Source organism: Schistocerca cancellata, chromosome 3 (assembly GCF_023864275.1).
Source record: "Schistocerca cancellata isolate TAMUIC-IGC-003103 chromosome 3, iqSchCanc2.1, whole genome shotgun sequence".
Taxonomy (NCBI): domain Eukaryota; kingdom Metazoa; phylum Arthropoda; class Insecta; order Orthoptera; family Acrididae; genus Schistocerca; species Schistocerca cancellata.
This window is the reverse complement of record NC_064628.1, coordinates 652,812,287-652,884,375: the sequence shown is the minus strand read 5'-3', so window position 1 is coordinate 652,884,375 and position 72,089 is coordinate 652,812,287.

Genomic DNA, 72,089 nt, shown 5'->3' with positions numbered 1-72,089 from the left:
GATGGACTACATTTTCTAACGACTCTCCCAATGAATCTCAACCTGGTACCCGCCTTCCCGACAATTAATTTTATATGATCATTCCACTTCAAATCGTTCCGCACGCATACTCCCAGATATTTTACAGATGTAACTGCTACCAGTGTTTGTTCCGCTATCATATAATCATACAATAAAGGATCCTTCTTTCTATGTATTCGCAATACATTACATTTGTCTACGTTAAGGGTGAGTTGCCACTCCCTGCACCAAGTGCCTATCCGCTGCAGATCTTCCTGCATTTCGCTACAATTTTCTAATGCTGCAACTTCTCTGTATACTACAGCATCATCCGCGAAAAGCCGCATGGAACTTCCGACACTATCTACTAGGTTATTTATATATATTGTGAAAAGCAATGGTCCCATAACACTCCCCTGTGGCACGCCAGAGGTTATTTTAACGTCTGTAGACGTCTCTCCGTTGATAACAACATGCTGTGTTCTGTTTGCTAAAAACTCTTCAATCCAGCCACACAGCTGGTCTGATATTCCGTAGGCTCTTACTTTGTTTATCAGGCGACAGTGCGGAACTGTATCGAACGCCTTCCGGAAGTCAAGAAAAATAGCATCTACCTGGGAGCCTGTATCTAATATTTTCTGGGTCTCATGAACAAATAAAGCGAGTGGGGTCTCACACGATCGCTGTTTCCGGAATCCACGTTTATTCCTACAGAGTAGATTCTGGGTTTCCAAAAACGACATGATACTCGAGCAAAAAACATGTTCTAAAATTCTACAACGGATCGACGTCACAGGTATAGGTCTATAGTTTTGCGCATCTGCTCGACGACCCTTCTTGAAGACTGGGACTACCTGTGCTCTTTTCCAATCATTTGGAACCTTCCGTTCCTCTAGAGACTTGCGGTACACGGCTGTTAGAAAGGGGGCAAGTTCTTTCGCGTACTCTGTATAGAATCGAAACGGTATCCCGTCAGGTCCAGTGGACTTTCCTCTGTTGAGTGATTCCAGTTGCCTTTCTATTCCTTGGACACTTACTTCGATGTCAGCCATTTTTTCGTTTGTGCGAGGATTTAGAGAAGGAACTGCAGTGCGGTCTTCCTCTGTGAAACAGCTTTGGAAAAAGGTGTTTAGTATTTCAGCTTTACGCTTGTCATCCTCTGTTTCAATGCCATCATCATCCCGGAGTGTCTGGACATGCTGTTTCGAGCCACTTACTGATTTAACGTAAGACCAGAACTTCCTAGGATTTTCTGTCAAGTCGGTACATAGAATTTTACTTTCGAATTCACTGAACGCTTCACGCATAGCCCTCCTTACGCTCAGTTTGACATCGTTTAGCTTCTGTTTGTCTGAGAGGTTTTGGCTGCGTTTAAACTTGGAGTGAAGCTCTCTTTGCTTTCGCAGTAGTTTCCTAACTTTGTTGTTGTACCACGGTGGGTTTTTCCCGTCCCTCACAGTTTTACTCGGTACGTACCTGTCTAAAACGCATTTTACGATTGCCTTGAACTTTTTCCATAAACACTCAACATTGTCAGTGTCGGAACAGAAACTTTCATTTTGATCTGTTAGGTAGTCTTAAATCTGCCTTCTATTACTCTTGCTAAACAGATAACCCTTCCTCCCTTTTTTTATATTCCTAGTAACTTCCATATTCAGGGATGCTGCAACGGCCTTATGATCACTGATTCCCCGTTCTGCACTTACAGAGTCGAAAAGTTCGAGTCTGTTTGTTATCAGTAGGTCCAAGATGTTATCTCCACGAGTCGGTTCTCTGTTCAATTTCTCGAGGTAATTTTCGGATAGTGCACTCAGTATAATGTCACTCGATGCTCTGTCTCTACCACCCGTCCTAAACATCTGAGTGTCCCAGTCTATATCTGGTAAATTGAAATCTCCGCCTAAGACTATAACATGCTGAGAAAATTTATGTGAAATGTATTCCAAATTTTCTCTCAGTTGTTCTGCCACTAATGCTGCTGAGTCGGGAGGTCGGTAAAAGGAACCAATTATTAACCTAGTTCGGTTGTTGAGTGTAACCTCCACCCATAATAATTCACAGGAACTATCCACTTCTACTTCGCTACAGGATAAACTACTACTAACAGCGACGAACACTCCACCACCGGTTGCTTGCAATCTATCCTTTCTAAACACCGTCTGTACCTTTGTAAAAATTTCATCAGAATTTATCTCTGGCTTCAGCCAGCTTTCTGTACCTATAACGATTTCAGCTTCGGTGCTTTCTATCAGCGCTTGAAGTTCCGGTACTTTACCAACGCAGCTTCGACAGTTTACAATTACAATACCGATTGCTGCTTGGTCCCCGCATGTCCTGACTTTGCCCCGCACCCGTTGAGGCTGTTGCCCTTTCTGTACTTGCCCGAGGCCATCTAACCTAAGAAACCGCGCAGCCCACGCCACACAACCCCTGCTACCCGTGTAGCCGCTTGTTGCGTGTAGTGGACTCCTGATCTATCCAGCGGAACCCGAAACCCCACCACCCTATGGCGCAAGTCGTGGAATCTGCAGCCCACACGGTCGCAGAACCGTCTCAGCCTCTGATTCAGACCCTCCACTCGGCTCTGTACCAAAGGTCCGCAGTCAGTCCTGTCGACGATGCTGCAGATGGTGAGCTCTGCTTTCATCCCGCTAGGGAGACTGGCAGTCTTCATCAAATCAGATAGCCACCGGAAGCCAGAGAGGATTTCCTCCGATCCATAGCGACACACATCATTGGTGCCGACATGAGCGACCACCTGCAGATGGGTGCACCCTGTACCCTGTACCCTGTACCTTCTCACGGGCACGATAGAAGTATCTTATTTTCTGTCGATGACTCTCTACCGATAATTTTCTCTATCCGCCCTAATGAGTATTTTCAATGTTTCATTTAATGCTCTACATAACCTCTAGTCTTGTTAATCATATACTAAAAATGTGTATGGGCTGTAGTTTTGTGTGTCGGCTGAATTGGCCGAGCGGTTCTAGGCGCTACAGTCTTGAACCGCGCGACCGCTACGGTCGCACGTTCGAATCCTGCCTCGGGCATGGAAGTGTGTGACGTCCTTTGGTTCTAGACGACTGATGACCTCAGAAGTTAAGTCCCATAGTGCTCAGAGTCATTTGAACCATTTTGTAGTTTTGTGGATGATTGCTGCTACCATTCTCACAGATGCCTATGACCTGTGGTTTCTATGAACTATTGAATAAAGCGTTGTAATAAGGATCTACATTATGTTACAGTTAATAGGGGAGGAGTAGGATGAGTGGGTTAACAACGCAGAGTGGGTTACTGTGAAAAGTTCAGTAATAGCGCAGGTCTACTTATAGTCGGCAATAAATCAAAGTGAACAACAATAGTTCGGGTATGTATACCGACGTCAGAAGCATAAGATGATCCGTATGTGAGGAAAAGAGAAAGTATAAGAGTATATTTAATGTGGAGAAGGAAATGATAATTTAATAATCAAAGGGAATTAGGAAATGGTTGAAGGGGAGCAAGACTTAAATGTTTCTCAACCTAGAAATCTACCGACGTCTGGAGAGGAAGAGATAGTGATCATATATGAAGAGATAGAGAAAGTATAAGAGTATATTTAGTATGTAGAAGGAGATGATAATCTAATAATGATAGGGAACTGGGACATGGTTGCATGGTTGAACCGGAGCAAGACTAACGTTTTTGTCAACCTAGAAAAATCATTCGCCAACGAAGGGTGTGTCTGGATGTCCGAATTTCTCAGGACAATATGGGTAGGGTATAAGTTAAGACGAGTAACATAGAAGAACCAAGTCGAAAAATTAAGGGAACCATGAACGAAGTGTTCGAATTAAATATGGAGTGATAGAGGGATGTGGTCTTTCGCCCCTTCTGTTTCATCTACGCATCGAAAAACAAAGACGCCAACAAAAGAAACTTTCACGGTGGTATTAAAAAATCAGGATGAAAGGATACAATATTCTCCCATTCTCAGTGGAAAAGATGATGAATTATAGAACATGTTGAACGGAAAGAATAATCTAATGAGTACCGAATATGGATTGAGAATAAACCGCAGAAAGACGAAAGTAGTGAATATCAAATAATAGGATAAGAAGTGTAAGCTTCAAGGAGTATTATTAGAATACATTTCAATCAGTTGGAAATATTTATAATGTCTTCGACTAGGGCTCGGATTATTGCCGTTAAACATTACAAAAACATTCTGAAAAAACACCGTAGCATTACATACTAACTCTGAAAAAAAATTATCTCAGACTTTTTTCAGGGTGTTACTGTTTTGTGACATATGGATCATTGATAAGTAGAAAATTACGAGAACTGATAAGTAGAGAATTACGAGAATGCTGTGGTGTATGCCATAATTAGAACGCTCTCGGTGTGTAGGCAGCATTGCAGACTATGCGAATGAGTCAAGAGCATTCCTAGGCGACAGCTCATGCATGTTTGCGATCGGAGTTGGTGTGGACTTCTGGCGTTTGCAGTTGCGACTGTCGATCACACGTTAGGTACAATGTCTTGCACTATCAATATTTACTCTAGGCGTGTTCTTACATCTGACTGGCCAGTTCAGAGTTTTCATCTCTGTAAGCAAACTAGTTGTTAATGACTTTTGTTGTCCTCTTTTCCCATGATGAAAGAAACACGTACTAAGAGTGTTCCGTCTAAATGATCCTGCCAAAACTCAATTACAGTACAGTTTCTCTGATATCTAAATCTATTCATACTTTGCAAATACTGCGAACTGCTTGTGCAAAGTATACTCCCCCATTGTTCCCGTTAATAGAACTTCTTCTCGTTCCATTCAAGTATGGATTTAGGGAAGAATGATAACTTAAATATCTCTGTGCAGGCTGCTATTATTCATTGTGTTGTCTATAGCTACAGGACTGATACAAAGGGAGTGTTAGTATCAATTCTTGAAACTTACTATATTCCGTTCGACGAGACAAGTGCTATGAGAGTTGAAATGACCTTGGCGCACGGGCTTTGAGCGTCCACGACGGCCAATCAGATCATTCGATTTTATTTACGTCACTATGACAACACCTCAGTATTGCCGTAATGATAGGTGATCCCTGTTTCAATCAGTGGTGCCTCGTGCTTCGTTCAGATTTATCCGTACGAATTCCCCTAATTTTGTGAGTTCCTTGCCGTGTGTGCGGAAAATGGTTTCCTGTAATGTAGAGAAGAGGACTGTTGCAAAAGGTGCTATGCTGAGATCTCAAGCACACGAATTTATGTACATACTGTGTGTTTATTTTGAAAGCGAATGATCCAATGGTGGATCTTTGATACCAGTGAGTAATGTGACTGATGGGGTGGCGGAAGCTTTGAGTATCTCAACAGAGAAAGTGAAGAGAGTCACCAGTTATGAAGAGTTTGCCAATTCAGCTGGGAGTTCTTTTACTGTCACTCCTGGAAAGTGAAGAAAGAGATCGAGTGGTCTAACTGAAACCGACAACTTTGACGAGAGTTCTATCAGGCAACATTTATATTCATACTGCGTAGTAAGGAATACCCGACACCTAAATGGTTGACGATATCACTGTCAGACATTGGTCTGTTCACAGGCAGAACGATACGTTTCTCAGCTGTTCAAAGAAAAAAAAATGGCTATCGGTGGCAAAAGTTCTCAGTAAGAAAGATACTACTTGTACGTGCAGGCATTGTGGCAAAGAGATGTCGTTTTTGTAATGCATGATCCATCGGTGGACAGACAACATGCGCCACGGAACTAAGAATGTGTCAGCTGGTAAGGGGGGGCAACTGGTCACTGTTCAACCAGGCTCTTTTTTTTTGGGGGGGGGGGGTCAACGGTCTTCTGACTGGTTTCATGTGGCCCGCCACGAATTCGTCTCCCGTGCCAATCTCCTCATCTCAGAGCAGCCCTTGCACCACAAGTCCTCAATTATTTGCTGGATGTATTCCAATCTCTGTCTTCCTCTATTGTTTTTGCAGTCTACAGCTCCCTCAAGTACCATGGAAGCCATTCCCTCATGTCTTAACAGATATCCTATCATCCTGTCCCTCCTCCTCATCAGTATTTTCCACATATTTCTTTCCTATCCGATTCTGCGCATCACCTCCTCATTCCTTACCTTATCAGTCCACCTAATTTTCAACCACATCTCAATGTAGCAACACATCTTAAATGCTTTGATTCGCTTCTATTCCGTTTTTCCCACAGTCCATGTTACTACCATACTATACTGCAATGCAGACATACATTCTCAGAAATTTCTTCCTCAAATTAAGTCCTATGTTTCATTCTATTTGTCAGGAATGCCCTTTTTGCCGCCTTGCTAGTCTGCTTTTGATGTCCTCCTTGGTTCGTTCGACATTGGTTATTTTACTGCCTAGTTAGCAGAATTCTTTAACTTCATCTGCTTCATGACCATCAATCCCGATGTTAAGTTTCTCGCTGTTCTCATTTGTGCTACTTCTTATTGCTTTCGCCTTTCTTCGATTTACTCTCAGTTCATATTCTGTGCTCATTCCATTCAGTAGATCATGTAATTCTTCTTCACTTTCACTCACGATAGTAATGTCATCAGCGAATCGTATCATTGATATCCTTTCACCTTGAGTTTTAATTCCACTCTCGAACCTTTCTTTTAATTCCATCATTGTTTCTTCGATGTACACACTGAACGTTAAGGGCGAAAGCCTACATCGCTGTCTTACACCCTTTTTAATCCGAGCACTTTGTTCTTGGTCGTCCACACTTACTATTCTGTCTTGGCTCTTGTATATATTGTAGATTATCCGTCTCTCCCCAAATCTTTCTCCTATTTTTCTCAGAATTTCGAGCATCTTACATTATTTTACATCGTCGAACGCTTTTTCCAGGTCGACAAATCCTATGAACGTGTCTTGATTTTTATTTAGTCTTGGTTTCATTATCAACCACAACGCCAGAACTGCCTCTCACGTGCCTTTACTTATTCTAAAGCCAAACTGATCGTCATCTAGCACAACCTCGATTTTCTTTTCCATTCTTCTGTATATTATACTTGTCAACAACTTGGGTGCATGAGCTCTTAAGCTGATTGTGTGGTAATTCTCGCACTCGTCAGCTTTTTCAGTCCTCAGAATTGTGTGGATGGTATTTTTCTGAAAGTCAGATGGTATGTCGCCTGACTCATACATTCTACACACCAACGTGAATAGTCGTTCTGTTGCCATTTCCCCAAGTGATTTTAGAAATTCTACGGAATGTTATCTATCTCTTCTGCCTTATTCGATCATGAATCCTCCAAAGCTCTTATAAATTCTGAATATAATACTGGATCCCTTATCTCTTCTAAAACGACTCCTGTTTCTTCTCCTATCTCATTACGTAAATTTTCCTCCTCATAAGGGTTTCCAGCGTATTCTTTCCACCTATCCGCTCTCTCATCTGCATTTAACAGGGGGATTCCCGTTGTACTCTTAATGTTACCATCCTTCCTTTTAATGTCACCTAAAGTTGTTTTGACTTTCCTGTATCCTGAGTCTGTCCTTCAGACAATCACTTCTTTTTGGATTTCTTCACATTTCTCATGGAACCTTTTGTGTTAGCTTCCTTTAGCTTCCTTGCATTTCTTATTTATTTCATTCCTCAGCGACTTGTGTTTCTGTATTCCTGAGCATCCCGGAATATTTTTGTACTTCCTCCTTTCATCGATCAACTGAAGGGTCTATGAACGGTTTCCGGCCAACATTTGAAGACTGGTTCGTTACTCACTTCTCACCAAATGTCAGTTCTGGTAGAGTTTTTGTAATGTACAGTTAAATAAGGCACCAATGGCGGCTGTTGGAAGAGACGAAATAGTCATCTGGTTGAAAGATTGTAAATTGAGCTTTGAACAGAACAAGCGAAATGCGGAACTTCTAGGTTTAGTGAAACGATACAAGCCACAGAAGACGCAATATGTAGTGACTGATATCAACGTCCACGAAGTTATACCTCTTCCACAGCGCCACAGTCATTACAATGCCATCGAAATCGTATGGGCTCAGATAAACGCACATGTCGCAGAGCGAAATAAAACTTTCATTTTGAGAGACACAGAGAGGCTTCATTGAGGTTGACACACGAATAACGTCAGAAACCTGGAAGAATGTCGCTAAGCGTGTGTGGAAAGTGTTTACTAGGTGGAACAGAGAAGAAGGCATAAGAGAAGAACCCATTGAAAATATTGTAATTTCTTTGCCAGGTCACAAGAACACAAACAGTGAATATTCTGAAGCTTGTGAGGTCGTGACGAGAGGTGATCACTCAGGAGAATACAAGATGACTTGGTCAGGATTTGTGATTGGTGTAAAGAATGGCAGCTAACTCTAAATATAGAAAAATGTAAATTAATGCAGATGATTAGGAAAAAGAATCCTGTAATGTTTGAATACTCCATTAGTAGCGTAGCGTTTGACACAGTCACGTCGATTAAATATTTGGGCGTAACATTGCAGAGCGATATGAAGTGGGACAAGCATGTAATGGCAGTTGTGGGGAAGGCGGATAGTCGTCTTCAGTTCATTGGTAGAATTTTGGGAAGATGTGGTTCATCTGTAGAGGAGACCGCTTATAAAACGCTATTACGACCTATTCTTGAGTACTGCTCGAGCGTTTGGGATCCCTATCAGGTCGGATTGAGGGAGGACATAGAAGCAGTTCAGAGGCGGGCTGCTAGATTTGTTACTGGTAGGTTTGACCATCACGCGAGTGTTACGGAAATGCTTCAGGAACTCGGGTGGGAGTCTCTAGAGGAAAGGAGGCGTTCCTTTCGTGAATCGCTACTGAGGAAATTTAGAGAAACAGAATTTGAAGCTGCCTGCAGTACAATTTTACTGCGGACAACTTACATTTCGTGGAAGGACTACAAAGATAAGATAAGAGAGATTAGGGCTCGTACAGAGGCATATAGGCAGTCATTTTCCCCTCGTTCTGTTTGGGAGTGGAACAGGGAGAGAAGATACTAGTTGTGGTACGAATTACCCTCCACCTCGCACCGTATGGTGGATTGCGGAGTATGTATGTAGATGTAGATGTAGATGTAGATCTTTGGGCTTCTGTTGTCCTGCACGACAAACAAAGGTAACATCTTCATTCGATGTTTTACACGTAAGATTTGTGCATTTTGATATACGTTGCTACTATCAAAAACCTATTTCCGAGCGTTTGTGCTCGGAGGCAAACACCACTAGCGCATGAGGAAAAAATATACGATCACGGAACACATGGCTGAGTAGAATACTGTCAAGAAGAAGGCTGCAATGAGTCATCGTGCGGCATTGTGAGGCTCTGTGGACCTTACTGCCGAGAGACCGAAGGGTGAAGGGGAAGATCTGTAACACCCCCCCCCCCCCCGGCCCCATCACTCCTGTCGCTGGCCCAATACACTTCCGTGTTGAAGTGTCGAATACCTGCAAGCCGTCCGCTGTTGGAGCACTTTTTTACCGTTCGGTGTGTAAGCAGGCTGTCACGGGATAGTTTTCGACTAAATTCAAGCGTCTGACAATTCCTTTTAGCCTCTTCGTGACGCTCCGCCATGGATCAAAGAACCCTGTGACCATTTGTACTACCAGTCTTTGTATACGTTCAGTATCCTCTGTTAGTCCTATTTGATATGGATCCCGTACACTTTAGCAATACTGTATTGAATGGCAGTACAACCTCTCAGAGACAAGGAGAACAAAGGTATGCTAGAGAAGACCTGTAATGGTACTTGTACAAGTGACGTCCAGTTCTCTTCACCAAAGAGTGATTGATGATTCGCCCTTGAGACCTGTGTAAATCGAAGAGGAAAGTAAAGGCAGACAAACTTGCAGTCACATGGAGTCAGCACAACAATTCGGCGTTGTGTTAGTCTTAAAGACGATAAAGCATGAGCGTAGCGTGCGTAACTCCTCCTAGAGGCAGAAATCAAGTGAGAGAGAGATGGTCAAGTGTTATAAATCGAATTTCAGAACATTTTAAACTTGCAGTACTATGTCGCTGGAATCCTCTTCACACACTGAGTGACACCATGAGAGCCACCGTCAAAGAATGGGACAAGCTTGAGCACCAACGTCTCAAGAACCTTGTGAACTGTATGACACGAAGGACTCGGCATACTTACGATTCACATGATGTAGCAATACGGTATTGAGTATTATTCAGCACAAGAATTTGATTTCACACATTTGCATTACGTGCCCCTTCAAACACGTTAGTTCTTCACAGGTTATTTGTTCTTTTTCCACAGTTATGTTTCTTTTTTTGTTTCTTAAAGCTTATTCCTTCATTCCTCATTCTCTCTCGATATAAATCTACACACGTTCGCAGTTATGGAGCTGGCGTACAAAAAAAATCAATTGCATAGCAAGGGCAAAAAGACTAGACTATCCAAAACAGTTTTATATAGCACTTTGGGTTTTGAAATTACACAGAAGTGATCAACACACGATGGATAACAGCATTAAGCAACTGAAATAATGTGCACTTACAGGTAAATATCGATAATTGTTCATTTACTGTCTAAAATGGAACAGAAAACAGTATTGCTTTCGGCACTTCAAAGATACTTAAATTTTTTAATTTGACTAAATAATATAAATTTTTGTCGCCATATCATCATAAAATAAAACTACTTAATAACCTGTTATAATTAATTTGACTTGTAGAAACATGTAAGTTTGTATCAACTCTATATTGCGGAAGTAAGTACAAGGGCTATTCGGAAAGTGAGGAACGATCGGTCGCGAAATAGAAACCACTGTGGAAATCCGACGAAGCTTTTAACAGACGTTTTGGGCAGCGTCTCCACTATGCCCGTCTATCGCATCAAGACGCTGTTTTCAGTAGTGAGCGCATTGTGAGCGAGTAAAGGTGCCTAGATCAACAATGTCTCCTGTTAAGTAGGGGCGCCTGCTGAGAGGCTTCGCCTTAATGAATGCAGCCCACCTAACACAACTGCCACGCACTTCCGTCTTCATGTCAATTCTCAGCCGCACTCTGCAGGTGCACAGAAGACGCTCCTGCAGCCTTTTCTATGGGAAGTGTTCGAACACCCGCAACGCAGCCCTAATTGGCTCGTCCGGAGTACCATCTCTGTTCACATGAAATGCTGGATAGGAAGACATCACTTACGCGCAGGCTGCACGCTACAGGCCAGCGTAGAGAATTATCGGAAAGCACAGGCGGCTGCCTTCTATGACGACGGTGTTGGAAATTTAGCATAACGCTCCAACAAATGTCTAAGTCGGAGCGGCGACTATGTGAAGAAGTACCTGGTAGGTGTAGCTAAATGTTCAAAGAAAACAGTTATGTTTTTCATTGTGGTTTGCATTTCGCGACCGATCGTTCCTTACTTTCCGAACAACTCTCGTATTATTACCGCGTGTGTCTCAAACTGAGCAAAACAAAACAATATCTTTTCGCTGGCCCTAGATCCAGCTATGATAAATTTGGCACATGATGATGTTTGAGAAGACTACTATGCTATTAGTTGTGACCTTATTTCGATAACCTCTGCTACAGAAAGCACAGCGAATTCAGAAATGAATGGCTACACCCCACAGCTGAATGTTTACTAATTTATTTATGATGTCGAAAAATATTGCTTATAATTTTAAGATTTATATTGAAATAGTAGAAAGCTGTTCAAATCGCTATAAATCGTTTTTGATTCCAGTTTTGGTTTCGGTCTAAACGACCATCTTCAGACCAAAGGCTCCAGATGAAGTGAGGAACCGGGTTACGGAGCTGCTGTGTAGCACCTACCGCTCCCTGTGACAGATTTGCAGTCTCTTGAAAACAGTGTGTCCTTCGCTGGCTCTATCTCCGTGAGCACAGTGTGACAGGCACCAGTACGTGCTACACATAAGCTCCTTGAACTGGCTCTTTATGTCATCTGTAGCCTTTAGTCTGAAGATTATCGACAGACCAAAAAAGGTTACTTGAATTGAAAATAACTAATTTATTACGATCTGAGTTGATTTTCATTGTTACGAAATGAGGACGATGGCTGTGGTTTCTCGTATAGTGCACTTGAAGACATAGAAAGGTTGCTCTGTGTACGCTTTGACGCAGGTGTGTTTCAAGGAGGCCGAACTGCTAGAGAGACAATATCTGTACGTAGTAAAATGCTGACCGTGAAAGCAGTTGAAACAAATGGTTCAAATGGTTCTGAGCACTATGGGACTCAACTGCTGTGGTCATAAGTCCCCTAGAACTTAGAACTACTTAAACTTAACTAACCTAAGGACAGCACACAACACCCAGCCATCACGAGGCAGAGAAAATCCCTGACCCCGCCGGGAATCGAACCCGGGAACCCGGGCATGGGAAGCGACAACGCAACCGCACGACCACGAGATGCGGTCAGTTGAAACAAATGCTTATTCCTTGCGACAGAGGAATATGTTATAAGTATCAAACCAAGTAAATCCTATTTGCCACAATAGGCAAAAAATGAAAAGAAATCTTTAGTTCCGGATAAATGTACAAGAATTTTACAAATATTTGACAACAGTTCCTGCATTAAACGGTAACAGACTTTTATTCTCTTTTAATTATCAGTCTTCTAGCTGGTTTGATGCGGCCCGCCGTGGATTCCTCTCTTGCGCGAACCTCTTCATATCAGAGTAGTACTTGCAACCTACGTCTTCCACTATTTGCTGGATGTATTCCAATATATATCTTCCCCTACAGTTTTTGCCTCTTCAGCTCCCTCCAGTACCATGGAAGTAATTCCTTGATGTCTTAACAGATGTCGTAGCATTCTGTCCTTTCTTCTTGTCAACGTTCTCCTTATAGTCCTTTCCTCGCCGATTCTGCGGAGAACCTTACTGCGTTCCTTACGAGTCCATATAATTTTCAACATTCTTCTGTGGCGCCATTTATCAAATGCTTCGATTCACTTCTTTCCCTGTTTTCCCATAGTCCATGTTTCACAACCATACAATGATGTGCACCGTAAGTATATTCTTAGAAATTTTCCTCAAATTAATGCCTATGTTTGATGGTAGTCGACTTCTCTTGACCAGGAATGTCGTTTTTGCTATTGCTAGTCTCTTTTTTACGCCCTCCTTGCCCCGTCCTCGTGGGTTATTTTGCTGCCTAAATAGCAGAAATCCTTAACTTCATCTGCTTCGTGACCACGAATCCTAATCTCTCGCCGTTCTCACTTCTGCTACTTCTCATTACTTTCGTCTTTTCCTTTTTATTTGCATCCATTCAGCAGATCCTGCAATTCTTCTCCACTTTCGTGAGGATAACAATGTCATCAGTGAATATTATCATCGATATTTTCACCTTGAACTTATATCCAACTCTTGAAACTCTCATTTATTTTCGAGATTCTTTCTTCAATGTATAGCTTGAACAGTAGGGGCGAAAGACAACATCCCTGTCTTACACCCTTTTTAATCCGAGCACTTCGTTTTTGGTCTACCACTTTTAATAATCCCCCTTGGCTGTCGTACATGTTGTGTATTACCCGTCTCTAGCTTACCCCAAATTTCCTCAGAATTTGGAACATCTTGCACTATTTGACTTTGCCGAACCCGTTTTCCATGTCGACAAATCCTATGACCATGTTTGCATTTTTCTTTAGTCTAGCATCAGTTAACAATCACAACTTCAGAAGTGACTCTCTGGTGCCTTTCATTTTGCTAAAACCAAACAGATAATCGGCTAACGGATCTCAATTTTCGTTTCCGTTCTTTTTTGTATATACAATTCTTTCAGCTACTTGGATGCATGAACTGCTAAGCTGATACTGCGAACATTCTTGCGCTTTTCGGCTCTTGCAATCTTTGTAATTCTGTGGGTAATGCTTTTCCAAAAGTCAGATATTATGTTGCCATTTTCATACATTCTTCCGAGCAACGTGAATTGTCGTTTTGTTGCCAATTACCACTACGAATTTATAAATTCTGATGGATTGTTATCTATCCCTTCTGTCTTTTTCGATCTCAAGTGTTCCAAAAATCTTTTAAATTTTGATTCCAATACTGGATCCCCTCTCTGTTCTATATCGAATTCTGTTTCTTCTTCTGTTCAGTCACCTGACATGTCTTCCCTCTCATAGAGGCTTTCATTATACTGTTTCCATCTATCCACTCTCTCCTCTGCATTTAACAGTGTAGTTTCCATTGTACTCTTAATGTTACCACACTTACTTTTAATTTCAATGATTGTTAGTTTTACTTTTGTATGTGCTGAGTCAGTCCTGACTTGTTATTGTGTACTCCTGAATTTTCCTGAATGTTTTTGTAGTTCCTTCTCCATCGACCAACTGAAGTATTTCGTCTTTTACCCATGGTTCCTTCGCAGTTACTTCTTTGTACTTAAGGTTTTCTTTCCAGGTTTTGTAGTTGCCCTTATTAAAGATGTCCATTCCTCTTCAACTGAACTGCCTACTGACCTATTCTTTCTTCAGTATTTGTAGCCCCAGAGCGTTTCTCTTCATTCCTCAGTATTTCCGTTTCCCACTTCTTTGGCTCTGATCCTTCCTGTCTAGTCTTTTAAAATTTAACTTACTCTTCATCACTTCCTAATTCTGATCTGAGTCTGTATCCATTCCTGGATACGCCTTACAATCCAGCATCTGATGTCGAAATGTCTGTCTGACCACGACGTAATCTAACCGAAATCTTCCCGTATCTCCCGGCCTTTTTCAAGGCTACCTCCTCCTCCTGTGATTCTTGAATAGAGTATCCCCTAATACCAGTTGAAATTGCTTGCAGAACTCAATTAGTCTTTCTCCTCTGTCATTCCTAGTACCAACCCTTCTTCCGTAAACCTTTCTTCCTTCCTCTTCAACCTCATTCCAGTCCCCCATGATTATTAGATCTCCACCTTCCTTTACGTGCTGAATTATCTGTTCATTATCCTCATATACGTTTTTCTATCTGTTCATATTCGACTTGCGACGTAGGCATGTATACTTGACCTATCGTTGTCGGTATTGATTTCTTGCCTATTTTGATGTGAACAGCCCTATCACTGAACTGTTGACAGTAACACACTGTCTGCCCTACCTTCCTATTCATAACGAGCCCTACTACAGTTATACGTTTTCTGCTGCTGTTGATGTTATCCTATACTCATCTGACCAGAAGTCCTAGTCTTTTTATTTCACTTGAGTGACTCCCACTATATCTAGATTGAGCATTAGCATTTCCCGTTTCAGACTCTCTAGCTTCCCTACCATATTAAAACTTCCGACATTCCTCGCCCCGACTTGTAAAACGTTATCCTTTCCTTGGTGATTCAGTCTTCTTCTCAAGGTCACTTACCCGTGGGCAGTAACAGGTAGCTGACGCTTGAGGTGCTATACGCATCTGTGAAGCTGCGAAAACATAAATGAAAAACTATTTTTAAAGACCACAAATTGCACGCATCAGTTGCTCCTGTCTGTGAAGCAGCAAACAATGCGTTATAAACTTCTCAAAGCATATGAATGAAACTATTAACGTGCATAACTTAAAAAACAACGAATCACACACGTCTGTGAAGCTCTCAGTGAATGCACTAATCCAAAGTTTTTTTAAAGAGAACCTCTTGCACTCGACTGTGAAGCAGACAGAGCAGGATGTCAATAAATATTTTTAAAGAAAAATAGTTTACGCATGTTCGTCAAGCGGACGGATCAAATGCAGTAACAGAACTGAATCTTTTCAATTTTTAACAACAGCTTTACTTTTAGGAGCCTTGGCGGTTGCTCGATTCAGAACAGACTGTAGGACATACAGAATACAAATTAGATTTACAGAGAGAAAAACAAAGGGTATTCAGGTCCCTTAAACACGACAGCGAGTTTTGAACACGCGGCAACAGTTGTTTATAGAAATTAGGTGAATCAGATTTTTATACCAGCCAATACACACATCACTAGCGCGAATTACAAGTAAATAGTATTTTGACTTGCTGTAAATTTACGGAAGAGACCATTAGTCTCGGGTTCCCTAACTTTTCCTCTGACGTAACACTTTAAGGATCCAGTTACTTTGATGAAACACCCTGTTTATTGTGGATGTATGAAGCTAAACCAAGTCGATAAAATCTACCCGATTGTTGGAATAGCTCTCCCTACTATTAGAAGGGCTGTTGCTGCTGATGTAGAGAGCGCTAAGCGAACTTATGATCCCCGACATCCACTGCATTATCATCAGGCTGCAGGCCGTCGACTGAAGTCGAGAATGAGCTTCATCACCAGGACTCAAACACTAGAGGGAACACCAGAGTCTAACCGCATCTCCATATGGAAGAGCAAGCTACCACCTGATATCCCTGTAAAGGAAGAGCTACCTCCAGGAAATGACTTGCCCTACCCTTTTTGGAGACAGCTCAATCGTCTTAGGGTGGGCGTTCCTCTTTGCAAGACCAACATGCGAAAATGGGGTATCCTTCCAGCTGATGGAGACACATACTGCGATTGTGGAACAGTACAAGACCCGGCCCACCTGCTAATTTGTCCTCAACTTGAACAACCCTGCACAACAAAGGAGCTGATCGAGGGAAACAACAAGGCCATCGGAGTTGCTACCTTCTGGAAATGCTGACCGGACACGGAAATGAATAATAAATTATAACACAGATATCACAATAAGATTTTAAATAAGTGACAGGTACCACTCACAATTTTAAAAAACCGCCATATTATTAGTAGTTTCGGCGGAGTACTTGATCACATCCAGTGGATCACGAGTGTTCCGCGGAACACAGTTTGAGATACCTTGTTGTGGACTAAAAACTTGCAAATTACGGAAGGGCATTACTGCATACTTTAGTGAGTACAGTACAGAATCAGTATGTATTCTTTTAGAATATATACACTCGAAACGAAAATAAAACAGCATGTCAAAGACAGCACAGGTATCCCCCAAAGTACTACGAAAATGCACAAGTGTTAAACGTGAGTGTAGGTGTATAAATTCAAGAATACAAAAAACTTACATTTACAAACGTGCGCACTAACATAACAAAGCGAGAATTACATTCAAATGAGCGTTAGTCTTAATGACGTTGAGGATTATGATCCACGTTTACTGCTCTGGCCAAACTATGGCCAGCAGAATTGTCAGGCAAGGGCAACACACACTGGCGACAAATAGAGGTTTGTCTCGTGAACCTTCAATAACAGATGAACGCCCGCCAAACATGGAGTTCACCGTGATTCCTCCAACAGACAGCAGTCAATAATGGACGGTGTAAGTTGCCACGTCCACCAACCGAGGCAGCAGGGAACTCGCCAGTACGAACTGCATCGTGTGGCCTCGTCACCTAGCAGACAGAATATGGTCTCAACTCTTCGGTAGGTGAAGGCTCGATCCGCCAAGAAAAAATCTGACACTGCTTCTGCCAAACCCCACACAGAGAAAGTGTCAAAGGCATCGGCTGTCTGTAGTCGACACGTGTACATAATCTTCTCAGCATTCATGCTGCGATAATTATTTCCCGAAGTACAGAAATTGTAGAAGGAGCAAAATGGAACATCGAAAGTGGCGATGTAATAGCTAACTTTCAAGATTATCCGAGGCATTGGAACTGATTCGTAACACTGTGGAAACGATTGCAGTATTGTAGGCAAATGTGAGGACGGCACATGAACACATACTTTAACAGGTACGAGTATGTAGTACATTGTAAAATAAAAGTGCTGAAGTATTTCTTGTTAAGGCAGGCAACGGATGAAATCTGAGACCTGTCCGACGGCCAATTAACGGAAACCTTTAAATTTAAAATATATTTGTAGAAACTACAACAATACTGCAACGTAATGGCAGTGGCCATACGTAAGCATATTTTTGAAATCATCGCACAATCGTCTTGTTTTCGCATTCCTGTTTACTGGAATGAATCTTCTTCTATTAACGTTTACATTCACCCGCTCAGTTCCCGTAATTAATTATAGCACACCGTGTATAAACAAAGAAAAATTGTTAATCTGCACTATCTCTGAGCATGTATTATTAAAGAAGTGAAGTGAATGGACAAAATTTGATGTGGCACTGATCCACAATGGTTTTTTGTTGTTAGGACAAAAAACGGAGATGAATAAGCAGACGAGGGGAGCCTGGCACTAGTGCGACATGGATCTGATGCTAATTAGAGGTGGTGATCACCAATGGAGAAACGTTTGGACTCGTATTTGTTCTTTCACTAGATTTCACTCAGTTTTTGGGAAAATCAGAGATTTTGTGCCACCAAACTCACTTGCGAGTGAAGAGCGTTAGGGATGAAGGTGCCGTACTCAGTCAATGAGGACTTGAATTCATGTCCTGATTCAAGAAAACTCTTCGTCTAAGCTGTGATGTCCGACAAGATATGTAGGCGAGAATTTCTAAAACCTGAGAAATAGTGTTGGCTGTAAAACCACTGCACACAGAAAGCAAGGCTGCAGGTTTGAGTCCCAGTTAGGGACAGTTTTAATCATTCCAACATATTGAGGCTAAAATATACTTGCTTAGAAAGTAATGACAATTCTGATATCGCGAACAATTCAACTCGCGTTTTTTTTAATTTATGAATAATTGTAATATTCAAAATTTTGTTTTATTAGCAGTTAACATACATGCCTATTTTAATGAATATGCATTTAACGTACCTAATATTCATATGGCAATGAATTAAAGAAAATGTTATTTTCTATCAGTGACTTAATTTACTTATATTCTTACTAACTTTCGCAAGCGTTGCGGCGAATAGTTTCGTAAAAGCAACAGATAAGCTTTCTCTGGTTGAAGTGAAGCAATTGACAGCTTTTTTTATTTTAAACATAGAATGCTCATGTTATTGTGATACCGATCAGTCTATTGTTATAGAAAAATCCATAAAAAATCTGAAATTGAACATGAACAAGGATCCGTGAATCCAAGGTATGGTATGCTCACTAGCCGCACGGGAGCCCATTAACAATAAGCAGGTGATATGCAAAATGTTTATGGTTATTTTATTAAAAAAATATACCAGTTGGTAAGATAAAAGCTGAATAAGGGATTCTTACTCAGTGACGAAAGAAAAATATTATGTTCGGGTGATGTTCTATGCAAAACGCTATTAGCCAAACAACAATATTTTTTACTTGTGGAAAGAATGGTCTGTTCCAGCCAGCGTGCAACAAGATTAGTGGATACTGTAGACGTGTCAGAGCGACATCGACACCCACGATTTATAGAATAAGCTGAACTGAAGGTAAAGGCTGTGAGAATTTTGAAATTCTCAGAAAAATAGTTGTAACCTATGCTGAAAGATTGCTTTTATGTAGCATTATATATAAGGACCGGGAGAAAAAGTTACCCATAGAAGACCAAGATCGAATTACACCGATTAAAAAGGGCGTAATGTAGTCATTCTTCGTACTGGTTAACTTGTACATGGAAGAAATAATGGAGGAGCTTAGAGAACAGACATTGGATTAAAAATCAACAAGATTCGCTGATACATTGCTGTTTCCAGCGAACCTAAGGAAGGAAAATAGGACCTGCTGAGTGTAATGAATAATCTAATGACCAAAAAATGTGGATTGCGAGTAATCAGAGACAGAAGAAGATAACGAGGAATAGCAAAAGTGAGATTAACGACAGAGTGAATATTAAAATTGGGTACAACGTAATAGACGGTGTGAAGGAAGCCTGCCAGCTTGAAAGCAAAATAACGCATGTTGAACGATGCAAGGATTGTAAAAGAAGCAGACTACCATAGGTAAGTACAGTCTACTAGTATCAAACATAGGACTTAATCTGAATAACAGACTTATGACAAGGTACATCTGGGTCACAGCATTGTATAGAGGTAAATAGCGGACTGAGGAACAACTGTAAAGAAAAAAATCGAACTGTTAGATATGTGAAGCTACAAAAATTTAGTGTGCTTTTAAGATAAGAAGCAAGTACAATATGCGCAGAATCAGCGAAGATGGGAACATGTGTTTAACTTTAGGGATTAATTTCCATGGTGGTAAAGGGTGGTATAGAGGAAAAAAGAGAAACACTGGGGAAGACCGAAAGTGTTATACATGCAAAAAAATAAATGGGGAATTTGAATGAAAGTGTTACTCTGAGGAAAAGAGGATGGCATAGAGAGGAAGTGCTGGCAGCCAGTAGTAAACCAGTCAGAAGTATGATGACAAAAATAATTTCACTACGCTAGCATGTTTGAATACACCTGTAATGAACAACGTGACTCAACCTACGTAAAGTGTTAGTTGCGTAACACTTCTGGTACCGTGGATCAGAGGAATTCCATGGAAATCATCCTGGATGCAAGTAAGAGGGGCAAACAGGTTAGGTCATGACCGTAGCATCATCCAGGGCTCATAGCACGACGCCATCACCTCTGATTAGAGCCAATGTTCCATTCGGAACGACAGCTAATATCGTCAGGAACCGTACGCTGTAAGTTGGGCTAACAGTAAGACATGTCTGAGGTATTCGTTTCAAGCAAAGTCCCTCATGACGTTAGTGATAGGCGTTTGCGAGTGCCGCATAGGACAAGGAAAGCAGCAATTAACTACTAGACGCTTACTTCAGGCACCGATGTACCCTATTACTTCAGCACCCGTTGAGGGGAAAACCATAGCTTACAATTTGCGTAGGCCAGCGGTGTTAGCTGAGGTTTTGTTGAAAAGTGAAGGTGTTCCAGAATCTTCATCTAGTCCGCTGTGTTTTTGTTCCTCCAACAGCACGGAGATCTGATCTTCGTAGACATTGCCTTTCTATTTACATCACCTTTCTCCAAGACCTTGTAAAAACCTCTTGTGGTTTGGGACATGTCTGGCCGAGTCAGTGTATCTCACAACTCAACAACAGGTGTAACTAGCACAGAACATTATGTCTACGATGCCAGGCATTTATTGAGGAGGTCTGAAAACTTGTATGTTAATTAGTAATATTGGAAAAAACAGAATGATAAGGAGATAATAAACAGCAGAGTTCTGAGTAAAAATGTCTCAAGTGGTTGAAGTTAACAGCTAGTAATAAGAAACGGCTACTAATAAGAAACGGTTGGTGTCATACGCGAACTAAATTTACATATTTTCCATGGACTATAATCCAGATTGCCACTAGCCATAATGAAACTAGGATTGAAACAATAATAAAGAGCGTCAGTGTTAACTGCAGTTGTTAGGGCTGATATATGTACTTACAAACAAATATGGACTGTATTTTCATATGTCCCTGTTTCGGAATTGTAAAATATTGACTATTCCCATAGTTTTGACTGTTTTAACTGAAATGATCAGTAATAAAACTATGAGACTAAATGGGAACGACGCAAGCACAAAACGCTCGATGGCACCTCTAAACATACCCTTGTCAACCGATTTGTAAGCTCTATCCTACAGCTAAATTAATTCCGACTGTTTTTAATTAAATTTGCGACAGCTAATATCTTTGACATGCAGGTCAGAATGCGAGTGGAAGATTACAACCTCACAAGCGGAAGTGTACTTCACATCAACCTTAAAATTTTTTCGGGTGTCGAAGTTGTTACCTTAATCAAATTGCATTTATCTTTCTGTCAAGCCGTCTCCATATATCACAAAGAGCACTTATAAGAATGCTCGTCTGCCTGGCAATGGAAACGCAAATACCGGATGGAGATAATCATGTATGTGCTTCCTTCAGTGAAACGAGGGCCCTTGGTAAAACCACAACCTCACGTGCTTTCCATATCTCTTACGACTGCGCCATGCGATCGCCATAATATCGATTCTGGTACTTCTTGTACGTCTTTGGATGCGTTGCTAAGTTACGGCTATTGGGTATCCCGTGTGTTGGCGCTTTTGCAGCAATGTGAGGATGATTTAAGCGCACGCAGAACTCACAGCTGAGTTGTCTCCACAGGGAGCCCTTCGCTGGAGGTCCACGGGGAACTGACCGTCGTACGGAACCGTGCTTGGAATCGTGGCTTGTGGCGAGTGGCGTGGTGAGCTGCTCCAGAAGTCGTAGAGCCGCCGTAAGATTTTCTGGAAACACTTTCAGAATGAGAAGGTTGAACAACGGTGGTAGTATGATATCTTCTTACTAACAAACTGGTCGCTTGGGGAACGTCTTTAACACACGAGCTGACGGCGAAATATTTCGCGTCGGTCGGACCGTGATAGTAGCAGATTCCACCATTACTGTTAATTTGCAAAGAAATCACTATGCACTAGGTTGCTAAGCACACTTATCGTTTTACGGAGGTCCGGGGATCCCACACCGAATCAAAGTTCGTAGACGATATTTACCTTCTTTTTCACAAAATAAATTTTTTATTCTTGATAATTGCGATTACAAATTGCATCTCCTCTGCACTTCAAATTACGTCTATATGCAAACTACGTATCTCATCACCCCTCCCAAAAGAAAAACAATCTCCAATAGCCATTCCTTATCTCCAACAATTGAAAAAAAAGGCTAGATGCTTTTTTTTTTTTACATCAAAGAGCGTTGTCGTCACAGCAAAGACGTTGTCGTCTCAGTTACGGTAGCGCATCATCGCTGGTGCTAACAGCCGGAATATTACAATAATATTACCAAAGAATTTAGAGAGAGAAGCTGCATTAAAGAAGAAAGTTACTAAAAGGAAAGTAGATGAAGAGCTGCGCAGTGACTCAGAAAATCTTACTTGTGGTTTGGGACTTCATTAAACTTCGAACACAATTTCTAGCAAATCTACTTCTTACCATGTAGGGAAGAGTGAAATATTGAAGATCAAAAATGTTCATTACTTGTACAGCTTTACATTTACTCATTTTATCGTAGCCTTTTTCATGATATGTCAAAAAGTAACATATCATTAACATCAGGAACTATTTTAATATTTGCAGCTATAAAAATTGTTGTGTGGAAAATTATTACTAATATAATAAAATCACTTTAACAAAATACGTCAATTCTAAAATAACTTTAACAAAATATGTCAAATACAGCCACCACACTATTCTAGAAAGTATTTTTACAGTCCATCGAGTGTATGAGAAAATATTCTCCTGAAAACAATAGTGTGTTCCATACGCAGTTTTAGAAACGTTTTCCACAACTGCTTATCAATATTTGACAACACTAGAGCTGCTTAGTAAACAATAGTATGTGCACATGTTTTCATGTTTATCAAGCAGCTATATCCTTCGTCGAGTAAAACTTCATCTGAAAGTTTGCAAGTCAACGTGCTACGAAGGAAGCCTAATACGGACGGCCTGTTCCCGAGCGTTCCTGCTGCCTCGTTTTCCTTCACGTCTTCAGGGAGAGAGCCGAGGCGGTCGAAGAGCATCGACGAGAGTAACATGACCAACGCGCGGCTCACCGCTTTAAAAGCCAAACACCGTGAAATTTCAGCGTACAGCCGTTGGTAAAAAGTGAGAATTTATCGCGGACGCTGGCACGACACTGCTCTCCTAAAGCACTCGGCGGACAAACTCAATTTGCCCTGCGTGTTGCCGCCCTTCCCAGGCGCCCTCCGCTCCGCTTTGCGCCAACTTTCTCTAACAACGGAGAGCCGTCATTTTAGCGGCATTGTACCGCCAACGCCGCAATCGCGTTTATTTTAGCACTTGCTGTTTTTTTCTGGCTTAAGGAACTTGTTCATTTTGCGGCCCGGCTGTTGCCCGACGTGCATGTCGTCTTGTAAGCCCCATACCGGTGAAAAGATAGAAGACATCTGGTGTTAAGACTTCTGTGCCTGAATCAAGTTTTATGTTCTTCATTCTCATTTCTATATGCAAAAAATTGTATTTATTTCTTTCTAATATAACTGCCAGTGATTTCAAACCCACAAGACTGCATATTCAGACACAAAATTTGAGAATCGGTAAACTGTACGTCCGAATTGAGTTCTGTTGTCTTCATTCTTGTTTGTGGCTGTATGACAAGTTTACTCATTTTAAGATTTGGTACGTGTGAGTATATGTATATCGATTCCCGTATTTTTGCCTGAAGGTAGAACCTTAAGGCTTCGAAACTGATAACAGTTTATAGTTTCCATTTAACGGTAGGTTTGATTAGTCATCTGTGATTCTGGTCATATTTGCTTCGACGTTGCTCCGGTCAACAGACGAGAGGAGTTTTGCATGGTTTTGGTTCCAGAGGTGACCGTGGAGTCATAAGAAGTCGTGGTCGTGGTGGAGCACGTTGCTGAAGCCGTGCAGGCAAAGAAACTGACGAGAAACAGGTTCTTGTTACAGAGCTTCACGACTGGTGCAGGGTACGGAGATTTGCTCATCTGAGGAAATATACTTTATCTCACTGCCAGTTATTGCGTTTTAAGTAACATACGAAGGTTGTTCGGAAAGTAAGGTACGATCTGTCGCGAAATGGAAACCACATTGCAAATCAAAACTGTTTTCTTTGCACATTTAGTTTCACCTTCTAGGTACTTCACACAGTCGCCGCTCGGACTTAGACATTTGTCGGAGCGTTATACCAAATTTACAACACCGTCGTCATAGAAGGCAGCCGTCTGCGCTTTCTGATGATTCTCTACGCTGGTCTGTAGCTCGTAGCCTGCGCCTAAGTGTTGTCTTCGTATCCAGCGTTTCATATGAACAGAGATGATACTCAGGAGGAGCCAATTAGGGCTGTGTTGTGGGTGATCGAACACCTCCCAACGAAAAGGCTCCAGGAGCGTCTTCACCGCAAAGTGCGGCTGAGAATTGACATGTAGACGGAAGTGCTTGACAATTGTGTAAGGTGGGCTGCATTCATTAAGGCTATCGCCCCTCAGTGGGATCTCCTTCTTGGTGGGAGACATTGTTGTTCTAGGCACCTTTACTCGCTCACAGTGGGCTCACAACTGAAAACAGCGTCTTTATGAGATCGACGAGCATACTAGAGACACTGCCCAAAACGTCTGTGAAAAGCCTCGTTGCATTTTCACAGTGGTTTCCATTTCGCGACCGATCGTTTCTCAGTTTCCGAATAGCCCTCGTATTTCCTCCTTTCCACATTATTTAAATATGACGTGCTGAAGATCACGTCAGTTTAGAAGCAAACACGTGATGGACAGAGGACAAGACTTAAAGTATTTGTTGCTACAAAAGACTTGACTATTCGCATAAGGCTTCATATGAAGCGTTCCAGCTCTATGAGGAGAGTTTCTTCTTTATGGACAGTTGCCAGTTGTGCCTGTTCGAAGTGGGTTAAGGGGTTTGCCAATACTGTAAAACAATACATATAGCCTTGCAAGATATTTGGTAAATGTGGCCCCGTTCACGCACGTCTCAGTTCATTACCCCATGCTAGAGGTAAGTATCATCGCACGCTCAACTGGGTGTTTGTGTGTCGTCATCATTTCATGACCATCATCATCATTCGTGACAGTGGCTAGATTGGATTGGATAAAAATTGGACTTGTTAAAACTGGGACTTTCTATGGGCGCTGATGACCGCTCAGTTGAGCGCCCCACAAACCAAACATCATCATCATCATCATCATCACACGCATAAAAGAAACTCTTGGATATATCAGCTATTGAGTATTGCGGTATATATTTGTTCGTGGTTCAGATGGTACCCTTGGAATCTTCCCTAAGGCTGCTACTGCAAAATCGTGTGATTATCTGAATAGATTTTTTGAAGGAGGAGTCGTAACATGACGACACCCTACGAGAAAATTTGCAGATTATGTATACAAGAATAGTCGTCCTGTTGTTATGGTTTCGTAATGCGATGTTTGTTCAGTTGGGTTAACGAAACATTTTGACAACCATTAACATGTTCATTTTTACTCCATGTATTATGCACTATTAACATGTCTACACACACACACACACACACACACACACACACACACACACACAGAGAGAGAGAGAGAGAGAGAGAGAGAGAGAGAGAGACATCGTATGTACTTCGAAAAGACTATTTGGTTGAATATGAACGATAGCAGAAAATAAAAAATTTTATTTAAATAGTAGACAAAGATCAAGACGGGCAATCTACAATATGTACAAGAACCAAAAGGGAACAATCGGAGTGAAAGATCGAGAACGAAGTGCTCGGATTAAAAAGGGTATAAGACAGGCATGTAGTCGTTCGCCCCTACTGTTCCATTTATCCGTCGAAGAAGAAATGACAGAAATAAAAGAAAGGTTGAAGAGTGGGACTAAAATTCAAAGTGAAAGGATATCAACGTTATGATTCGCTGATGACGTACTATCGTCAGTGAAAGTGGAGCTACAGGATCTGCCGCATGGAACGAACGGTCTAATGAGTGTGGAATATGGATTGAAAGTAAATCGTAGACGCACGAAAGTTATGAGAGGCAGTAGAAATGAGAGCAACGATTGGCAGTCACGAAGTAGATGGAGTTTATGAATTCTGTTGCCTAGGTAGCAAAATAGAGTGAGCAAGAAGGATATAAGAAGCTGCCTAGCACAGGCACAAAAGGGCATTCCTGGTCAAGATAAGTCTACTAGTATCAAACATTGGCCTTAATTTTCGGAAGAAATTTCTGAGAATGTAGTTTGGAGCACAGTAACGCAAGGTAGTGAAACACAGTGGGAAAACCGGAAAGGAAGAAAATCAAATCAATTGAGATGTGGTGCTACAGAAGAATGTTGCAAATCAGGTGGATTGATAAGGTAAGGAAAGAGGAAGCTCTCCACAGAATCGGTGAGGAAAACGCTGACAAGAAGAGATTCGTAGGACTTGTGTTAATACATCAGTGACTAAGTTAAGTGGTACTAGAGAGAGCTGTAAAGGGTACAAACTGTAGAAGAAGACAGAGTTTGGAATACATCCAGCAAATCGTTGAGGACGTAGGTTGCAAGTGCTACTCTGAGATGAAGAGGCTGGCACAGGAGAGGAATTCATGGTGCGTCGCGTGCAACATTGTGAAGACTGGTGTGTCAAAATGAACAACCTTAGGAATTCATGACCTTCTTCAGTCAGCAGCAGTTATAATGGAGAGCAATAAATACAGCCGCTTGGATATCTAAATGAAACGTATTTTTTTCCGGTGTGAAAACAAGTGTGTATTTATCCACAGCCAGCCGATTTCAGCTCTAAGATATCTTAAAGCGCTCACATACGTATTAAAACCACAGAGCTGTGACATACAGAACAAAATAAAAATGATCTAAGGCCAGAATAAGCTGATCGTTAATGAATTTTCTAACAAGCCAGTTTTGATACTGAATATTTCTTGAAAATATTTAACTTCATAGTTAAAACTAATTATCTACATTCGATATCTGTCTTCTGAAATCTCTGTAACTGGCTTTTTGATCTGTGATTGCATAATTTGTCGTTTCTAATTTTTTTTAGCTGTAAAGAAGGTTCAAAATGGAGTTGGTAATAATTTAGCGTTATTTTGCAATGCAGAAAATACAAAACAAGAAGAGTAAATTCTCTAGGGAAATAACTACAGATACACTAATCAGATTTCAGTATGTGATATCGAAAGTGGCTGTTCTATGTCTGTTAGGCTCTGTGCCGTTGTGATAAAGCCAGAGAAAAGAGCTCACAAATGATGTTCTTACGTGCCATAAAGTTATGTAACTTCAAGAGACGAGAAGAGGAGAGAATGCATATGAAAACGATTGAATTGTACGTGATGGAGCACCAGCACTTTATCAAGATTCCAGGAAACAGATTGCTACGAAACACGCTTAAAAGAGATAGCAAGATCACATTGTGTATGACCTAAGGGTTTGAACAGTAAAAGAGTGAAAATACACTAAATACAAACTAAAGTAACAACGTACTACTCATTTAATTCTACTTCTAACACGTTCAATGCTTAGTGACTGTTTAGGTACAATATCAGCTATTGCTAGTCTTTGGTCGTGCATGCCACTCTCAGTAACGACTCAGCAGGACAAAGTTATTCAAAGGGTTCCGTACAAATTGGAGGAGTTAATAGAGAAGTCGAAATGTAACTGTTAGAGGATGTGTGGCTTAACAAGCGTCTGTCGTTGTGGGTCCATATAGACTGAGAACCTTCACACTTCTCTATGCAAATACGTGACGTACTCAACGCTGCATATACCAGGGCGTGCATCGGATGGAATTACAAGACCATCTCGCTCCTTTAATTAGACGCCTAATGGCGATGATATCAAAAGCTATGTGTACGTGACAAGCTCCCGACGAAGAAACACTTTACGTTTCACGCCATGATACTTTCTGCGTCTGAATAGGTTCGTGCGATTCCTCTTACCTGACAGAATGCATTAGAATTACCTATGAAGTTGCTGTGCCTCTATTAATTATCTTTCCTGAACTTCAACTCGTGTACATTGATTGTGCTTGCCGTTCCTAGCATTCCAAAGTTTTCACTAGCTCGGGATCACATAAAAAATTAGAGGTTCTTATTCTAAAATGGTTGTCTATCGATTACTCCATCAGATCCTTCTGTTTATATCCAACCTTTCGAATCACACTGTGTACAGGGTGATTCACGAAAATACGCTAATACACTCCTGGAAATTGAAATAAGAACACCGTGAATTCATTGTCCCAGGAAGGGGAAACTTTATTGACACATTCCTGGGGTCAGATACATCACATGATCACACTGACAGAACCACAGGCACATAGACACAGGCAACAGAGCATGCACAATGTCGGCACTAGTACAGTGTATATCCACCTTTCGCAGCAATGCAGGCTGCTATTCTCCCATGGAGACGATCGTAGAGATGCTGGATGTAGTCCTGTGGAACGGCTTGCCATGCCATTTCCACCTGGCGCCTCAGTTGGACCAGCGTTCGTGCTGGACGTGCAGACCGCGTGAGACGACGCTTTATCCAGTCCCAAACATGCTCAATGGGGGACAGATCCGGAGATCTTGCTGGCCAGGGTAGTTGACTTACACCTTCTAGAGCACGTTGGGTGGCACGGGATACATGCGGACGTGCATTGTCCTGTTGGAACAGCAAGTTCCCTTGCCGGTCTAGGAATGGTAGAACGATGGGTTCGATGACGGTTTGGATGTACCGTGCACTATTCAGTGTCCCCTCGACGATCACCAGTGGTGTACGGCCAGTGTAGGAGATCGCTCCTCACACCATGATGCCGGGTGTTGGCCCTGTGTGCCTCGGTCGTATGCAGTCCTGATTGTGGCGCTCACCTGCATGGCGCCAAACACGCATACGACCATCATTGGCACCAAGGCAGAAGCGACTCTCATCGCTGAAGACGACACGTCTCCATTCGTCCCTCCATTCACGCCTGTCGCGACACCACTGGAGGCGCGCTGCACGATGTTGGGGCGTGAGCGGAAGACGGCCTAACGGTGTGCGGGACCGTAGCCCAGCTTCATGGAGACGGTTGCGAATGGTCCTCGCCGATACCCCAGGAGCAACAGTGTCCCTAATTTGCTGGGAAGTGGCGGTGCGGTCCCCTACGGCACTGCGTAGGAGCCTACGGTCTTGGCGTGCATCCGTGCGTCGCTGCGGTCCGGTCCCAGGTCGACGGGCACGTGCACCTTCCGCCGACCACTGGCGACAACATCGATGTACTGTGGAGACCTCACGCCCCACGTGTTGAGCAATTCGGCGGTACGTCCACCCGGCCTCCCGCATGCCCACTATACGCCCTCGCTCAAAGTCCGTCAACTGCCCATACGGTTCAGGTCCACGCTGTCGCGGAAATCTACCAGTGTTAAAGACTGCGATGGAGCTCCGTATGCCACGGCAAACTGGCTGACACTGACGGCGGCGGTGCACAAATGCTGCGCAGCTAGCGCCATTCGACGGCCAACACCGCGGTTCCTGGTGTGTCCGCTGTGCCGTGCGTGAGATCATTGCTTGTACAGCCCTCTCGCAGTGTCCGGAGCAAGTATGGTGGGTCTGACACACCGGTGTCAATGTGTTCTTTTTTCCATTTCCAGGAGTGTATTTTAATATGTTATTCTACAAGTAGAACTAAAGGAAAAAGTTCATATAAACATGGGTCCGCAAATGTTTAGTTCAGTGTTACCGCTAATAAAGATTTTGCCTGAAATGTAGCAACTTCGCTAATATGATGCCATAGCAAAACTATACGAGGATAAAGTAAAGCACGATTTCCATTTATGTTGTTGCTACTGATCTGGTGAATCTAATAAAACATGTCCCAAACGTGTATCTGCAGTAACTTTCCACAACATCCAGAGGAGCAAAGAATTAAGTTCGTAACTGTTTTAATTTATTAACTACTGGGCCCAATTAGTTTTTTTTTTTAATTCCAGACAATTGTACAAAGTTTTCAACAGAAGTTGTAGTGATTGTAATTTTGGAATAAATGACGGTAATAACGTTACTGAAACTAATGAATGTGTCAGCTAATCTACTTTTATTAATACCATAGCACAGGTGAATTCATGTTAAACCGGAAAAAACAAAGCTCAGTGTTAAGGAAGTTGTACAGTGAACATACAGTGTCACAGTAGTTTCAGAATAAATGTTCAAAAATATCTCCACCAATTTCAATGCATTTAGTTGGACCTTTATGAACAGATTTTGTTGCTCGTTGCAGTTTCTCAGGGTTGTTCGAAACACTCTACTTATGATTCGTGCATTCGGGTTCCTCCGAGTTGGATAACGTACGCGATATTCACTAAGTGCAGCCTTAGCGTTACCATCACGTTTGCCATAGGTAAGAACCATATAGGAATATCCCTCTGTCGTAAATTTGAAAGACGTCCCTATTTCATAAATAATCTACAAAGTACAACAGTTACTATGTGGTTTCACTTAAATACACTGTTGTAATTATGTTCTTTCACTGAACAAAACAAAAAACTAACTCGTTTCAAGGTTAGGAAACGACTGAAACAACTCTCGAATGGTTGTCAACAATGAAATAAACGTTTCTACATTCTTAATGGAAAGTAAACAAATTTACTTCTATAATAATCTTTGATTTTCTGGGTGTTCTAGAAAACTACTGCAGGTACACGTCCAGGACATGTTTTAATAGATTCACGAAACCCATGGCCTCATATTAGCGAATTTTCTAAATTTCAGGCAAAATCTTTTATAAGCCGTAGCTCCGTAACCCAACATTTGCGAACCTATGTTTATACGAGCTTTTTTCTTTAGTTTTAGATGCAGAATAACATATTAAAATATTTGCATAAATTCGTGAGTCCCCCTGTATATAATCTACATCTACATTTATACTGCGCAAGCCACCCAACGGTGTGTGGCCGAAGGCACTTTACGTGCCTCTGTCATTACCTCCCTTTTCTGTTCCAGTCGCGTATGGTTCGCGGGAAAGTTGGCACCCTCTGGTAGTTACGTGCGTCTTTACTCCTGTGTTCGTAGGTTCGTGCGGGTTGTAGCTAATTTAATTGTAATACTAAACTCTACACTGTATTTATTCTAACAACGTGCAGGCACGGTTCTGGAAAGTTTTATGTGCAGTTACACACTAAAATTCATTCCAATGTTTGCAAGTTATACAGGAATATAGGAAATGCTAGTAAATTACGATTTGCTGTACAACTGAAGCCTTATTAGTTTAGTTGTCCGTATTCTCCACTCGCGAATTGCCGCCCGTGATGTTTTTTACTCTCATAAAACTTCCACACCAGCAAAGCTGCTATGAATAGTATCGCCGATCTTCAGCGGGTACGTATTCCTTTGGTCAAAAATTTAAATTTATTGTTGAAACTTTATTTTTCAATACTTAATGATTTTTTAATTGTCTGCTTGATTCATTACGGAGGGTCATGCTGACTTGTTAGCTGGTGCGTCTTGTCGGCGTGCGAGACTAGTTTTGTCAGGCGCATCATTGCCCGTGTTCCATTAATGCCATGCTAATATGAAATAGTTTGCACTTTCTGGGTCGATAGGATAAATGATACCAGACGAAATTGAAGATTAAGAGGCTTAGTTGATAGCTATTGTGTTATGCAGACATGAGGTTATTAAGCTCGCAGCGGAAGTATCAGGAATTGAGTATGAACTTCGAGGCTACTTGGGCTGTGGTCCACAGCTCTCAGTCCCTAACAAAAGCTGATTAGAAATGCTCTGAATTCTGTTGGAATGCAGCCACTACAAACAGAACTCTTAACCGAATCGCCGTGAAAAAGCGGAGTAGCAGAACAGTTTAATGGGCAGCTACAAAAAAGAGTCCATAAATGGAAATGAATAGAAGGTAGTCACAATTGAGCTACAAAGCCCATTACAAACAGTTTTCTAAGGTGCGTAAAAACGCTATTAGGAAGGTGAAGAGTATGTGGTATGCAAACAGAATAGCTAATTCATAAGATAAAATTAAAACCATATGGTCAGTCGTGAAGGAAGTGTCTGGTCAGCAGCAGAAGGTCGATAATATGAAGTCAGTTCGTAGTAAAAATATTTATGGTACTGATAAGACAGATATACGTACGGTATTTAACAATCACTTTCTGAGCATTGCTAGTGAACTAAAAAAAAACTTAGTTTCTACAGTGAATCATACAACTCTATTGGATAATGCCCTTCTGGGACAGATGTCTAAAATACTCCTTTGTGATACTGACAAGGGGGAGATTTGGTCAATAACTACATCACTTAGGACTAAGGACTCTCATGGATGTGATGGAATGCCTAGCAGAATACTAAAGTACTGTGCTGCACATGTTATCCCTGTACTTAGCCATATTTGTAATTTTTCATTTAAGACTGTCCAGTTTCCTAAACTATTAAAGTACTCATTAGTAGATCCGCTTTATAAAAAATGGAGAAAGGGAAAATGTATACAATTTTAGACCTACTTCTGTGTCATTAGTGTTTGCTAAAGTTATTGAAAAGGCTGTGTATGTAAGAATAATTGATCATTTTATTTCATATAATTTTCTATCAAATGTACAGTTCGGTTTAGGATTAGGTTTAACAACTGAAAATCCTATAGTCTCTTTCGTCTCTTACGTGCTGGAAGGATTAAACAAAGTGTTTCGAACGCTAGGCGTCTCTTCTGATATAACTAAGGTGTTATTGTGTTGGTCACAAAACGTTGCTCCAGAAGTTCGACATTTACGGAATGCGGGGAGTAGCTCACATTGGTTCACCTCTTACTTTAAAAACAGGCAGCAAAAGGTCGTTATCCACAGTGTTGAGAACGGCTATGATGTGGGCTCTGAATCTGGTATGGTTAAATGGACGGTGCTCCAGGTATTAGTGCCGGACGTACTTCTGTTCCTTATACATGTAAATGATACGCCCTCTAATATTACAGGCGGCTCTAAAATATTTCTGTTTGCTGGTGACACCAGCTTGATAGCGAAGGATACTGTGTGCAACGTTGGCGCTGTTGCTGTAGTTCATGACATAATTTTGTGGCTTGTAGAAAATAAACTAACGCTAAATCTCAGTAAGACTCAGTTTTTACAATTTCTAACACACAGTTCAATAACACCCGATGTTTTAATTTCACAGAATGTGAATATGATTTGGGATACTGAACAGTTCAAATTTGTAGGTGGTCAGATGGGTAGTAAACTCTCGTGGAAAGCTCACATTCAGGACTGTAATCAAAGACTTAATGCTCCCATTTTTACTATTGGTGCGGTACCTGAAGTAAGTGATAGTTCGACACGGAAAGTAGTCTATTTTGTTCATTTTCATTCACTTATGACGTATGGTATTGCATTTTGGGGTAACTCTTTCCATTCTCAAACGATATTTTTGGCTCAGAAACGAGCGGTTCCGGCGGGAAGTAGTGTAAGTTTGCGAACCTCTTGTCAACCTCTGTTCATTAATCTCGGTATTCTGATATCAGTAATCCACGCGCTTTGAAATCGAAACTGATTAGTTTTCTCTTGGGTTACTCCTTCTATTCTGTCGAGAAGTTACTTGTAAAATTAAGCTGATTCCTCTGTTATGTTTTTGATTGCGTTTACATAAACATATGGCTTGACTGTTTTGGGATTAATTAACATTTTTATCTATTATTACTTTTATGTTGTAATTTCATTTACTGACACCTCCCATGACTTTAGAGATGTGCTCCTTAATGTGGTCCTACGGAACTAGACATGTAAAATAAAAAAAATAGTCCAATATTAAGCAAAAGACCTCCAGGACGAAATACCGGGGTAGTTACCGTCAGACTGTTCAAGTTATGTTACAATTTAGTTAATGCAAATGCGTGTGGCTTATCGTAATGCTAACACTATAGGGCTAGTTGAACAGCTGTTTGCTATTATCAAGTGTGAAGGTTTCAAAATGTCATGATTTTGTACATCTGATTTATAACAGTGACATCTTGTTCATGTAACCATCCTGCAGTATATCTCATCATCTGCACCATTTTGATGTAGCTGCTTTTCCTCATATCACTGACTGCCCTTGGATGTATAGATTCTCTATTCCTTCCTCCTAAATTTCTAACCAAATTATTTTTCTTCAACGACGTTCTTTAGAGAGACGTTATGCAGAAATGGATAATAAGTGGAATAATGTATGGTACTAACGCACTTGTGTTATTAAATTTCTTTTGAGCTTTTCCACTAGACTTTCGCTCACTTCGGGATTTGTTGTGATTCTTCTCCACATACATATATTTATTTTTTCTCTTTCTTCATTTTATCTTTCATTCCCAGTATCCTCCAGTCACAACAGTATCTTATAAAACTCCAAATAATCGTACACATTTTTCACCCTCTTTTCTCCGTTATTATGTATGTATGTAGGTATGTTTCAAGATGTATGTTGATATCCACTAGGTTTTTGTTACCATTATTTACGGAACTCACCATATAGCCTAATTAATTCTCTTATATTTCACATTTAGTTTTATTTCCTGCAATAATATTAGCTCGTACTTGCCTGTTCAATTTATCGGTAGCAACTGTTTTCATTTTTTGTGTTTATCGTTAGAATGTGGTTAAATAAAGCAGTCTCACACACCTTTTGTCGTCTGAATCTGCAAATATTTCAATATCATCAGGAAACATGAAGCAATACAACTGGTTATAGTTACTGTTCGTATTACACGTGTCTGTTACGTTTATTATATTGCAGCTTTATATTCGTTGTAACAGAGAGTACAGGACAGCCTTATCGGCCATCTCTTCACAATGGTACAGTGTGAACGTTGTCGTCTCGCTTGGAGAACGAAAAGTACGTTTCTGCAGAACTGAACACCTTCTGGTAGGACGTAATTGTCTTATGGAAAGCCAAATAAATGCCCTTTGGGCAGGACACATCCTTAAGCAGCACTATGGCAAAGTTTGTCGTAATACGTGAGTTAACCTCTAACTCCTAGTTTTTGCAAAATTGTTTTACCACGCAGTCTATTTGATAAATGACAAAGAACACGTTGATATCAAAATTCACAGCGAATACATCTTCCTTATGCGACCGAAAACAATATATATTTGTCTTCTAAAACGGAAATTGAACGGATAGTTATACCAACTTCAAAGCTTACTTGAAATGTCCGATATTTACGCACTTGCTAATGGGCTTAATCTCGTTGTCAGCATTCCGTTAGGGCTCTTTTAATAGATGAAAAAGTCTTCAAATGTAGACGTGGCTTTCTGCCAAGCGTGAACTGTAAATACTTTAAGTGGTGTCCTTGAAGCCTATTGATGTTCTCCGATTGTTATAGAAACTGCAAGGAGATACGTCTCTCTGGAATCAGTTCAGTTATTCAGTTCTATGGTATCGAAAGCCTTTTATGTCCATGAATATTACAAAATAACTTAAAGTCATCACTTCTTTAAATAAAGTGCAATAATTATCAGAAATGTTTAAAAGGTTTTACACAAAATTTGTCAATTGTCTAGGCCGTGAATAATATACAGTAATAAATCTGATAACTAGTTTCAGTTGTTCAAACAGACCTGAAAGAACAAACAGAAAGAGAAAACTGCTTTAAGTAAATCTGACTTAAATAGTATTCAGGTGTTATATATATTTCAAGATAAAGTAAGGTACAAACAGTAATGAAATGCTATTCATGATAAAAAAACAATGAGTCAACATATAAAATAAGGTTAGACCATATCATCTGCGTATCTCGGTACTATGTAAGAAAGTAAAAGTAGCTAACATACGAACTTGAACCATAATCGGTTTTACGACATTAGAAAAATAGGAAGTCAATAACCACGAAATGTATGCCATTTCCTTATATGAGATAACTTTAACAACATGATTCTAAACCAACAGTAATAAAATAAACAGAATTTAATCACAACTATCGAAATAAATCGTCATAGAAAATATCAGCTGCAATAAGCAGAGTTCTTTAATAATAATGTATATAGAAATGTGCGACACATTAAGATTGTACTTCAGTCTATAAAATTTTACACTTCGTTACTAAACGTAACTTGACCAAACCAAGATGATAAAATATGCTTGTAGAGTAGGTCAAATTTATTTATGAAATATTCGAAACCATAGGCAGCCGATCACGACTTGCCAGATAAGACGGCAGGTGGCGAACAAATAAGCACAGACAGAGAACGTATTACATAGAAGAAAAGTAATTACATTGTTAAAGTATAAAATTAAGGATTAAGAACAAGAACAATAAGAAAAAACCATATGACGATTTAACTTTGAAGTCTCAGAAATTTAATTCATGACCACTTACTACAGTTGCTATCTGCATACAATATATTTACGAGAGACGTTCAATAAGTAATGCAACACATTCTTTCTGAAAGCAGGTTGATTTTATAGAGGATTCCGAAACACCATATTATTCCCCACGCTTTTGGGAACAAAACCATATCTTTCAACACAATCTGCGTTCAATGCGACAACTTTATACAACCTTACTGGATGGGTCTGTATGCGCGTATGCTACCACTCTACTGGCCTACGTCGGATCTAACGTCTTGCTGCACCAATAACCTCTCCATCATCAACGTACTGCTTCCTGCGGATTGCATCCTTCATTGGGCCGAACAGAAGGAAGTCGAAAGGTGAGAGATCCGGGCTAGAGGGTGGATGAGGAAGATCAGTCCAAAGAAGTTTTGTGAGCTGTTCTCGGGTGCGCAGACTTGTGTGAGGCCTTACGTTGTCATGGAGGAGAAGTAGTTCTTTTGCATTTTTGTGGCGAAGAACGAGTCGTTTCTTCAATTTCATAGCTGTGTGCTGCCAGCCGGCATGCGAGAGATAGAAAAGAATTGCGCGAATTTGTTGCAAAGATGAGACTCCTCGCACAACGATTCACCGTGCTTTTGTTCACTGCCAGGTCTCCTTAGTCATTCGGCAAGAGCCTATGAATATCTGTGATGCACTGGTTTTCCGCCATATTGAAGGCTACTTCTAGCGCCACCACCTGTTGGAGCTTCATGAAGCTGTAGTGGGTGAACCGGGGATATTTTACGATGTCCCATACCAAATTCTGCATTTTTTCAACCGAAACTGGCTGAGAAAAAAAGTGTTGCAATTGCAAGACCATCGTAAATAACTTTAAAAACCGTGGCGAACAATATACCTTTTTAACATATGAGTGCAAAATAAAGAACAAGCAATCAAAAAAATAAATAAATGTTGAAAATTGCCAGTGTGGATGAAGCGCCACCTCCCAGCATCTGAACGCAGCGAAGGCAGACGTCGACCATGTGAGAACCTATGGATGTAGGAAGACGGAAACGCAATTCTTAGTAGTCACGGCAGCACGCAGTACAAACATATCTCCAGTACTCAAAAATATGAGATAATATTCCAGCTAATCTCGCAAATTTTCTGTCCTTCAACAAAATTAATTAATAAGTTCTTCCAACCTTTTTTTAACAATGTTTGGTTAAATATTTGAAGCAAAAGGTAGGAGTGGTAAAAATGTGTACAATATATGTGATTTACGTTGTTTATCAGTAGTAATTTATAGTTTTACTTTTTGTAAATCTCTGTCGTCCTGTTCTAACCGCGTAGCAGCACACAAAAAAAGTTAGTGTGTTATTGTGCAGGAATTTTTATGGTTGGGTAAGGTAAAGGCGATGCGAACAGTAACACCTTTAAAAAATCTACCTCGGAGCATACGGTGTTAAGCAAACGTAATCGCTTTTTCCTGCTTTCTATAACATGGAAAGAAATACTGAATTGAACTTTCGATTTCGTTCAAAGAGCAAAGGAAAACACGGCTCTCGGAAACGATTTCGTTCTCCAGCACTGGACCGGCTGGACTATTTTTGAGATTAATTATTTGTTCTTTGTTTATATGAACCTTTGCATTCTGATTTTAATCTTTCCGTGCTGAAAAACTTCACAGGCATGCACACCAATATATCCAGCATAAATACCTGAGACTGCTGTTGCTATCATATGTTTACGGGGCTACCGTAGAATATACAGAAGCCACGTTTACGTTTTGTCACCACTTCCTGAACGACACATTTCGTTATGTAGATACCTGGTTGATGGTTCCGAAGGTACGATTTATGGAGAATGAAACACTTTACAACGAAAACGTTTCATTTTTGGTTCTAACACTCAGACTTGTGTATACAACTGGGTAGTGGGGCAACATGAAAGAAATGTTAGGAAAAATGTAAGGAAAATATGAAGAAACTATTTAAGTCCAGAATGAGATTTTCACTCTGCAGCGGAGTGTGCGCTGATATGAAACTTCCTGGCAGATTAAAACTGCCAGGAATCTGTTTAATCTGCCAGGAAGTTTCATATCAGCGCACACTCCGCTGCAGAGTGAAAATCTCATTCTGGAAACATCCCCCAGGCTGTGGCTAAGCCATGTCTCCGCAATATCCTTTCTTTCAGGAGTGCTAGTTCTGCTAGGTTCGCAGGAGAGCTTCTGTAAAGTTTGGAAGGTAGGAGACGAGGTACTGGCAGAAGTAAAGCTGTGAGTACCGGGCGGGAGTCGTGCTTCGGTAGCTCAGTTGGTAGAGCACTTGCCCGCGAAAGGCAAAGGTCCCGAGTTCGAGTCTCGGTCGGGCACACAGTTTTAATCTGCCAGGAAGTTTCAAACTATTTAAGTGTTAAAAAACTGTGTACCTTTTCTAATCGCAAACAAATTACGTAAATTTTGCTGTATATGACGTAAGCTTAGTCCAACATTTATAGTTGGTTAAAAATGTGACAAATGTATTTAGTTCATATAATCGCAGTAAATAAAGTCAATAAATATAATGAATATTGGGAGGAACATGAGATTAAACTCTCAATTATGATAGCAAAGTGGAGAAACCAACAGAAATAAATACTTGCTAGGAACTGAAAATATCTCATCACCCTTCATGGTGTGAATAATATCTGCAGTTAGCAACACGTGTCTCCGATTCTTCTAGCTTCACACAGACTCTCTTCTTCTTCTTTATTTTTCTGGAAAAGCAGACCTGGGTGAAACAGTACGCTTGAGAATGTCTCAGGTTTCTTTGCCAGGACAGATGTTCCACAGATAGTACGCTCTTTTATATTTTATTTATAAGAGAGAACAGCTGCATGTGATAGGAAAACCATACGAGTGGATAATACGGATCTGCTGAACAGAAATTTAGATTCAGCGATTGCATCTAATTTAATGTCGTATGCAGAGAATTTGACATAGAAAATTTTAGAATCTTCAGTGTAATTGACTGAATTGTGGAACTCCCATTTAAAAATTTGGGCACTAAATCTGGAAAGGATTATCTTGCGTTAGTATGGCAGAGTCCATAAATTCATGTTCAAACGGAACTCGTTTAGCAGAAATGAAGGATCGTGACTCTTCGTTGCTTAGTTTAAACTGTATTCCATATCTGGCTCCACTTAAGTTCAAATGGTGTTTAATAAAGAATTGGGATGCCGTGATCGTTATGTGTGTCTGTCTTGTGTGTGTATGGGTGTGTGTTTCTACATGCGGGAGGCGCGGGGGTGATGTTATTCATTCAATTCCACCGATTGCTGTTTGTCAATCGAGTAGCGGAGGAGGGTGGTTTTTGGTGGTTTGCAAACATTAATATCCTCAGAGTAATTCTTGTAGCAGCAGGCCAATATTTTCAGGACTAACACTATATTGTCTTACTATGATGCAGTGTTTCGCAACCAGATGCACTATGTTGATGATGAAGTCCCATACTCCTTGACAGAGCGTAGGGAAACGATGCGGGAGATCCGCACCGCCGTACTAGGCAAGGTCGTAGTGGAGGTGGTTTGCATTGCCTTCCTCCGACGGTAATGGGGATGAATGATGATGACACAACAACACCCAGTCATCTCGAGGCAGGTGAAAATCACTGAACCCACTGGGAATCGAACCCAGGACCCCGTGCTCGGGAAGCGAGAACGCTAGCGCGAGACGAAGAGCTGCGGACGCACTATGTTGAGGATTTTTAGATTCTAAATGCGTACATATTCCTTTACAGAGACACGCTTGAATGGCGTACGCACATAGGCGGTGGATAGGCGTACCGCTGCAAGTTTACGAAGTGACACACCAAACAGCCTTATCATCGCCCCACTTGTCTCTACAGTTTGCAGTATATTTACTGTCGATTTTTGTCTAGTGGGCGTTTAGTAACGGCTATTTTGATATTAAAGTGCTGAATGTAGGAGTCACACAAGTACCACAAATAGCTGACAGTGATAGCGTTGTTTATATATACTTCGCAAACTCACTTTTATTTGTATACATTGCTCTATACGGTGAAATTTATGCAGGTTGAGTCAGATGGAAAGGTATATGCTTTGAGGGGTGATAGTATTGTTGATACCGAACAAAAAACTTCAAATGAACTATGCTCTTTTCTTAACCATATCCCACATACAGCTACTTGAAAATCAATAGCGTCAACTAATGCCCTTCAGTCGCATTTCCTTCTTCACCAGCACTCACATGCGAATTCGACCAAAGTGGCGTTAGGCTAAGCATTCTAGTCTTTACTGACCATTTAATTGCTCTTTACATACAGTACTTCACTGAAACGTATCCTGGGCTTTGAATCGTTTGCCGTAGAGTCATTTCTTGGCCACCGACTTCACCCGTTCTTACTCCATTAGATTACTGTTTGTGGGGTTGGCTTCAGAGAGAAGTCTACAAGCACAGGGTGAACACAAAGGAGGAAATTCTAGCTCTTAGTTTACATACGTGTGCTCAAGTAAAGGATACTACGAATGAGCTCAGATCAGCAGCATAGAAGAGCTACAAAATGCATAGCATTTGACGGCGGACTTTTTGAACATCTTTTGTGAGGAAATTTACACGAATGAACAAAACACTAGGTCTCAATGTTTTATTTACTGTGTCCTTAATTTGTTCTGTTTCCCATTGTTTTCGTTAGTTTCCTCGGAAACTTTTAAGAACAGGATATATGTTCATAGGATGTCTTTTTGTTCAGAACCAGTAATACTCACCCTATATGCACGTGACACCAAAACTATATCACACAACTCTCTCGGCTATTTCAAGCAACATTAGACGGAACTTATACAACGATTTATTAGGTCAAGACCGCCTAGTAACTGCAGTGGTCACACTATCGGTTTTCGCAACTTATTGCTCTCTGCAAATGTGATTAATGCACTAAAGTCTTCGTCACGATACATAAACATTCAAGTTATGCACTCCGAACATCATGAAAGCGTATGAAATGTGTTGATTAATTACATATCGTGTCATCACATAGTGGGAATTTCCTGCACTTGGTCCTTTTGCTTTCTTACCACTTATTTCGGCTTTATCGAGATTTATAATATATATTCTACAGCTACTTCTAAGATATTAAACTTGTCATCTTTATTACACATGGATTCTGGTGCGTTTATAGACTCTTTGCGTAACCATCAGCCAATCACTACCCTTGGTGGTAGTGTTTGCCATTTACTTCAGATTAGCAAAAGGAAGTCAGCCTTTTTCTACTTTATTCCTTTGTTCTGCTTGTCCTGGGGATACGTGTTCTGTAGCCTGTAATGATGAGACGTGCTTTGAGCTGCAGCCATGTTTGAAGGACAGACTGCTCTAACGACATTTCTTTACCATATGGAGAGCTACCCTGTTGAATTACTGCACGACACATCATATTACCGGTAAAACAATGCCATGTTAATCTTTTGTGGCCAATTTTGTGCCACAGAGTAGGTAAATGACAGGCCCAGTTTTGTATTCTTCCGCTCCCCTTCGTTCTCATTGACACATTTCATACGAAGAATACGAACTATTAGGCATTTTTCGGGTTTAATTCATTGGATTGTGTCTTTAATTTAGGCATCATAATTTGTATGAGAAAGATAAGGTTGCTTTCTATACGATATCGAATTTTGTTCCGACATTTTCACGTTGTGTTGTAAAGTGAAATATAAACGCAATACGCCCTATAAAACTGTAATTTTTTACTTCCATTTTGCTGAAGATCAACATATTCATTTGAATCACACGTGCTGAACAGTCATTTCTAACGTACTCACTTACTTTATTCACGTTTTGCTTGATTACACTGCACACTGCCTGCCGCCATCTTGCCGAACTTAGATGAGATGCACAGCGTCATCAGTGAATTACATCGGGTTAGAATAACGTACCGCGAGATAACGGTGAACGAAAATTAATGTAGCACAACCCATTTTCGTGGCAAATACGTGGCCACTGTTGGTGAATATCTGACATCCAGCGATTGTAGCACTGGCTCATATTATCTTATTCATGTTGTGTATTAGGAATGTGGACATGAGATTCAATGATTCCTATGCACATGCTTAATTATTACAGTCATTGTGGACAGATGAATACAGACTAAGGAGACAGCATCACTATAATGTGGATAGCTATAAGCGTTAAGCTAACAAAAACTAATGGCAACTCTTGCTTTCATGAATCTGTTCACTTACGTGTTATACTTCATACAGTAGTGTTCTGGCTCTCGATCAACCGATGCGCTTATTTATATGAAAATATATAATGCCTGTTTGCCCTTAAAGTCTTATTTCGAGTCAGAGTTAATAGTCTTATTATGTTCATTGTAACTTTCTTTATGCATATCACTATAAATCAGGTTTTATTCATCTCTGCCAACGGCCTTGGCAAAGTGGTAACATCGATTCCCGTCAGATCTCCGAAGTAAAGCTCTGTCCGACTTAGCTAGCCCCTGGATGGGGTGTGCAAACGTTGTTGGCAAGCGGGGTGCACTCGACCAGCTGTGGAGCTACTTGACTGGCAATTGGCGGTTCCGACCACGAAAACTGACAACGGCCGGGAGAGTTGGTGCTGGCCACATGCCCCTCCATATGACGGTCGGTACCGTTGGGCCTTCCAAGTCCTGTTCGGACAGAGTTTTATTCATCTCTACTTCTGAGGCTGGAGCTTAAACATAAACGGACGCACCTTTAAATTTTCAAAGAGACTGAATTTCGTTGTTGAACGAACTTAGAGAGCAGCAGAAAAAAATTGGACAAAATTTCAACTTGCTGTCATGAACGGCACCTCTCTTTAACAATAAGTGTAAAATAATGCTTACAACAAATACAAATACCCCGATGGCATGCATTATCACTTAAGAGACGGAAGTCACGTGATAGCGATATTCACATATGCACATGGCGGTAGTATCGCGTACACAAGGTGCAAAAGAGCAGTGCACTGGCGGTGCTGTCATTTGTGTTCGTGTGATTCATGTGAAAGGGTTTCCGAAATAATTATGGCCGCATGATGCGAATTAACGGTCTTTGATCGCGGAATGATAGTTTTAGCTAGAAGCATGAGACATCTCATTTCGAAAATCGTTGGGGTATTACATGTTCCGAGATTCACCGTGACAAGAGTGTGCCGAGAATACCAAAATTGAGGCAGTACCTCTCACCATGGGCAACTCAGAGGAAAATCGCCTTCACTTAACGACCAAGAGCAAGGGTTTTTGTTTAGTCAGTGATAACATACAACGCTGCGTGAAATGAAAGCAGAAATCAATGTGGGGCGTACGTCGAACGTATCTGTTACGACAGTGTGGTAAAATTTGACGTTAATGGGCTATGGTAACAGACGACTGACGCGATTACCTTTCCTAACAGCACGACGTCGCCCATATTGCCTCTTCCGGGCACGTGACCATATCAATTGGACCCTAGACGGTTACAAAACAGTGGCCTTATGAGATTATCTCATATTTTAGTTGGTTTTGTTGCAGAGCCTACAAAGCCATTGACCCAAATTGTCAACAAGGCACTGTGGAAGCTGGTGGTGACTCCATAATGGTGTGAGCTGTGTTTACGTGGAATAGAACGCGTCCTCTGATCCAACTAAACTGATCATGGACTGGAAATGGGTACGTTTGGCTTCCTCGAGAACATTTTCAGCCATTCATGGGCTTCACGTTCCCAAACAACGAAGAATTTTTATGGATTACAGTGCTACAAGTCATCGGGAAACACGCGTTCATGATTAGTTTGAAGAACATTCTGGACAACTGGTCCGAATGATATGGCCACCCAAATTGCCCGAGAGGAATCGCATCGGGCGTTAGTAGGACACAATCGAGAGGTCACTTCGTGCACAAAATCCTGCACCGGCCACACTTTCGCAATTATGGGCGACTACAGAGAGGGGAAAGCTCAATATTTGTGCAGGGGACTTCCAACGACTTGTTGAGTGTCTGCCACGTCCATTTGCTACACTACTACTCCCACAAGGAGATCCGACGTATCAAGCTGTCCCATGATTTTTGTCACCTCGGTGTACAGCACTAGTGGTGAACATCGTATAAGTATTCCGAGCAGAGGTAATATTAAGATGCGACATGAAACGGAGCCATCACATAAAACCAATATTAGGGAAGACGAATGGGAAAGCTTAAAATACTTAGAAGGCTTTTCGCAGAAATCCAATGCGTCTGTAAAGAAAATCGTATGTAGGACGCAGATCTAGAGTATTGTTCCTGTGTTTGGAATCGTTGTCAAATAGTATGTTGGAAGTATTGAAAGACGCAGGATCACAACAAGTCTGCATAGTTCACGCCATAATATAACAGAAATACTAGGTAGACTAATGTCTGAAGAAGTGCTAGAGGGAACTGACACCATGAATCCTCCATGGCCGTCCATAGATCTGTAAGAGTACGAGGGTGTGGAGATCTCTTTTGAACAGCACATTGCAAGTCGCAAATATGCCCAATAATGTTCGTGTCTGGGGAGTTTTGCGTTTAAACTCAGAAGAGCGATCCTAAACCCACTCTGTAGCAATTCTGGATATGTGGGATGTCGCATTGTCCTGCTGGAATTACCCAAGTCCGTCGGAATGCACATTGGAGGTGAATGGGTGCAGGTGATCAGACAGGATACTTACGTACGTATCACCTATCAGAGAGGTACCTTGACGTATCAGGGGGCCCATATCACTCCAACTGCACGCGGCCCTCACCGTTACAGCGTCTCCACCAGCTTGAACAGTTCCCTGCTGACATGCAGGGTTCATGGATCCATGAGGTTTCTCCATAACCGAACCCGTTCATCTGCTCGATAAAATTTGAAACGACACTCGTCCGACCAGATCATGTTTCCAGTCATCAACAGTCCAATGTCGGTGTTGATGGACCCAGCGAGGCGTAAAGCTTTGTGTCATGCAGTCATCAAGAGAACGCTAGTGGACCTTCGGCTCCGAAAGCCCATATCGATGATGTTCGGTTGAATGGTTCACACGCTTACACTTGTTGATGGCCCAGCATTGAAATCTGCAGTAGTCTGCGGAAGTGTTGCTGTTCTGTCATGTTGAACGATTCTCTTCAGTTGCTGTTGTTCACGTTTTGTAGGATCTTTTTCCGGCCGCATCGATGTCGGGGATTTGATGTTTTACCGGATTCCTGATATTCATGGTACACTCGTGACATGGTCGTACAGGAAAATCCCCGCTTCATCGCTAGCTCGGAGATACTGTGTTCCACCGTTCGTGCGCCGACTGCAACATCACGTTCAAACTCACTTAAATCTTGATAACCTGCATTGTAGCAGCAGTAACCGAGCTAACAACTGCGCCACGCACTTTTTGTCTTATGTAGGCGCTGCCGACCGCAGCGCCGTATCCTGCCTGCTTACATACCTCTGTATTTGAATACGCATGCCTATACCAGTTTCCTTGGCGGTTCAGTGTATTACGACGGCTAATATAAGTATTTTAGTGCTTACCAGTAAATTCCGGATTGTTTAAAGAATCGAACACGAGAAACAGTTTATAAAAGGTTCGAAATTATGCTTAAATGTTTTTGGAAGTTGCTAAGTGCTCTTATTCCAACTACTGGATGAATGAAGTCCGGGTACTTGCGCTCGATTTTAAGCAGTAGTTATTCACGCATCTCAGTGGTTATGACGTCAGATCTCCTGAAATACGGGTCATACAATGATATAATTTTGCAGGAAGACTCAGTGGTATATGTGGATACGGTATGAAAACTGGGTTGCGAATAGAGCTCCTAGTAAAGAAATGAAAATTAAAACATAATATCTAATGCTGTAGTTTACTGAATCAACAACGAAAAGGTAGACACTAGTAACCTATAAAATTTCTCCCTTCCTTATTTTTATGGTGGGGCCACATCGCGAAACCGTTTTTTAAAGGTAATAAATTACATGTAAAGTTTGTTGGTATCGCTAAGTGCTCTCATCCTCAAATGCTCCATAAATAAAGTTCTGTTATTTGCTCGCCGCCAGGTACGTTGCCTGAGCAATTAGACACAGATTGTAACTGTAATACTTGTCTTATTATGCTGAACATAATATTATACCTCTTAATGAGTAAATTATGACAGCATTTTAAGTTGTTAAACTTAGTCAGTAATTACGCGTAATATTGAAAATTAAATTTTGGTTGCCTCTGGAAGCTGGGTTCGAAGTGATCGCTTAGTAATGCAGATAGTGAGACGACCTGAACGCTGACTGTCGCCTGATGAGATCCGTGACTATCTAAACTCGTTGTGCTAGTGTACAGAATGACTGAGCACGTCGCAGTGGTTGTGTGAGGCGAGCGAATTATTCTGAGTACTGTACATTCAAATTCAGTCGCCAGGATACTGAGCAAAGACGCGCGTCCAAAGTAAACAAAGACGGTTTGCTGTGTTAATGTAAAGTAAGATAAAGTGAAGACTTCAATGTCTCTGGATATATGGTATTTCGTTTTCACAATGGTAATGGCGAAGCTCTAGTCTGATAAGCTGGAATCCGTAAATTGCAGATATTTCCAAGTTCTTTGAAAAAACGTTGTGGCACTTCCCACGTTATCCGCTGGGACGCAAGACTTAGCACCTGTATACGAAAGAGGGAGTGAACAAGTCTAATTAAAAATTATCCATCCAGTACACTCTCTCGCTGTTGTAATCATAGAGGGAAATATTACGGCAACTGCTACGATGTCAACTGCTCTTGTGTTACGGCTTTGCAGTTCACCTATTCCGTGAATAAATGTCATGCTGCACTTCTATCTGCAATTAAACTTTTGGTCGGTCCCACGTGAGTGCAACGGTTTACCGATTCACAATAACTTACTTACATAACCGAAAAACTCTCTTGTAGTGATCTGTGTCTAAAAAACGCAGTAAGTAAAGTATTACAAAAAAGGAAAACTCTGCAATCTGATTAATAAATTGAAAATAAAGTCTGCTAGCATTCTATATTATCATGCCAATTAATTAACATGTATTCGTTATTTATATGTCGTAAATTTTTCTGTGATCAGTGCTCTTTCCGTCTTACGATTTTACAACAAAACCTTTTTTGTATCTGCACTGAGGTGAGAAAAGCCGTGGGATACTTCTTAATATCGTGTCGGACTCCCTTTTTCCCGTCGTAGTGCAGCAAGTCGACGTGGCAAGGAGTCAACAAGTCCCCTGCAGAAATATTCACCCATGATGCCTCCATAGTGTCAGTTATTTTGATAGCGTTGCTGGTGGAGGATTTTGTGCACAACCTGGCCTCTCGATTATGTCCCATAAATGTTCGGCGGAATTCATCTCGGGCGATGTGGATGGCCAAAACATTCGCACGAATTTTCTAGATTGTTCTTCGAATCAAACAACTGAGGCCCTGTAACATGATGTATTCTCATCCATGAAAAACCGTTGTTGGATGGCTGCAAATGCTCTCCAAGTAGCCAAACATAACCATTTACATTCACTGACCAGTTCATTTGGACAAGAGGTCCCAGTACATGCCATGTAAACACAGCCTACACAATTATGGACCTACCACCAGCTTACACATGGCCTTGTCGACACGGGTCCATGGTTTTGTGCGTCTGCGTCACACTCTCACATTACGATCACCTATCACCAACTGAAGTCTGGACTCTTCTGACCAGGCCACGGTTTTCCAGTCGTCTCGGGTCCAACTGATACGGTCACGATCCCAGGAGAAGCGCTGCAGCCAATGTCAAGCTGTCGGTCGTCTGCTATCATACCCCATTAACCGATAAGTTTGTCGTACGTCCTATTTCCTCAGTAATATAATGCAGTGTTGTTTACCTGTTAGCACTGACGACTCTAGGCAAACATCGCAGCTCTCGGTCATTCAGTGAAGGTTGCCAGCCATTGCGTTGTCTGTGGTACGAGATAATGCCTCAAATTTGATATCCTCAGCACACTCTTGACCTTGTTTATCTCCGAATAAAGAATTCCCAAACTATTTCAGAAACCGAACCTCCCATGCATCTAGCTCAAATTACCATTTCACTTTCAGAGTCTAATTCACGTCGTGCGAGCAACATGAAGTCTTAAACTTTTCACGCGAATCACCTGAGTACAAATGACAGCACCGCCAATGCACTGCAGTTTTATACCTTGCATGGACGATACTGCTGCCATATGTATATGTGCATATCACTATCCCATTACTTTTTGTCACCTCAGCATATAATCTCAATGGTGACAGCACTTCACACTTCTCCATTCAGGGAACACCAGAAGATTCTTAAGAATAAGAAATTAATACTTCACCATACCAAAGAATAATTATTGTTTTTTCTGCCTCGTGATGGCTGGGTGTTGTGTGCTGTCCTTAGGTTAGTTAGGTTTAAGTAGTTCTAAGTTCTAGGGGACTGATGACCATAGCTGTTAAGTCCCATAGTGCTCAGAGCCAATTATTGTTTTTGTAGTTAGACCCATGTCGCTCATTTTAACAAACTCTCTGGCGCAGTTTGTTTCCACACCATTGCTCAAAGATGTCACTCTCGTCGATAAATCATGTCCTCTCTATCGAGCTATCATAAATTCTAACAGAGAGCAATATTCTGATCTGCTCCCGATTGTCTGTCTCTGCTTCCATCATTAGCGGCATGATAAATGAAATAAAATCCCTTTTAACCTACTACTTCCTCTTTGACTACCTAATTAAAAACATTTACTTACATGGGGAGGCCACGACGTTGGGATCACAGATTTACTTCAAATTTTGTACACCTTTAGTAAGCTATTAAAAAAAAGAAAAACATGTCCTACAAGTAGTAAGGTGCATTGCTTTGGCAATTCCGAGATAATCGTAAGAGAAGTTTTACGCGTCTATTATGTAAGTCATGTATCTGTGCGTAGGCGCCTGCCGTTAAAGTTCATGGTGGTCAAGTGGTTTGCTTACGTGTATATGGCAACGCTGCAACATTCATTTTTGCAGTAGAAGTGTGAAGTCTATGATATTCAATCAATTTGTATCTACGCTATTCGTTCTTGCTACATAAGCAACGTCTCACCTTTATGGACGTTAACTGCCTAATGGGGTCTGCCTCCGTGTCTGCAGCTCGAACCGTCGAGGTGCAAAGTAGTTTCGGGTGCCTTACCAGATTGCATGTATATGGGATCTCGCATCTCACGAAAAGCACACATTTTCAGGAAAACCCTATGCGTTTCTTCACTTACTTGCCGATGGTTATAAATAAGTTTGTTCTAATAATAAAACTTAATTAAAAATAGGAAGCAGTCAACTAACATGAAATTCACTAAAACTTCATACAAATACGTGTGCTTTATAAAATTTTATTACCTCTCAAAAGTCATATAAATCAAACAATATGATCAGTGTTGAAAAAAATATAGATTAAAAATTCAAGTCCTTTATTTTAATTGCAGAGGACAGCTAACCCTCCAGCAAAACACACTGAGCTACCATGCCAGTGTCCACTTGTTGATCATCATGAATTGCAACGGCCGGCCCCTAAGCTCAGGCACTTTAGTGACGCGTAAAACTTCTTTGCGTTGTTGTTGAAACCGCCAGACTAGTGCATCTTACTCCTTGCACATTATGTTGTTTTAATTCCCCACTGAAAGTGTACAAGCACTCCGTCTTCAGGTCACAAGTGGCCCATCGGGACCATCCGACCGCCGTGTCATCCTCATTGAGGATGCAGATAGGAGGGGCATGTGGTCAGCACACTGCTCTCCCGGTCGTTATGATGGTTTTCATTGACCGGAGCCGCTACTATTCGGTCACGTAGCTCCTCATTTGGCATCACCAGGCTGAGTGCACCCCGAAAAATGGCAACAGCGGATGGCGGCTGGATGGTCACCCATCCAAGTGCCGGCCACGCCCGACAGCGCTTAACTTCGGTGATCTCACCGGAACCGGTGTATCTACTGCGGAAAGTCCGTTGCCCGAAAGTGTACAAAGTTTGAAGTAAATCCGTGATTCCAATGTCGTGGCCTCCCCTTGCTAAATCTTTTTTCATTTGTGTGCTGCGAGATATTATCTGCCTCACATGGGGTACAAAAAGAGGCACACTGTTTCTCAACGAATTTCGAATGGAGTGTACAGACTCGAAACGTGTTACCTTACAGTTGCTGTGTTTTGTCGACGTCGCTATAAGCAACCACCACAACAGATGTACAGTAGCCGAGAGGTATTGCTTGTTTCTCTTACGAAGCACCCCTATAAAGGCGATTATGTGTCAGCGTGGAGTTGTGGTAAGGTCGGAAGAGCCATCGGGTGTCTATTTCTTGGAAACGGCAGTACCGGTTGCCGCATGCGGCAACGGGAGACCGGTCACAAAGCACCAAAGACTCTCCCCGGTGTGTGCTGTGATACTCCCGGCGAGCCTGCAACACCCTTTGTGTGTCGTTGCGAGAATTTCTCGTCCGCACGAAGCAGAGTGTAACAATAGAACGGCGCGGCTCGGCGGGGCTCCTCCGGTAGGCGGGCAGAGGATCAGCGTCGACATGAATAGTGCATAGCGCCGCCGCATCCGTGCGGCCCCCTGGAAACGGCCGCCCTGCCGGCCGGCCGGCATCTCGGCACGCCCCCGCAGTTCCGATCCACCTGCAGAGAAACTGGAGCGGCACCCGCCAAGGGAATTTGCGCTCGGTCGATAGTTGGTAATGGATTCTGCTACACGACGCTGAACTGCCAGGAGTTTAGCTCGCTGCTTGCGAGGCTTAGGGATACCTGGAAAGGTCTCCTCGCTTTCTCTATCTCGTATTTCATCGATGCTACAATCGGATCGCTTTGTTCCTTCTGTACAACATACGTGATATAATTTTACTGTAACTTCAACGTTCCCCCGTTTTCTTACTGGGATCCGAATTCGAATACCTCGGACAGTTTCCGGTGCAGTCACGTAAGACCATTACCGGATTATAAATCATCACACGCAAAGTATTAGCAATACACGTTCTCTAGATGTTGGCATCAAGTTTAACTCTAGGAATACCAAAGCGTTTCCCATAACGCGCATTTCTAAGGGGGAAATTAAAGTAAAGTTCGTTTACTGTTGTTGACAGACCATTATTTATAAGAGTTACTGGTGTGTAAGTAGGGCCCAGTGCCTGAAAATATCGTTTAGCATTATCTTAACAATATCAAGGCACTTTCAATAACGTGTACTGTCAACTGAATTATGACCTCGACAAAAAATTTTTTATGTAAATTTCGTTTATTATTTGACATTTTTAAGTCTGAAGATATGCGATATATTACGTTAAAATACACTACTTATTACTGTTGCAGCTCTCCATGCTACCCTATCCTGTGCAAGCCGCTTCATCTACCAATACGTACTGCAGCCTACATCCTTCTGAACCTGCTTAGTGTATTTATCTCTTGGTCTCCCTCTACGATTTTTACCCTCCACGCTGCCCTCGAATACTAAATTGGTGATCCCTTGATGCCTCAGAACATGTCATACCAACCGATCCCTTCTTCTAGTCAAGTTGTGCCACAAACTCCTCTTCTCCCCAATTCTATTCAGTACCTCTTCATTAGTTACGTGATCTGCCCATCTAATCGTCAGCATTCTTCTGTAGCACCACATTTCAAAAGCTTCTATTCTCTTCTTGTCCAAACTATTTATCGTCCATGTTTCACTTCCATACATGGCTACACTCCATACAAATACTTTCAGAAACGACTTCCTGACACTTAGATCTACACTCGATGTTAACAAATTTCTCTTCTTCAGAAACGCTTTCCTTGCCTTTGCCAGTCTACATTTTATATGCTCTCTACTTCGACCATCATCAGTTATTTTGCTCCACAAATAGCAAAACTCCTTTACTTCTCTATGTGTCTCGTTTCCTAAACTAATTCCCTCAGCATCACCTGAGTTAATTCGACTACATTCCATTATCGTCGTTTTGCTTTTGTTGATGTTCATCTTATATTCTCCTTTCAAGACGCTGTCTATTCCGTTCAACTGCTCTTCCAAGCCCTTTGCTGTCTCTGACAGAATTACAATGCCATCGGCGAACCTTGAAGTTTTTATTTCTTCTCCATGGATTTTAATACTTACTCCGAATTTTTCTTTTGTTTCCGTTACTGCTTGCTCAATATACATATTGAATAATATCTGGGAGAGGCTACACCTCTGTCTCAATCCCTTCCCAACCACTGCTTCTCTTTCATGTCCCTCGACTCTTATTAACTGCCATCTGGTTTCTGTACAAATTGTAAATAGCCTTTCGTCCCTTGTATTTTACCTCTGCCACATTATTAATATACATATAAATTTTTCCAGGTGATAACAGCATCACATGGAGAGGTATGACGGTTAGTCAGACATACGCACATGAGTCTGCTGTCCGTGTGTAGAATGGGGACGGCGCGCGATATGTCAGGGTTTGACCGAGTGGAAAATTGTGATGGCCCAGAGGCTCGGCACGAGCATTCCGGAAACTGCACGACTTGTTGGGTGTTCGAGGAGTGCTGTGGTGAGTGTCGGCAAGACGTGGCGAAACATAGGTGAAATCACGTCCAGACGACGTGGGGCTGGGCGGCTACCCCTCATTACGGATGGTGGACGTCGTCGATTAAGCAGACTCGTAACACAGGGCAGTTGGTGAACTATGGTCGAACTTCAATGCTGGGCAGAGTACAAGTGTGTCTGAACACATTGTGCACCTAACACTCCTAACGATGGGATTCGCATCCGACCACCCATGCATATGCCAATGTCAACAAAACGACATCGGCAACTGCGACTAAAATGAGCATGTGACCATCGTCACTGGACGGTGGCGCAGTGGCAGAGCGTTGAATTATCTAATGAATTTCGTTACCTTCTTCATCATGTCGATGGGAGGGCGCGAATCCGTCATGTTCCAGCTCCTTCATACCTGTACTGCGGGACGGGGACAAGCTGGCGGCGGCTCCATTAGGGTTCAAAATGGGTCAAATGGCTCTGAGCACTATGGGACTCAACATCTTAGGTCATAAGTCCTCTAGAACTTAGAACTACTTAAACCTAACTAACCTAAGGACATCACACACATCCATGCCCGAGGCAGGATTCGAACCTGCGACCGTAGCAGTTCCGCGGTTCCGGACTGCAGCGCAAGAACCGCACGGCCACCGTGGCCGGCGCTCTATTATGCTCTGGGGAACATTCACGTGGGCATCCACTGGTCTAGTGGAGCTCATGCAAGGCACCATGACGGCCAAGGAGTATCTTACACTGGTAGCAGATCACGTACACCGCTTCATGACGATCATGTTTCCTGACAGCAGCGGCATTTTAAAACGACATAATGCGCCATGTCAGAAGGGCAGGAGTGTGGTGAAGTGGTTCGAGGAACATAAAGGCGAGTCCTATTTCATGTGCTAGCCCCACTTCGTAAGATCTGAACCCTATCGAACACATCTGGGATGGAATGGAACGTAGCGTCAAACCTCATCGCCCCCTTCCCCGGAGTTTATAGGAATTAGGTGACTTCCGAGTACAGATGTGGTGCCGACTCCCTCCGGTGACCTTATTGCTTCCATGGCACGACATGTCGGTGCTGTTATTCGTGCCAAAAGTGGACGATGATGATGGTTTGGTTTGTGGGGCGCTCAACTGCGCGGTCATGAGCGCCCGTACACTTTCCGAATCTGAACATAGCCCAATCTCGCCACTTTTCATGAATGATGACGGAGAGATGAGGACAACACAAACACCCAGTCCCCGGACAGAGAAAATCCCCAGCCCAACAGGGAATCGAACCCGGGGCCCCGTGATCCAGACGTACGAACGCAAGCCACTAGACCACTAGCAGCGGACACAAAGGTGGACGCACCGGTTATAAGGTAGGTGGTCATAATGTTCTGGCTAGCCAGTGTATGTGTATAGAAAAACCTAGCACAAGATCGCTAAAACCCCTGACTTCAGCTCATAGACGAACCGTCTGCAGATCTTTAGGTGCTCTCTGCAATCTCCCTTTACCTCACTTGGCACATTTTCGGCGTCTTGTTCTCGCAACTCCCCCCATCGGAGGTTTGAGTCCTCTCTCGGGCATGGGTGAGTGTATTGTCCTTAGCTTAAGTTAGGATAAGTTAGATTAAGTAATGGGTGAGCCTAGGGACCCATGAACTCAGCAGTTTACTCCCATAGGAGCTTACCACCAAAAATTTACGTCGTTATTTCGCACAGTCAAAACTGAAGATAAGCGATCTGTTATCTTAAAATATGTGGATAGAAAGGCTATGTGTCTAGAGGTCTGAAGACAGCTCCTCAATGAGCTGAAACTAGTTATCAAATAAAGGAGTTTTCCCGGTCTTAACCTACGATTTTCTATCCACATATTGTAATTGTTATTGGTTTTTACTCACAACGTACTTTTTAGTGAAATACTGTCGTGTAACTAAGGTCCTGAACAGAAAATACTGAATGTGACATTCATTGGAAAATGTGACATGTACTACTAAGACCTACGTTTTTGGGTTATGTTTAACTGTTGTTGTGTTGTGATCTTCAGCCGAGAGAGTGGTCCTATGCAGCTTTCCACACTACTCTATCGCATGTAATCTTCTTCATCTCCCAGTACGTACTGCAACCTACATCCTTCTGAATCTGCTTACTGTATTCATCTCTTGGTCTCCCTCTGCGATCTTTACCCCCCACGCTGCCCTCCAGTACTCAATTGGTGATCCCTTGATGCCTCAGAGCATGTCCTATCAACCGACCCCTTCTTCTAGTCAAGCTGTGCCACGAATTTCTCTTCTCCCCAATTCTATTCAGTACCTCCTCATTAGTTATGTGATCTACCCATCTAATCTTCAGCGTTATTCTCTTCTTGTCTAACTATTTATCGTGCATGTCTCACTTGCATACATGGCTACACTCCATATAAATACTTTCAGAAGCGAATTCCTGACACGTAAATCTATACTCAGTGTTAACAAATTTCTCTTCTTCAGAAACGCTTTCCTTGCCATTGCCAGTCTACATTTTATATCCTGTCTACTTCGGCCATCATCAGTTATTTTGCTCCCCAAATAGCAAAATTCCTTTACTACTTTAAGTGTCTCATTTCCTAATCTAATTCCCTCAGCATCACCCGAGTTAACTTGACTACATTCCATTATCGTCGTTTTGCTTTTGTTATGTTCACCTTATATCCTCCTCTCAAGGCAATGTCCATTCCGTTCAGCGGTTCTTCCAAGTCATTTGCTGTCTCTGGCAGAATTACAATGACATCAGCAGACCTCAAGGTTTTCATTACATCTGGATTTCAGTTCCTACTGCTAATTTTTCTTTGGTTCCCTTTACTGCTTGTTCAGTGTGCAGATTTCCATTTCCACTTCGTGACGGTTCGGAACTTACTTTCTGGACAACCCTCCTAATTCCAACAAATAACTGAGAAGGTAGGGTTTAAGTGCAACTGTGAATGAAGACATTGACAGTTCGAGCAAGAAAGGAATTCGTGGCGGGCTGCATCAGGCCAGTCAGAAGACTGGTTATTAAAAAAAAAAATGTTCAGAGCCCCTTACTTCAAACACCTTGAAGGAGGACATCGTTTCATAGGGGATGAAGATTTAGTTTCTTCCACAGAATTTTTTATGTAAACGCTAGTACTAGCCATTGTTAACGTAGTAGTTTTGGATCCTGCTAAAACACATATTCCTGCAGTATTACACACTTAACACATTCATTAGTAAGCATAGCTTTTATATACTACTTTTATCATTAATTATATAAATGTTAAACACCAGAAAAGGCTTTTCTTTTAGAGAGCATATTTATTTTCTGTCGTAGTGATATCGGGATTTCTGTTCGATCACAATACAAGAAGTCCGAGAGCTTAGTTATAATAACTTATTGTAACTTTTCTATTGGCAAATCTGAGACGTAGCACAACAACTGCTAGCAACTGTCCTTTGTCCATACTTGTATTTCATGCACAGTGTTCGGCGATACTAACTGCATCTCTATTCAAACAATTAAAAAGCAAAATTTTCTTCAAACATTTCTGTCCGGACTGTAGAGTAGTAGTCACAAATCTGCCTGAATATAGTGGAATATAATTACGTACAAAAATTTACTTTAAAATGTACCTATAATTCTCCATTAAATATTTATGTTTCTTACAATTAATACCGCAAATGAAGCAGCTAACGAGCACCCGCATGTATGAGGAAATGGCAGCTCCCCAAACGGAGACGATGGCGTAGACTGTAGCAGCTCAACAGTAAACTATAGGGAGCATGAGTTGGATAGGTTTCTTTACCAACTATTTGTTAGAAAAAGGAGAGTTCCTTTTTGCCTGAGAGTTGTTTCACATTTTTCCTCGTTTTTTTTCTCCACTTCCACATATTTTCAAGAGATCAAATCACACTAATTCATTATACCACTGGTATTGAGACTTACACACACACACACACATACACACACACACACACACACACACACACACACACACACACACACACACATACACACACACTCACACTCACAAGTGCAACTCTAATTTAAACTAAAATTAGTGGTCAAAAATAGTGATCGCGTATTTTAATTCCAAAATCAGTTACGGTTGTAAATGTGCAGATGTCTATAACTGTATTTCGTACACATTAATCTAAGTCGCTGAAATCACTGCGTATGTAGTTACGGTTTCATGAATTTATTACTGCTGGAGTTTCATACTCATAGATGGTATGCCCTCCGGTCCCGTGTTGTTCGTACAGATGACAGGAATTTTGAAAATAAAAAAATGAATTTCAGTTTCCTAGCGCTGGTATGGAATTCCTATACTTCATGTTATATCAGTCACGCACTATAGAATTGAGTAACAGAAATGTACGGAATGTAGAGAAAACTGAAATATATACATTTGACAATGAGTTGAAGTTGTGTTATATTAGTGCACTTTCGTGTTTATCTAATTAATTTTTTTCCATCTTAAACCAAAATTAAAATTATGAACCGAATCGGGAGTTTATTTATTACAACAAAAATCATTTTATAATTTTTGAAAGGAAGAAGATCCGATTCGTTAGCTAGATGTAAATGCTGCTCTCATTTATGAGCTGATGGATCTATGCATCCAGAAGTGAGACAGTCTGAGAAGACAACTTCTACAGTACAAAATTTTCCTTGATGCGTTTTCAGAGACAGTGAATGAAAGGTAGAGTAAAATATTGTAAAATAAAGTATTGTAGAGTAAAGTATTGTAAAATATTGTAGAGTAAAATAGTATAAAGTACTGTAGAGTAAAATAGTGTAAAGTACTGTAGGGTAAAATATTGTAGGGTAAAATATTGTAGGGTAAAATATTGTAGGGTAAAATAGTTCATAGTAAAATAGTGCAGAGTAAAATAGTGTATTTCTAGATTAAAGTGTGGTCTGGTGACTGCTTGATGTAGACTGCTCGTGTAAACCACATTCAAAAAAATTTGTAGCACATAGACCAGACACGTGTCACAAGTAAGAACTATTCTTTTTCAACTTCTTTACTGATGTGACATTCACGAATCTAGAATTCATAAAGTAAGTATAGAACAGAACAAGTTAAAGATAAATATTTTACGGGTGACGTCCGCCTGGCGAATCAGCGCATGATAGGTGGAGCGGAAATGCTGAAAAGCTGCAGAAGTGGTTGTCGTTCAGGAGATATCACGACTTAGCGACCCACGAATTTTTCGTTTAAAGGGTTATTTGAAGCCATTCAAAGAGACGAGCGCTGCTCACCGCATGATGGGGCAGAAAGGGCTGCGTAATGGGATATTCGTCTCTCGAAATTCGCTTTCCTTCCGCAGAGCTCAGCAGTGATTTCCCGAGAATGCGATTAACGACGAGACCTGCCTGAGCCGCTCGCCTCTTGCAGGCAAAGGGTTGCAGGTCGCCGATCGAGTTTAAACTTCTGCTCGTCACATCTAAATCCGCGGGTACTCATTTGCTGAATATCGTGCTAATCGAAGCCACTGAACAGAAATGAAAATTTGACTGTCATTTACATTGATATCGGCGAGACATTACTGTTTCGTATTCCTCGTTGTAATTCGGTATCCTGAAAATTTCATAGTAGATTAAAAAGTGGAATGACAGCATGCGGTTTGATACCGGCTACATGGCAGAGGACCTTCGGTAGGACTCCACACAATCTGAAAGGCAGCAAGGACAGATAAATACGAGAACTATCTCACGCTCGAGGAAAATCGAGACACGGCAACCGTTGGGAATAGCAAGAGGTTCGGTGTTATGGAGAGGTAAATGCTTGTCAACTTTAGAATTACTTATTTGTAATATAAACCAGTACATCAGAGCGCGTTAGCTTGATGACCGAAGTAAGAAAATATCACTTGCGCTCTACTCAAAATAAATAAAATAAATTTCTGAGCCGTGTGTGTTACATTAAACCCCAGCTTCACAAAGTCCAAATATTCTAAATCAATATTGGTTTAACAGTTAAAGAGAGCACAACATAAATCAACATATGTACAATTAATTTACTAGACAAGCAGGTGAGGAACAATACAAAACAAGTTGGCTGGGCAAAAGCACAGGGTACCATTTCCTAAATAAAAAAGCTAGAGCTGACGAAAACCCTGCAAAGCTAAGAATAATTCTACTAACCATACGGTTGCTATATTACTGTTAGGTTATGTTTAACTGCTCAATGTTTCTCACATATAGTCTGAAAGTGTTGAGTTTTTGGCGTTTACGAAACCTGCCTATCTTCCCTCATATACCAGTACTGTGTACCCCTTTTCTGCGCTGATTAAATTGACTAATTCTTGCTTCTTTAGTTTTAACAGTAGCGAGCGGCATTTTAACAACCACAGAGAATGTACTCACAATGCAGGAAAGTAGGGAAAGATGTACAGGTTTGTAAATGCCAAAAATACAATATTTTAAGTCTAAATGTGGCACAGGTTAATCAATTAAACATAATCTAACAGTAATACGAAGTACATCCTTAGCGTCTAGTTTCACATGTAAGTATCCTGGTAATCAGTCATTGTGCGGTGAGTTCGCCGTAAGACAGTATTAAACAAGATAATTATCACAAGTTTCCAGCAGATAACCACTAGTCGTCTCCCCGGGTGCACGCCAGCAGAATCTGCGACTTCGCTGCTACGGGGCGGCAAAACAACGCCGGCTGACCCATGCTCCTTGAGTATGGAGCCGCCTGCTTTTGTTGTTAGCTTGGTGACCGCGACTCGTCTCCCCTAGGATCCCTCTCAGGGATCAAGCGTTTTCACTGCAAGCCGACGAACTATGGGAACCAACCACTCGGGGACGAAAATAACTAATTAAATACTTAAATCATGAACTAAACTACTTAGCGCAAAGGATAATGCAAAGAGAGGGAACAAGACAGCAAAGGAGATAACTGAACGCAAGCGCCTCCTGCCCGGTCTGACATGATAATTGTCCACTTAGGATTGTAATTTAATCAGTGACTCACAAGGAGATTGTATGACCGATTTTTATTAAGTTTTGTGAGGACATTTATATTGGAAGTGAAGACACTCGTATTTGGCTGTTTGCTAGACGGAAACTAGTTTTTGAAAAATCAGGGGCAAAGTTTATCACAGAAAATCGCATTTTCAGTGCTATACATTTTCAGTGTTATACATCGAAAGATCGTCTAAATTATGAATATAATATAGCGTCCAAAGTTAATAATGTTCGAGTTATTAGTAATTTTGTGTTTCCATGGTGTAGCTTGGACAGCTGTAATTTCAGGTGTCTAGCACAGCCAAGTCGGCGGTCGAACGCTCGCATCCTCCACGGAAAAAGGGAGGAGACACTGTCGAGACCACGGGTTGCGATCCCTGCTCGCCCTGTCCCCCGCCAACCTACGACCTGATCGCTTAAAGAACTAGTAATATTAAAAAAACAGCGGTCAAGCATTAGACAACCGAAAATCTGATCTGTGACCGATTCTTGGTGGTGCCTTTTTTCAATCGATATTTTTTTCAGTGTATCTGATAATATTTTGTTGATCAGAATACCTTTCTTTCTGTTTTTTGAAGTAAAACATCGCCAGGTGTGACTAATAATGTAATAAGTATATATAATTTATTGCAAATTATTTTCATTGTGATAAATTGTATAAAAATAAAGCTACAAGTATTTTAGTGCATAATCCTAATTAATCGTCTATTGTGAACATTCTCGCAAACAGTGGGGTCAAACTTATCATAGAAACAGGCAACACAAAAATTTTCGTACGATGCGCAACACGAACGAAAGTCGACACATTGATATCTTTCCCGGTACACTGTTCGCTAGATACATATCTGATTCGTGTTGCTAAAAACAGGTCTGTCAGATATCAACTTGGATGCGCATCAGGTATATAAGACAATATCTTGAAAGACAGGTATGGACAACTGATCGTGAACCAACGCATGAATTTTTATTGCATCCAACCTATCTTTTAAAATGTCTGCTCTGCTGTGATGTGGCATAATTCTGAAATCATGCCACGAAATTCCTTACCTGTTGGAGAAAGGGAACGTCACACGGTTGACAAAGATTGGTACGTTTCGGTGGTTATCACTTTGGCGCAGGTCGCTTGAGCGCTGACAACTACAAAAGTCCTGCCGCTGAGGATATTCGTTTTATTTTTCAGACCTCCCGATGTTCCAGTTAAAAAAAAAAAGGAAAGAAAGCTGTTCCCGTTACCAGAATATTACAAGATTCACTGAAAAAAGTATTGAATGAAAAATAAAAAAGCCACGACCAAGAATCGAACACAGACCAGCTGTTTCGTAGATTCATGCCTTGACCTCTTACCGCAGTACTCGGTCTTTTAGACACTTACAACGGCAGCTACCCGAACTTCAGCATGAAAACACAAACAGATTAATAACTGAGGATAGTAGCTTCGGACCACATATTATATAATTGAAAAAAGGTTGTTTATATGCGATATTTGGATGAAAAAGCGTCTTTAACTTTGACCTGGATTTTTTCAGGAACTCGGTGTGTCTGGCAAATTTTCAATATAGAATGTCCTTGCAAAATTTGATCAAAAAATGTGACCCACCTGTAAGACTCTCAACTTGTCTGTCAATGTTACCCCAAGGGGCAAATTGTTCAGGGTTAACTTACCAGATGGGGTTAGGAGAATTATTTACTTGCGTGACCAATGTGTTGTTATTTTTCATTTTAAGATACAATTTATTATGGGACTCTGCCCAAATCTCAGAGATGAACAAAATGTGTATAACATATTTCATGTGTTGAGGGCGCTCAGCATCTATACATAAGCAACCTCGTAATATGCTGTGCACGGGACTGATGGAAAAACTAGACGGATTAAAGTGCTTCTCATACGTAACTTTCATACATATGCCACCTATACAATGGTTAATGGCTACCGTTTCTAATAACGCATGCAAGATGGCTACTGAGGATTTCAATAGATTTGGCAGGAACAATGGGTGCGTAATCAAAAGATGTCGTAAGTGGCAATTGAGGGTGAAGCTGTAAAAATATCCTACACAGAGCTCATACCTCAACAGTACATCCTAACAAATCTTCACACGATTAGCCCGTCACTAAATTCTTCAGCTACATTCACTGACTGTGTAGCCAACTCATGCGGGTGATTTGAAGTCCTGGCAAAATTATGTGCTTACCATGCAGGATCGTTTTTGGATTAATAGCAAAACTGCAATCGCAACACACAAAAATCCTATCCTTACCTGACTTAGGAAGCAATTGATCCGATCTCCCCGCAGTTATGACCTCGTGGGAGTTTGGACACAAAGCCCAACCAAGAAAATCAAATAAAATTTCTTCCATTTTGTCATTACGGCTGATAGCACCCAGTGTAAGATTTGAGATAGAAATAAAACCTTGGTAGCAAAAGTTTTTGTTTCGAGGTTTCAGTGACGAGTTTCGCTTTGGTAGTCATCTTCAGATTATCTGTAGCTCAAAAAATGAAAAAAATAGGTATAAGGAAACATCCTGGTCCCATTTTGCGCGAGAACGTCCTCTACTGGAAATGTTTTTATACTGACTTACACAATCTGGTCAATGTGGACGCTCTCCATACAAATGATTGCATGTTGCCAGTAGATTGGTAAAATGTGATTAGGGTATCAAAAAGCTGAAAATGTTCAATGCCTGTCAAGTGGGTTCCTGAAAATATCTGAAATAATAAAAAGTTGCGGCGAAAAAAAATATGGTTTTATAAATTTGAATTAAATTTCAAAAAGCCCATCCTGAAAAAGAAGGAATCAATTATTTTAATTATAATATACGTCATACTCTTAATTTACGACTCAATCAGACGTAGACGCAGAGTCCGTCCATCATCTGAGCCAGCCGAAAACAGTGCCGAAAATCCTGACTGTCCCTCTGATCTAGCGTCAGGGGTGCGAATGTGGCTCTACCAGTCCCAAAGGCACCACAACAACAGGTGCATCTTTGAGCGTTTGCCCCAAGTATTGACAGCAAAGCTGAAGTAAGAGGTGTATCTGCACTACAGCTGCTCTGCTTACTCATCACATAACTGATAACATGTTAGGGATAGGAAAAGTGTTTGTGCATCATGAAATAAACAAACACAGTCGTGTCTATCCATTCGCCAAAGGCTGTCGCCACCTGGACAAGATACAAATATGATCAATGTGTGATAGTGATTGATTACTAAGGAACACAGAGTATCTTTGAGGAAAGTAATGGGGTGGTCCTAACAGTTCCGTCTCAAGGTTTCGACTGGCACTTCATGGCACCACATTACCAGCCCTGGCACAAACTGCCGAGTGGGGCAGGACTTAAACTATTCTATGTGCCACTAAATCAACCACACTTTTATGGCATTTATGAGACCTAATGGAAGCTTTCGACCTTCTAAAACGGTGCTAGATGTTTTAATTCTCCTCAAGAATAGGTACAAGAACCAGCAAAATGCATGGATGCGGCAGACGTCGGTTCATTGTTAGAGTACTAGATACACTGATCAAGCAGAACATTATGAGCACCTACCTAATAGTATGTCCACCTTTGGAACGGATAACGGCAGCGACGAACCGTGGCATAGAAGCAATGAGGCTCGGGTATGTCGCTAGAGGCAGTTGGCATCACATCTGCACACCCAAATCACCTCATTCCTACAAATTCCAGGCACGGAGGCGATGACCTCTGACGCCACCTTCAATCACACCCCAATGTGTTCTATAGGGTTCAAAACTGGCGAGTTGAGGGGCCAGCACATCAATTGCAGTTCACCATTGTGTTCCTCGAACCACTTCATCGCACTCCTGGCGCATTATCTTGTTTAAAACTGCACTGCCGTCAGGAAACATGATCGTCAAGGAGCAGTTCCCCTGAAATGTAAATTCGCGACCTCCCATCCGCATAATGATGAAGGTATCGGGATTCATTAGACCATTCCACTGCCCCAACGTCCAGTACCGATGGTCACGTGCCCATTTCAGTCACAAACGCTGATGTCGCGATGTTACCATTGGCACATGCATGGATCGTCTACTGTGGAGGCCCATTGCTGGGACTGTTCGGTATACTGTGTGCTCAGACACGCTTATACTCTACCCAGCATTAAAGTCTGATGTTAGTTCCGCCATATTTCGCTGCCTGTCCTGTTCTACCAGTCTCTCAACCTACGAAGCTCGCCATCTGTAATGGGGGGTGGTCGTCCAACTCCACGACGTCTCGACGTAGTTTAATGTTGGTTTCGCCACGTGTTGAAGACACTCAGCACTCCTGAAACACCCGACAAGTCGCGCAGTTTCCTAAATGCACGTGCGAGCCTCCAGGCCGTCACAACCTGCCCTCGGTCAAACTCATAGACAGTGCAATTCTGCACTCTACGTACGGACAGCACGTTTACTGCTACTACATGCACCGAGCATATGTCTCAGTAGTAGTCATTCCTCGCTAGATGACGCTGCTATCGCCTGGACGGGCTTATGTCGGTAGCGTTCTGGCTGATCAGTGTAAATGCAATATTATATTAGGAGAATATTCAACAATTTCACAATTTTGCTCAGGTGTTTGGGACGTGTGCGAGACGGACTAATAGGGGATATTGAAGGGCAGTGCGTAAGGGCACAGTTTTGTTCGACCCTACCACGTGCTAGAGGTCAGAGCGAAACTATCCTGTGAAAGCAAACTTTTGGGAATTTTAAAGAACAAAATTCAGGTGTTGAATCTAGGAATAAACTTCAACACCGTGCGAATCTCTCCATTAGGGATCGTAAGGAGTAGAGTAATTACTGCGCTCACAGAGGCGTTTAAACAATCACTCCTAACACGTCCCATATACAGGGTGAGTTACCTAACGTTACCGCTGGATATATTTCGTAAACCACATCAAATACTGACGAACCGATTCCACAGACCGAACGTGAGGAGAGGGGCTAGTGTAACTGTTTAATACAAACCATAAAAAAATGCACGGAAATACGTTTTTTAACACAAACCTACGTTTTTTTAAATGGAACCACGTTAGTTTTGTTAGCACATCTGAACATATAAACAAATACGTAATCAGTGCCGTTTGTTGCATTGTAAAATGTTAATTACATCCGGAGATATTGTAACCTAAAGTTGACGCTTGAGTACCACTCCTCCGCTGTTCGATTGTGTGTATCGGAGAGCACCGAATTACGTAGGGATCCAAAGGGAACGGTGATGGACTTTAGATACAGAAGAGACTGGAACAGCACATTACGTCCACGTGCTAACACCTTTTTATTGGTCTTTTTCACTGACGCACATGTACATTACCATGACGTGGAGGACGCATAAATTGGCCAGTCCGTTCTCCTGATCTTACACCTCTGGACTTCTTTCTGTGGGGTACGTTAAAGGAGAATGTGTACCGTTATGTGCCTACAACCCCAGAGGATATGAAACAACGTATTGTGGCAGCCTGTGGCGACATTACACCAGATGTACTGCGGCGTGTACGACATTCATTACGCCAGAGATTGAAATTGTGTGCAGCAAATGATGGCCACCACATTGAACATCTATTGGCCTGACATGTCGGGACACACTCTATTCCACTCCGTAATTGAAGACGGAAACCACGTGTGTACGTGTACCTCGACCCTCATGGTAATGTACATATGCGTCAGTGAAAAATACCAATTAAAAGGTGTTAGCACGTGGACGTAATGTGCTGTTCCAGTCTCTTCTGTACCTAAAGTCCATCACCGTTCCCTTTGGATCCCTACGTAACTGGGTGCTCTCCGATACACACGATCGAACAGCGGAGGAGTGGTACTCAAGCGTCAACTTTAGGTTACAATATCTCCGGATGTAATTAACATTTTACAATGCAACAAACGGCACTGATTACGTATTTGTTTATATGTTCAGATGTGCTAACAAGACTAACGGGGTTCAATTTAAAAAAAACGTAGGTTTGTGTTAAAAAACATACTTCCGTGCATTTTTTTATGGTTTGTATTAAACAATTACACTAGCCCCTCTCCTCACGTTCGGTCTATGGAATCGATGTGTCAGTATTTGATGTGGTTTACGAAATATATCCAGCGGTAATGTTAGGTGACTCACCCTGTATATTCATGTAGGGGAAGAAGCAGAATTAGCGGCAGCTGCAGAAGTGAGGGTGAGGTGTTCTGATTAAAAATGGGCGTGAGGCAAGGATGCTGTCATTCTCTTCCACTGTTCAAATCGAGTGAAGTGACGCAGTTGTAAGACATTGGACTGGCAGTTGCAGAACGGTGGTTTAAACCCCTGCCCGACCCTTCAGATTTATGTTTCGTGATTTACATAAATCGCTTAAGAATTCTGGAATAGTTCTTTCGAAAGAAGACAATAGGTATCATACTCACCCCCTACGCGACCTTATATTCCGTTCCTAATGACCTTATCGTCGACGTAACCCTCACGTTTCTTTCTTCCTTCTATATCTTCATGTGTAATACGAATGACAACTTACGGTTTCTGTTGTTCGGAGGACCAAAGAAGGAAACTGAAGAAAGGTTGAAAAGTTGGATTAAAAATTAATGCGAAAATACTCGAAAATTCGAGGGTGAGGTCACTGTCCTCTGGTAATGTTATAACTGACACGTGGGGAACAGTCTAACGAGCCCAGAACATGGACTAAAATGAGGAGGTAAGCATCAAGCAGTGGTAGAAATTTTACCAACAAACTAAACACCAAAAGTGTGGATCCTGTAGCAGTCAGCGAAGAGGTACTAGTGCGGCAATAAAACGCAGGCAGGATGAATCAAGGAGTGTACAAGAGACATTCTACCAGAGACGAAGAGAGCGTATCTCGTTAAAGAATCTAGCAATCTACAAAGACAGACACAGACACAGACCTTAATTTGAAATGGAAAACTAATGCCTCGGAATTTTTTGTTTGAAAACTGTTGCAGCTTTTTAAATAAAAGATTCCACTTCTACAAATTCAGTTCTGAACCTAGTCAGCCTGACGACAAATACATTTCTCCCGACGAGAGACCAGTTTCTTGATATATTGTCTATAGGAAACTTGTAGACAGCCGCACCCTCTGCTTGCACCAATTCACCAATATAAAGCCCCTAAGGTGTTATTTAAGTTACAGGAAAAGACGAAAATCCGACGGGGCCAGGATCGACGCTGTGAATCCAAGGCGTCGGAGTGTTGCAGATGTGGCAGCAGCGCTCGTGTGAGTCCGACATTGTCATGCTGCAGGAGAGGGTGTTCCATGTTTGGGCGAACTCTTCAAATTCGTAAGCTGATTACAGCAAACTGCTTGTCACGCACTGTTACAATTACGTGGGACATGTTAATGTTTGCTTTATTTTAAAAGCTTTAAGAATTATCACATTACATTTTAGAACGCCATCATAAATATGGAAGGAAATCATGAACTGTGGAAAAGCTAGATGTGAAGAGAATCAAAGCCTTTGAGAAGTGATACGTGTTGTTAACTTTCATGGTACCTTTGGTAGCCGTGGAGGGCACGGCTGTAAGAAAGACAGACAAAGAAAATGAAGTACCCAGAAGACATGGTCCTATGTCAGAGAAACTTCGTACCTTACACACCACAGGCGAGTGTGTAAACAGAGTTGCAATTCTTTGTGACGGGTTAGACGGACGACAACCAGAAACCACTAGTGTTGTTTGTGTTTAGTTTTGTTACCAGGGTCTCGTAAGGTATGTAAGTGGCGTGAACAGTCTTACACACTGAATGAAGGAGACAGCGAAGACAAATATTCGAGTGAGACATGTTCTTAGTACCTGAGAGAATCTGAAACGGCCCCCATGTATGGGTCTCCTTTTGGCCGACTGGTTTACTCGCGCAATTCCCGGATTTGTCGGGCATTCGGATGTGACAATCGCCCGACTTTAGAGATCATGGGAAAGTGAGGGTAGGCGGTCGAGTTGTCAAGAATGCAGTAGACCACATCTGACCACCGCTAGTCACGATGGCCGCATTGTGTACCAAGCGAAGTATTAACCCCCTCGCATTGTCCCTACCATCCGAGAAAAAGTAATGGACGCGCTGCAACATTCTGTGTCATCCCACAGCAATAGTCCCATGCGTAGGCTACCGTTAACACCCGACACAAATGGCTACATCTGGGGTGGTCTAGTGTTTGACATGGATTGACTTGAGATGAATGATGTCACACTGAGTTCAGCGATGAATGGCGGTTTCCACTAACCTGCATAACCACCGTCGGTGGATATGACGGCGCCTCTGGGAGAGGTTCCATTGTTCCGATGTTTTGAAGACGCATGTGATACTCCTGCCGTCAACGTTCGAGGAGCGGTCGGCTGCAGATCACGGTTGGTAGCGATCGAGGGAACTGTGACGGCACAACAGTACGTAAAGGGCACCGTGCGTATGCACGCCATAGTATCGTGGTCCTATTTTTCAACAGGGCACTTACTCATACATATGAAATGTCTGCGTGATGCTGAGGTACTCCAGTGGCCAACGGGATCCCCCTATCTGTCCCCTATAGTTCATGTGAGGACAAGTTCGGATGTCAAATGTATACTAGTTTCACTACCGAGGGCATCACTGTCAAGGATTAGTTGAATCACTGATTGCAGAAACAGCATTAGTCCATGCATGTTGATTTTAAGAGAAACGGAAAAAAAGTTAGTGGGCCTGAGTATTCTATTTTCTTTGAGAGCTCTATTTTACTTTGAACGTCGGCCCCGGTAGCTGAGTGGTCAGCGTGACAGACTGTCAATCCCAAGGGCCTGGGTTCGATTCCCGGCTGGGTCGGAGATTTTCTCCGCTCAGGGACAGGGTGTTGTGTTGTCCTAATCATCATCATTTCATCCCCATCGACGCGCAGGTCACCGAAGTGGCGTCACATCGAAAGACCTGCACCAGGCGAATGGTCTACCCGACGGGAGGCCCTAGCCACACGACATTTCCATTTACTTTGAACGGCACAGTTTATGGTGATGTCCAGACACTATTTTCAGTGATGTAATGATTAGATTATATAATGATTTAAATACGCAAAGTTCGTGGACATGTGCTGTTTCTGAAATCAGTTGGTTGCCAGAAATGTAAGTCTGTGTTATTCAGCAGTTTATTTGTAAATTTATTATGTTCAATACAGAAATTGTTATTATTAGGCTACATAACAGTTTCTGAAGATCAGCTGTATTATTTCTTATTACCAAAATTCTTATTTTATGTGTACATAGATTCTGAACAACTACTTTTAACTACAAATTACAATTATGTAAATAGCAAGCTTAGTGAAGTATTGTTTGTACCCATGTCTATTATTCACTGTCAGGCCGTCTGCTATCTACTGAAGGCCAGTTGTAGAGAGCTCTGTAAAAGGATAGGTGCTCTTCAGGGATATACGGCTCCAATTTCTTGAGGTCAGCTGGTTTCTTCTCACTTAGTGGTACACATTTTTCGTATGCTGCAACCGTACAGTACAAACTCTGTTGAAACAACTTTAACCTGGTATTTGTTAAAGGTACTTGCAGCAACAATAAGTTCTACAAACTGCATGATTCTATAAATCCTGCCCACAGCTCGAATTTTCCTCTTAATCACTACAAAGTCCCTGTCTCAGGGTAAGAATGAATGGCCTCTAACCGGGAAATAATGATAAATTCTGAGTAAACGCTGAGATGCAGCAACTGCCATGAGGAACCTGGCCATAGTATTATTATTTTTCTGCCCTGAGCAGCCATCTGAAAATATATGCAGGTATTTTATGTTTGGTGGCAACTCGTTTCGTATGTAAACCAGCAGAAACGTGCAGACTTCATCGGGGCCCTTCTTTGATACACCTTCGTGATAAATGTAGAATGTTGCATATCCTGTCTTCAGGTTGTGGATATTGAATATATCAACATTGAGTTGCCGAAGGTAGAAAACTTCCTGAACTGGAATGGTAGGAACGGACAGATTTTGCATAAAGTCTATGGCAATACCTGCAACATCTCGTCTTTTTGACACAACACTTGTACTTTACGAATACGAGCAGAAAACTTTGCAGCCCTGCGTTTATGGACCATCATCTCTGCAGCGGCAACCCTCTTAGCCTTTTCATTCAGTGTTTTGTTTCGTAATTTATTTTGAAGCGCTTCACAAGTCCCACATGTGTCAACTTGTGGTCGACCAAATGTAAGTGAAAAACGTTGTTTGAATACTTAAAAAAAGAAATTCGCACTTAATATTACTTGCTTGGGGATGTCGTAATCTGAACTGCTCATGCACGATTTTGACATTAAGTTGGCTGTTTAAACAACGCTGTTCTCTTGTTCCATAGTGAGTAATTTTTTGGAGATAGGAATTTATGTGATAAATTATCAAACTTATTTCAGCACCACCTATTTGATTTCCCGATGCATTTTTACCCCTCTGGTCACTAGGCGACTTTCCACAAGCAACCAGATTGCTTGTCCTCCTTACCCTTTGGTTTGTGACACCGTGAATACTTAAGAAAGCATCCTTGCATTCCTCTGATCGTCCAGTGCTGGAATTAATAAAATACTGAAAATTGTTGCATCTTGGTATGCAGTTGCCTCCTTCTGGCTCTGAGCACTATGCGACTTAACTTCTGAGGTCATCAGTCGCCTAGAACTTAGAACTACTTAAACCTAACTAACCTAAGGACATCACACACATCCATGCCCGAGGCAGGATTCGAACCTGCGACCGTAGCAGTCGCTCGGCTCCAGACTGCAGCGCCTAGAACAGCACGGCCACTCCGGCCGGCCCAAGCCTCCTTCTGGCACTCTTCTTCGTCTTCTTGAAATATTACCTATAGTAATCAGCCCTTGGAGATAAGAATCTTGTGTGTCCTTTAATGTCATGTTGTAGAAAAGTGAAAATACGTCATTTCTTTCCCCTTCAGGAATTCTTCCAAAGCACTTTCTACATCTACAAAATTACACAGATATTTCAGTAACGCAATAAATGATTAGTTTACTATTTTACTGACGTATAACCTCCCGTGTTAGAACATTACTTACTTGCAGTCCACACCAATGCATTTCTTTGAAACTAACTTTCCACTGTAGTTTTCGTACCCTAAACCTGTAATTCGCGACCTTTTTATGATTTCACGCTGATACTCAACATTCTTTACACCTTTTTGTTTCCTCTTTCTAATTTCACCACCGTCATGTACATCCATATCTTCCCTGTTCAGTATTGCTGTGCTTCACAAAGAAAAACCGTGCGAACACAGAGATGATATTACACAACAGGCCAGCCAACGTTGGCTGCAGAAATAGCACTAGTCCTGGACAAGTGTTCTTTCTCCTCTCACTCATAACGTCGGGATCTTGTTTGTCCCATTACGAATGATGGACAAATATTGTTTCTGCATTCATTCGATAGAGGGAGCGCCATAGCATGGAAATCAGCTTTTAACTCAATTTATCCAAAAAGTGGACAAGTGTTGTTCCTGCAATCAGCGATTCAGTTATAACAGATGATGCTCGGCTGGCCTCAGTGCGTACATTCAGGGCTGATACGGTGCAATGTCACAGTGATAAGTGTGCTCTTACATCCAGTTTCTTTCTAAATTTGACTCCATTTTGTAATCGCTGAAATAACATCTGATAGCCTCTCAGGCTGTGAAGTTTCATTTCATTTTCTTCTTCCATTCTTCATAGTTCACTTATTTGCTAGGCAGCTCTGGGTATACGATGAAGTGATAATCAAAAGAGAGGTTAACATGGGGGACAACGACTAATGACTCAAAGATGGAGAGAGGGAGAGAGATGAAAAAGGTAAGAACTATTCAGTGGAAACATGTGTCTTTGGTACATCATGCCGACATACCTGAACATCTGCATCTAACGTTAAATTTACGATGTATCACTCGAACAACAAGGGATCATCATCATGAGCCGGAAAGCGCATATTAGATAACGCCTTAAAACGGATCGCCGTTGAATATTATTTTCAACCTGTACAGACTTAATTACTTTACTGATTGACAACTATTGTCTACTCTTTGTCAAGCTTTGTTTACATATCTTTTCCTACGATATCCACTTAGACGACTGTGATTTTACTTAGCGTATTGATGGCATGTTAAGTGGCCAACCGCAGCCCTTTCCCACTTGAAATTGCTGTAATTGTTTATGGAGACTAGGAAGTACATTTCCAGTCCTACAAAATTGTCTCAGTAGGTTTTTTAGCACCCGAAATTTGAATTACTCCCACAGTGAAGTAGCA